At 41.4% G+C, this 54,685-nt stretch overlaps 2 protein-coding genes across 4 annotated transcripts in view; one reads left to right on the forward strand and one right to left on the reverse strand.

Annotated features, from left to right (window-relative positions):
* Positions 1-1,546: 1,546 nt before the first annotated feature.
* ABHD6 (abhydrolase domain containing 6, acylglycerol lipase) lies at positions 1,547-38,915 on the reverse strand. 3 transcript variants are annotated; one of them, XM_026677824.2, is made up of 9 exons: positions 38,750-38,913; positions 27,006-27,155; positions 20,863-21,019; positions 19,784-19,897; positions 10,289-10,421; positions 9,394-9,551; positions 7,196-7,250; positions 5,467-5,567; positions 1,547-1,965 (listed from the first exon to the last, which is right to left on the reverse strand). In XM_026677824.2, exons 2-9 carry the CDS (start codon positions 27,122-27,124, stop codon positions 1,789-1,791), a joined length of 1,014 nt encoding a protein of 337 aa, XP_026533609.1. In that variant the 5' UTR covers positions 27,125-27,155; positions 38,750-38,913; the 3' UTR covers positions 1,547-1,788. The 3 variants fall into 3 exon arrangements, with proteins under 3 accessions (XP_026533609.1, XP_087810869.1, XP_087810870.1); XM_087954743.1 differs by having other exon boundaries at positions 38,732-38,913; XM_087954744.1 differs by lacking the exon at positions 1,547-1,965 and adding an exon at positions 2,001-2,539 and having other exon boundaries at positions 38,750-38,915.
* Positions 38,916-50,835: 11,920 nt separating this feature from the next.
* Positions 50,836-54,685, forward strand: part of DNASE1L3 (deoxyribonuclease 1L3) — a 14,490-nt gene continuing 10,640 nt past the window's right edge. Inside the window, exons 1-2 of the mRNA XM_087954745.1 lie at positions 50,836-51,042; positions 54,525-54,613. Of these exons, the coding sequence (XP_087810871.1) occupies positions 50,911-51,042; positions 54,525-54,613 (221 nt within the window). The 5' untranslated portion in view covers positions 50,836-50,910. The remainder of the gene's footprint in view (positions 51,043-54,524; positions 54,614-54,685) is intronic.

The following is a 54,685-nucleotide window of genomic DNA, read 5'->3' on the forward strand; positions in this document are numbered from 1 at the left end:
TTTGCTAACCACCTGCATCAGAAATAGTCACATGGACTTTAATAGAATTTAACCTCTCTATAGGTGTATGTTTGTGTGCACAAGTTTTATACATGCACAAGCGTTATACCCAGTGACCTGCCCTTCAAGGAAAGGGATCCAGCTACTTCACAAGTGCTCGACTATTGCAATTATAGTCAGTCCAGAGGATATCAATATTTCAATTTGTTCCTAAGGCAATACATACATACAAACTGTGGAAAAGCACAAAACCACCTTCTTCATAAATCAGTATAAACACTGAAGACTTTCACTGCATCAGGAAAACTTTTATAGGTTTAATATGTAGTGCATATTTTTTCTTGGCTGAAATTGTAATTTAATACAAACAGTACTTCAGTGAATATCTGGATTATCCAAGCCTTTTGTCACATTTCCTCATGCAAAGTCATCTATATTAAAAGATGAAGCTCACTTTTGCTTCTCTGTATGAAATTTTGCTCTAGGCCAGGAGCGTCAAACTTGTGTCGTCACGGCATCGTGACGTGAAGTATCATGACTTTTTTTCCCCTTTGCTAAACCGGGCGTGGACGTGGCTAGCACATGACACATCCCTGCTCAAGGCTATTTTTCCTACAAAAATCAATTGCAATTGCCACCTACATTACAATTAACTAGATATTATGCTAGATCGCATGAAGTCATTGCATAAACCTAGAAGAGGCCAATGCATTCCTTGACACAGAATTTTGTGAGTCATATTTTAGTTTTTATAAATATATCAATAATTATATTGATATATGCTATAATTATATTGATATATTGATATGTGTGTGTGTGTGTATGTATATATGTATATGTATGTATGTATGTATGTATGTATGTATGTATGTATGTATGTATATAAAAACAGCAAACCAGATCATGGTGCCTCAGCCATCAAAAACGGAGTTCGGGAGGGCTACACATGATCCTCCCAGGCTCTGTTTTCAGCCACGACAGCCTCCTGAATCCCTCTGCCAGTGAAAATTGAGTTCAGAAAGGCCATTGCAGCCAAAAACGGAGCCTGGTCGGGCCATGTATGGCCTCCCCAGGCTCCGTTTTTGCTGGCAGAGGGCTGCAGAAGGCCGAGCCAAAAATGGAGTCTTGACGAATGACATCAAGCTGGCCACACCCACCCTGGTCATGCCCACCCTGGTCACGCCCACCCTAGCCATGTCCATCCGGGCCATGCCCCTGAGGTCAAACACAATCCTGATGCATCCTTCAATGAAATCAAGTTTGACACTCCTGACATAGAACCCATATAGGAATCTGTCCTAAAAGGATTTTCCCTTTGGCATTTTTTTTCCTCTGATGTTTAATTCAGTGAATTATTACCAGACCAAGAAAGGAGCAAAATAACAGAAGACAGTGGGTTTTTTTCTACTTTACTTAGCAATAATCATGTTATCCAATTCAAATTGGACATTTTAAAACGTGTGATCAGTATCAAAAACAGAGGATTGTTTTTGAGGGAAAAATGTTTTACACATCTACCTTGTAAGTCTTTCATTATTCCGCAAAGTATCAAGAAATGCAGATTTTTATTAGACTTTATTATCATTAGCATATGTATGTGAAGGCTGTTCAGTATCCCAGAACATTGCGCTGATAAGATTTCTAAAATAATACATGAATTATTTCTTCAGGGATTTTGGCATGATCACCAAATTCTGTATAATAGGATCCCTGAGAACTGATTAAATAAGCAATATTTCCTCTCAACTGAAACATCTAGGCGTAAGGGTTCAAATTCACAGGAAAAGTTCAAGCCAGTTTCTTATTATTTTCAGCATTCTGTACAGCGGTGCCAAAATCCAGAATAAGTTTTGCTGTTTTTCTGGGCCTTTCCAAGACTATACTGTGCCCGCAATTTTCCAGAATATGTACTTGCGCACTAGGGATTGCTTTTGCTAAAATGTCTGCTCCTGAAACATCCAGCACCTAGAGAGAAAAAGATAACCAAGAAAAAGTAACCTCCATGTTGGCCATTCTTGAATTCAACAGGATATTCTGAATTGCCTCAGCACCAAATTTGGCTCACAAAGAAACCAATTTGACTGCATGAAGAAACAACTAGGACAAGAAATGTAAAAAAAAAATGCCACAATTTTCACACTTGTTTTCATAAATGAAATTCCATAAGGGAGAATATTTGTAGCTCAAGGTTGAAATGAGGCATCCTTGGTGCTCTCTGAGCTTGGTGGGGTTTTTGCAGATGTTTCTTACCCAAACTGGGTAGCAATAGCAATAGCATTTAGACTTCACAGTGCTTGACAGCCCTCTTTAAGCAGTTTACAGAGTCAGCATATTGTACCCCAACAATCTGGGTCCTCATTTTACCTACCTCGGAAGGATGGAAAGCTGAGTCAACCTTGAGCCAGTGAGACTCAAACAGCTGGCAGCCAGAAATCAGCAAAAGTAGCCTGCAGTACTGCATTCTAACCACTGCACCACCATTACTCATCATCAGGGCTAGTCTAGCACTGACGTTTATCTACTGTGGATAATGAAATGTCTGCAAGAAAATCACCAAATTCAGAAAGCACCAAGGAACTGTTGCTATATCCTGGCAACAATTGATATATGAAGTATCTTTTACTATTCAATTCTCATGGCTCAAAAACACCAGTTGGAGATGGTGCATGTTTGTTACAGTTTGAGATGGTTAGCAGAAGAAAGACATGGGCTTTTGAAGAAAGGTTGCTGGAGCCTATGATTGTCTACCATTCTATACTTAGGCCCATGCTCATTCAGGCTCATCCAGCTCTTCCCTCTTTTCTTCCCTCTATTTCTTTCACATAAAATCATTTCCCCATTTGCCACCATTTCCTACTTTTTTTCCTGTCCTCTCATTTCCTTCCCAAAGGAAATGTTGTGAACTTATTTCCTTAAGTCTGTTTACAAGTCAGAGAATAGCATCACTCCTTGTCATTGTCATGGCAATCTCTCTCTTGCTAATGACAGAACTTAGTATTAAATGACATCTTTGCTCCCAAGAAGAATATAACAGATGGTGAATTGACATTCTGCAGGATCCAATCTGAGTCGGGCACCGGGACCAGAGGTTTAGTCTTTCGGGCTCGTGATGGAGCCCATGCTCAGGGAACTTGAGAAGTTGAGAATGGGTCTGAAAATTTGAAAGATGATACCTCTGGTCCTGGTGACTAACCCAGAATGGATCCTAAAACATTATCCTGGGACATGTATATTTGCCTTCATTCATAATTCTCCCCAATCCTGCCTCTCTTTCATATTATCTTCTATTAACCTGGACAATATACTTGGATAATAAATGTATGGGAGTTTTTCTCCATTTATGGAGCTCTTCTATCCAGACTGCCTCATTTACTTTCACAACATTTGCCCTTTCAGGTATCTAGAATGTCTGAATACAGATCTGCTATCTGCACTCAAATGAGTAAACTCCAAGGATGTACTGAGTCTACACAGGTCTTTAAATCAGGGTCACTCTGTGCTCTCTTATGGCATTTCCTCCAAATAAAACTCTATTCAGGCAAGATGGCGGTTTTTGTTTGGGTTTCATTAGTGTATATGCTACTATTTTATACAAATATACCCTAAAAAATAATACAGGGTGGTCTAGTTTACACATTTGAGACCATAGAACAGTCACTGCACCTACTCTATCTTGGCTGATCTTGAAGAGTAGGTCTGCCCTGGTTAGTATTTGGATGAGAAACCACCAGGAAATCCACTAGAGCAGTCAAACGAAGTCCCCAAGGATGGCAATGCTAAAATTCTTTAGTGTTCTTGTAAAGAAAGAACCGTGGCAAGTCCATGCACTATAGTTGCCAGGAATGGACCTCAGCTCAAGGTAGACTTTACTTTACTTATGTATGATGACTCTTAAGAGGCTCTCAAGGCATTTCTGTTCTCGCCTTTAGTAATTCTGCAATTGTATTTTTTTTGAGGCAATGCTGTGTGGAGAAACTAACATGGCCTGCCATCCTCTTACATGATAGCTCAGAGACAGTATCTGCACTTGGAAGGGAGTAAGCTGGTCTAGGAAACTGCTGATCTGGACCAGACAAGGTTTCACACAGACACACACACACACATACATTCTCACTAGTAGGAAAAGCAAAATTAAAAAGTCTAAATTGGAGGGAAGGAGTGGTGATATGATGTGTACTTCAATCATTGCAATGGAGGTATGGTGTGTTTTTTCACACCATATGTATGGTGGGTTTTCCTTGATATGCCAGTTATATTTGATGCTTTGTCAGTTTTTTTTTTCTATTTTACTGTTTTTAATCTATAAAGACATCCAGAGTTGTTTTGGGGTATGGCAGCATAGAAATATGAAAAATGTGGCAAATAATATCCTGAAAAAGGAGAGGGAAATTGCAAACCTATTAATTTTCAGACCACAAATTGCATAAAATCCAATGGGAAGTCAGGAAGACAGGTTGTATAATTTTAAAATGGCTTCTGAGGTAAACAGGGTTGCAACATACAGGTTGGGGCATGCATTACACAGTATATTGTGAGGCAACATTATACTACCATGTTTCTTCTAAAATACGACCAGGTCTTATTTTATTTTGACCCCCCCTAAAAAATGGCCAGGCCTTTTGTTTTGAGGGGGTGTTTTAATTTCCCCCCCACGCACATTGCCTGGCCACCAGGCTATCTCTTTCACAGCCGAAAAGAGCGACCCACTCACCCAACATGCCTCACCCAGCCACTGGGCTGCTTCTTTTGCGGCCAAAAAGAGTGAGTGATGCAACCCACATGCCTTGAGCACCCTTGTCTACCTTTAATGGTCACTCCAGCTACTGGTAGCCGTCCACCCAAAAAAGCCTGCCATTGTCCATTCCGGCATGCCTGGCCACTGGGCCGCTTCTTTTGCGTACAAAGAGTGTGTGGGCGAGTGACGCTCCCCATGCCTGAAGTACATAATGTTTTTTTCAGTGTTTATGTTTGTCCTGATCCATGTGGCCCAGCACAGCAAGGAACATCTTTTGCGGGGGAAAAAAAAAAGGTCCCGATTGCAGATGGCTATACGGTAGCCCCAGGTCAAATGATCCTCTTTTGTGACTTGCTGACAGGCAAAGTCAATGGGGAAATCCAGATTGATTTGCCTGCCAGGCAAGGCATGTGGGGTGAGTGGGTTGCTCCTTTCAGTCACAAAAGAAGCGGCCCGTTAGCCAGGCCAGACGTGTGGGGTGAGTGGGGCAAATTCCCCCCCTGCCCTTTCCCCCCCTCACCGCCTTACTTCGTGTTGTCTGACCGCACATGCGCTTAAATAGGGCCAAATTTTGGGGACAGGGCTTAATTTTAACACAGGTGCACAAAACAGTGCTGGGCCTTCTTTTTGGGGTGGGTCGTGTTTTAAGGAGAAACATGGTTAAAAGAAAAAGAAAAAAGAATAGTTACAGACTGGTCTCGGTTAAAAACCCCAGAGGGAAACTGATATACCTGGTCTTGTTTCCCCCAGATAATCTGTGTTGGAGCTTTGATCTTGCTCGTGTTGTCTTGAAAGTCAGTCCTTATCTTGTCCTGCATCAACTCTATCAACACTTACAGAAGAGAAAAAGAAGTGAGGGGGAGGGAAGCAAATCAGCCCACCCAAAGCATCGTAGAATTCCATTTATGAGGAAACAAGACTTCAAGAAGGAAGTCTTTCACCCAGAAAGAAAATAATGGCAATGGACTCTTCTCAATGAGACAGCAGAAACAAGGAAAATAATTACTGAGGTTAGCAGGAGGAGAGCCTCCACAGGCAGAGAGACACAAAAGTTTTTTCAGACAATTTGCTGGCTGGCTTCACAAGCCTTACTTAACAAGGTCAGTTGAGGAAACAACAGTGCCAGGGCAAGGAGGGTCTGTCACTTACGATTTGATGTGTTGGGCAAATCCAAAGAAAATGCTAATTCAGGAACCAGGCTGAAGGATTGGGAAACAAACCCAGCCATTCATTCACTGATTAATTCTGGTGCAGCAAAATTATATTTCCTTAAAAAACAAATACAGACGGAACACTTTTTTTTTTTTTTGTAGTTATAACCCAAACCCCTTTTCCCATGGCCATTTCTCCATCTTCTCCCAGTCTCAGGTATTTGCTCTTAGCTGCGCATCATTCATTTCTATACCAATTGAAAAGCAAGGGAGGAAGGAATTGAAATGGCATTGTAAAAAGACCCTGCATCATTTTCAAAGTTTTTAACCTTAACCAAAATCCCTCAAAATGAGAGTTTTGCTCAAACCTAGAACCAAATTAGAGTGAAGAAAGGAAGCACGCAAGCAATTTGTTAGCAGAGGCTTCAAAAATCAAATGTACTAAAACACCCACTTCAGATTTCTTCTGCCCAGGTCCCCAAAGCTAAAGGCCTCTGATTCACTATTGTTTTGTTATGCCTCTTCCATCCATTACTGGAGTCTAGTCCTTTAAATATGCAAAGTTTTTTTTTAAATCCCTAAAACAGTTTATAAATTAAACTGTTTTAATTCTTGTCAATATTGGCCATAGCCCAATCTACCTCACAGGATTGTTGTTACCGGAGGGGGAAAAGGCATTATGTATGCCACCTTGATCTCATGTACAAAAAACAGGATATACGATAAGTCAAGTAAACACTCAATCCTCTTTTGGCACTGTTTCAATTAATGAAAAACAAACTAGATTTTTTTTTCTGGATTAAAAAATTGATAAATAAATGAATCAAGCGTCCTCAATCAGTAGCATCAGCAGAATCTGATTTCATCAAGATGACAAAATGCAAATCCAGCCGATGATGTCATGTACAAAAGCGGTGGAACAATTTTCCCTTCTGGAACCCTTATGAAGATGCTGCTGTTTTCAGCTCAGATCCAGGGGTGGGATTCTCCCAGTTCGGACCAGTTCAGGCGAACCCCTCGTTCCAATGGTCAGCTGGCTCCAAACCGGTTCGCTCCGACCAGCATGTGGCCCGCCCACCTGCTCCTACTCTTTCCTTTTTGTTAAAGCACAGCTGATTCGTGCGGCAGAGCGGTTTGCCGCACTTCGGCTGTTTTCTTCAGCTGCAGCTTTTTTAAATGCGGAGTCGTGCGCCGAGTGCGCATTTGGTGCATGTGCGCGTGCAAAGCGCACTCTCACCGAACTCATTATTATACTGGTTGAATCGCACCCTTGCTCAAATCCAAGAGAAAATTACTACAAGGCACTCACATTTTCGGTAAAAGTCATTATGTGCAATACGAACGTCAACAAGGCCCTGCAGGATCTATGAATATAAAAGGAGATATTAAAAAATGAAGCCAGGGCACACCATTCCTCTTGATATACATATAAAAAACTCATTATGTTGTTCATTTTTTCATTTCCAGGAGCTTGCTGGGCATTTGCAGGCGATCAGACTCTTGAACATTCAGATTTTCAGTCTCTGTGTTAAATACTTAAATTAAGATATACTTAGAGACTTATGACAGCAAAGGGCTGTGCAGGAAAATGGGGAAACAGAGGCCTGTTGTATTACCAGAGAAAATTTAACTAAGAGTTTCATATGCTTGGTAATTAAAAAAAAAAAATTATTCTTTTTTTTTAAATGTCCCTCCAACGTTGAATCATAACAGGCACTTTTCTTTCTAACACCCATATAGCTGCTAAATGTTCAGAAAATTTGAATCAATTAGAGGAAAAATGAAATGCCCCTGACGAGTTGCCAATGGCTGCCAGTTCACAGTAGATTGCAAACTTAATTCCTGGTACTTCCAGTTAGAATTGGCAAAGGTTTTCCTGTAGGAGCTCTGAAGAAACATTGGCAAAGTAGTCTGTTTCCATTTAAAGCAGCTTCCTATAGCCCTCATTCTGTTCCTAATATGTGTTATTATCCAAAGAAGAGTAGCCCAAGCTTTTAATATCCTTTGCCAAACCTTCGCTAAACCTTACAGTTTAATGATGAAAATTCCATCACTCTCATGGAATTTGATATCATAGCTAAAACTCCCTGAACTAGAAAACTGAATAGAGGCTCACAAAAAATATTATGTTATTCCCAGGCCTGATGACATAGAAATCATACAAAAAACCCTCAAAGGAATTCACTGAATATTGCTGAAGTGACAAAAACAGGATTACCCATGGTCCTCGGTTTATATACATTCATTCAGCATCCATTCAACATTACAATGGCGCTGAACAAAAGGGCCTTACAGTGACTCCATGAAATTCCAGCCATCATAGCATCCCCACAATTGCAGGATCACAGTCTACACATTCAGTACCCAACTCCTTATTACAGCATTGCAGTGAGCCATGGTCACATGACTGTGACTTCCAACTTTCCCAACATCAATGGGGAAGCTGGCAAGAAGTTGTAAGATACGATCACCTGAGGTCCTTAATGAACTGTATGGTCCTCATTTAACTATGGGAATTTCTAGTTACTAGTCATAAATAGCAGAGACTTGAATATAATATAACATATTAAATTCAAAAAGATAAACTTTTTTTCATATTACAAAATAATTCAATGCTCTTTGCAACTTCTAATCAAGTCAAATTAAGCAACCACTGTGCGGGGAGATACTGTTTTTTTATTGTTTGTATATTGATTTTATTTTTATTTTTGTAAGTCACCCAGAGTCCCTGACAATGGGCGGCCATCCAAATTTTCTTAAGTAAATAAATAATATAAGCAAGTCTATGTTCGTACAAATATGCGTATGTGTATATTGATATAAATTTACTAGTTTAATTTACTTTAATCTCAGTGTTAAGAGTTTTCAGTTTCTGTTAAATAGATACCACTGCACTTAATTTTCATTGGTCTCTACAATGTATTATTTGTAGCCCTCAATAAAACAACTAATTTGGGGGGAAGTTCTAGACCTAGAAAAAAAGTAGAAAAAAAGTTCTAGACCTAGAAAATCTAGAACTATGCTGCCTTCGGTCCGCTCTAAGTATAGTACATAAAATTATATATTGCAATGTCCTACCTATCAATGAATACTTCAGCTTCAACCATAACAATACAAGAGCACACAACTGATACAAACTCAAGGTAAACCGCACCAAACTTGATTGCAGGAAATACGACTTCAGCAACAGAATGGTCATTGTCTGGAATACTCTACCTGACTCTGTGGTTTCTTCCCCAAACCCCAAAAACTTTAACCTTAGACTGTCTACTATTGACCTCACCCCTTTCGTAAGAGGTCTGTAGGGGGCGTGCATAAGCGCACCAACGTGCCTACCGTCCCTGTCCTACTGTTTCTTTTTATTTTTCCTATATGTATCCATTTCATCTACTCATAACTATGTCTATACTTATACCTGTTATCTTATAATCACTTGACAAAATAAACAAACAAACAAACAAATAAATAAATAGTTAAATATGTTTTCCTATGATGCCATTCGCTTACTTGATGGGGCACCCTGAAACGAACATAAGAGCACAGTTTCAACATGTCTGCCATTCCTTCTGGAGTGGATGGAATCATAGGAAGCTCATCATAGCACTCCTTCTTCATCAGCTCCTTCATTTGTTGTACAAAAATGCTTTCTTTGGCATCGGGCAGACCTGTAATGAGAGGAGAAGAAGCATTGTGTGCTAAGATCACAAAGCAATAGATTTTCTCAATAATCCTGAAAGAGAAAATTGTATTTAAAATTAAATAAAATAAAAGCTGGGGGAAATGAAGAAAAGGAAGTGATAACAAGACCCGACCTGACTTATGGACTTAGTTAGTTTAGTTAATTGCATGGAACTACAAATTCAATTAAAAATATTTGTAATTATTTGCTATTGTTGAATTCAGTCAGCATTTACGAAGCATCTCCAGCTCTAAATAGTACAGTAGACTAATCCCTCAACATTCTCATCCCAGCACATCTGGAGGGCACCAAACCGGGAAAGAAAGATCCAGAATGATTCACCGGTGTCCATTTCCACTAAATAGGGACTGCCCCTTGGAAGAGAGAAGATGTGTTTCTTCCTAGGATCTAGCATGCAAACATAATTTTTGGGTCCCATCCAATGCATTTTACTACTTTCTCAGAAGTCAGATATCCTTTGCATCATTCACCTGCAGGAACGTGGTGGCTCACATAGTTAGGACGCTGGGTTGAAGGTTAACAAGCCCGCGTTCAAGACTGCTGCATGGCAGGGTGAGCTCCCATCATTCACTCCAGCTCCTTGACGGGAACACGAAAGAAGCCCCCCCATGGGTTTTCCTAGGCAACAGTGATGTCACTGGCTAATCCTTTCAACCCCAAAGCACCTTAAATGGTGCCTCCAACACAAACAGGGGGACTCACCTCCAGGGCACATAAGAGTTAAGCAGCAGACTTCTGCTGGATATTGAGCAGCATAAACACCAGCCACATTTCCACCCATAGAAATTCCAATGAGATGAAATGGCTTTCGGTTCAGATTGATACATTCAACAAACTGGAAAATTAAAGGAGAGGCCATGCATCAGCATCCTGCAGGTCACAAAATAACAGCTGGGGCTTAATCCAAGTTGCTGTCCCTCCTAATCCAAAATAGGAAAGCTTATTTCAAGATCAGTGTATAGGCAAACCATGACTGGATGCAGAAATTGCTTTAACCTGGGAGCTCTTTTCCAATTAAGAAAGAATTGCTGTTACTTATGAAAAGTTGTGCTGGATCAGGAAGAAGTAAATATCCCCAAAGAGGGAACACTGCAAGGTTTAAAATACTGTAGCAAAATCCTGTTAATTTTGAAATTTCAGGATAGGACAGCTTCTGGCTAGGTGGTTTTGGCTGAGAAGCTAAGCAGGTCAGGCCTAGTCTGTACTTGGATGGGAGGCCTTCAGGGAACCCCAAGAACAGAGAAGTACAGAAAAGCATCCTGCAAGTCATTTCTGTACTGTTGCCCAGAAAAGTCCAAGAACATGTCCATAAAGAAATCATGTGTGATTTCTGTTAAGTCGTGGGAAAGATTGAGTCGAGACCAGTGTGACTTTCAGCTCTTTTATTAATCTATTGCAAACTGAACAACCGCGGAGCCGCGGCAGCCTCTTTTATAGCGGCTGCTCGTGGCTCGCGGCCAATGACAGCTCCTTGAATTTCCCGCTGTCAGACGGACCAATCCAAAGGCAGGATTACAAGTATATAGATGGACCAATCAAAGACAGTATTGACGGACCAATCACAAGGTAGTATTGCCAGGCCAATCAAAACGCAGTATTTCAAGTATGCAAATATATAACACCCCTCCCCATTTGTTTTAGTCCGACCTACGTTACATAGTCACGTAAGTAGGCGGGGCTTCTATGGTTCCTACTTGACCTGCGCAATTCAGTTGCGGTGTTGTCTTCAGCCAGTTCGGATAGGATCGCTGTTTCTCCCGTCCTTCTCCATGGAACCTCCTGGAAGGGTGAGTCAGCCATGCCACTCCCACCCGGTCTACCCGGGCTTGTTGAGTCAGTTCGGCTGCCGCTCCCGCCCGGTCTACCCAAGCTGGTTGAGTCGGCTCGGCTGCCGCTCCCGCCCGGTCTACCTGGGGTGGTTGAATCGGCTCGGCTGTTCCTTCCAGGAGTGGTTTCGTGTTGGTTTTCCGCTGCCTGCTCCCTTCTTTCGAAGTCATCTTCAGGTAAGTAATTGCGAATTCTTACTGGGGCTATTGGCGGTGTTGGTTGGTGAGTTGTTAGGGTCTGTTTCATTGTTTCTCGTGTTTGTGGAGGGTCTCCCCCTCCCCTTTCATTTGTGTTTGAGGGGTCTCCCCCCTCTCTGGTTTGGTTGCTATTATTTTTTAATGTTTGATGTGGTTCCTGTGTGTGTGCGCCTTCTTCTCTTTTGCTCCTAGGGTTGTTAGTCTTTCTCCCTAGTGTTCTTGATCTCAGTTGGTCTATGTGTCTCCTCCAGTTTCTTCCGTCCTCTGTCTCTACTCTGTATGACCGGGGTCCTGTTATTTGGGTTATTTCCGCTGGTATCCAAAGTGGGTCCCCCATGAGATTTTTTGCATAGACCAGGTCCCCCGTTTCAAATGTGCGGTACTTACTGGAGGAGTCTGTTGGCTTTTCAGGGTTGTATGTTGGGTGTAATCTATCTAGGTGTGATCTTAATTTTCTGCCCATCAATAGTTCTGCTGGGCTTTTATTAGTGGTTGTGTTGGGTGTGATATGCTGTATGGTTAGCAGTTTAAAGATTTTTTCGTGGATGTCACCCGTGTCTAGTTTCTCTATTGTCTCTTTAGTAAACCGAACCATGCGTTCCGCCTGTCCATTCGCCGCTGGCATTGTGTGCACGTTTCCACCCATCTCCCAATATCCTTATCCATCCCTGGCCACCATACGTAACGCCTGGCCAGGGATTTCATTCTTACAATACCTGGGTGCCCTTCATGCAACATATACAGTATTTGTTCCTGAAGTATTTCTGGTATGATAACCCGATCCCCCCATAGTATACATCCTTTTAAAATCGAGAGTTCTGTTTGTCTGTTCCGGAATGGTTTAAAAGTCTCGTCATGATCAGTTTCCGGCCACCCTTTACCTACCGAATTTAAAATTCGTGCCAGCTTTTTGTCTCTTGCGGTTTCTTTCGCGATGTCTGACGCGGTTATGGGCAGGTTTGGTAATGTCTCGATCTGTAGGGTAGATGTGGTTGGTGCCGGGTCTTCTTCCAATTCAGGTAGAGGGGAATGGCTCAGGGCGTCAGCGTGCGATATGTTCTTTCCTGGTCAGTGGATTAAATTGTAGCTGTATGCGGCAAGGCACTCGGACCATTGTGTCATCCGTGGTGACAATATGTTGGGGGTGGCCTTGTTCCCTGCGAGTATTCCTAGAAGCGGCTTGTGGTCTGTGATCAGAGAAAATGTTCTGCCGTAAAGGTATTCATGGAATCGTTTGACTCCAGTTATTGCGGCTAGCGCTTCCTTGTCCAATTGGCTGTAATTTCTCTCTGCCTTGGATAGTGTTTTGGAGTAGAACGCGATCGGTGCTTCTCTCCCATCTGGTAAAGTGTGAGTATGGCCCCGACGCCGAACGGTGATGCATTGCAGGTTACTGTTAGTGGCAAGGTTTCGCTATATTGTATCAGTACAGATTCTGATGTGATTAAGTCTTTGATTTCCTGGAACGCGGTTTCTTTTCGTCGCCCCCAGGTCCAGGTAGCTTTCTTATCCAATAACCTGTATAGCGGTTCCGCCGTCGTTGCCTTCTGCAGCAAAAAGACATTATAAAAGTTAATAAGTCCAAGAAATGCTTGTAAGTCTGTTTTATTGTTGGGTCTGGGAGCTTCTTTGATCGCTCTGATTTTCTTTTCCGTGGGGTGGATCCCTTCTTTATCTATAAGGTACCCCAGGAATTCAACCTTATCGGTGGCTAGCTGGCATTTCTCTTTTTTCACTTTGAGTCCCGCCTCTTTAAATCTTTGTAGGACTTCTCTGAGGCGGCTTTCCAGTTGTTTTTTGTCCCTGGCTGATACCAACACATCATCAAAATATGGGACCAACCCTTTGATTCCCTGTAATAGGCGTTCCATCAAGCTTTGGAACACCCCTGGGGCCACGCTGACACCAAATTGCAGTCTTTTGCATTTGAATGCCCCCCTGTGAGTCACAATTGTTTGTGCCTCCGCTGTTTCCGGGTCAACTGGCAACTGCTGGTACGCTTGTGCAAGGTCAAGCTTCGCAAAAACTTTTCCTCCCCCAACGAATGTAAAAGGTGTTGTACCACTGGAATGGGGTATGCGCTTTGTTGTAGCGCGTGGGTTGAGGGTGGCCTTATAGTCTCCGCAGATGTGCACGGACCCATCTGGCTTAATCGGGGTCACGATTGGGGTTTCCCACCTTGCGTGGTCTATTGGTTCTAGGACCCCCTGTGCGATGAGTTTATCCAATTGCTCATCGATTTTTGGTTTTAATGCGAAAGGGACTCACCTTGCCTTCAGCCTGATTGGGGCTATGTTGGGGTTCAAATTGATTGAAATAGGGGACACTCGGTACTTGCCTAGTTTTCCATCGAACACGTCCTGGAATTCCCTCATCAGGCTCTCCTCCCAGTCCGTCTCGGTGACGCTGTTGATCCCGGTCACGCCGATTCCCAGGGGTGCGAACCATTCGAGTCCAAGCAGACTAGGGTGATCCCGGTCTACTATCGTCAATGGGAGGATTTCCGTGTGTCTTTTGAACTTGACTTCGAAATGTCCGAGTCTGACTACAGGTATCCTGTTTCCCTGGTAGTCTTTCAGTGTTAGTTTTTGCTTTTCTAATTCTGTTCTTTGCATGTCTGGTATCAGGCTCTTTAGTGAGTTCCACGATACCATGGACAGATATGAGCCGGAATCCACCTCCATCTCGCATGGCTTTCCCTCTATGGTGACTTGAACGTGTACCTTTCTTGCATCTGCTGCACTCGAGTGGCCAATGGTTATTGTCTGATGCGTTTCCTCTTTTCTGTTGGTCTCGTTGAAATGCTTGCTTCTGTTTTCTCGGCTCCAACGGCTCCCTGTCTGTCTCTCTCTCGTTCTGGGGGGGGGGGGGTGCTCCCTCTTCATGTCGGGCTGTAGCTATGTCTGTTGCGGCAGACCCGGGCTATGTGTCCCTGTTTTTCACAGTGCCTGCAAACAGCGTCGAGGAAACGGCACTCGGATCGCGGGTGGTCTCCTCCGCACCCGGCACAACGGAATTCTGATTTCCGTTCTCTTCGGTCTCGTCTGCTTTTTTCCGCCTGGAGTTTATTGATCTCTTCTTCCTCCTCGTCGGTTTCAGACATGGATTCGACGTCTTCATGGTGTGTAGAGGCGGTGGTCTTTTGTGTCCCCTCTGGCTTCTCGTCTGGAACGGGGCAAGGGTCTTTTAGAGCTCCCTGTGTTGCTCTATTCATTTTCCGCATAGTGGCTGCCAATTTCTCCGCTGCTTCAGCTGCGGTAGCTTCTGCGATGGCCTCGGTTACTGTGAAGTTGGGTCTGGTCAGTAATCAGCTCTGCAAGGTGAGATCTCTGAGTCCGAGGACCACGTGGTCCCGCATGGCCTCGTCCATATTGAGAAAGTCGCATGCTCCGCCAATGTTCCTTAGAGCCGCAAGGAAATCTCCTATGCTATCACCTTCTTTTTGGTCTCGTTTGTAAAACTCGTGCCTCCGGATGAGGCTGGAGACGGCTGGCACATAATGGGCACGCAGTATTCTGTCCAAGCCTGGCCACACCATCTGCTTCACGTCTTGGGGTTTTGCCAACGCTTTGGCCATCCTGAAGACTGTGGGCCCACAGTGGGTCAGGAACACGGCTCTCTTCCTGTTGTTGGATATCCCCTGTAGCTCATTGCTCTCGAGGAACATGAGGAATCGGTCAATGTAAGAGTCCCAGTCCTCCGTTGCTGGGTTGAATGGTGCGGGTGGCGAGTTGCTGCCGGCCATTTCGTCTTTGCTCGGTTCTCGTTGCCACGTGCTCAACTGGTCTCCTTCGTCTCAGTATCCCAGCCTCGTCACCAGTGTTAAGTCGCGGGAAAGATTGAGTCGAGACCAGTGTGACTTTCAGCCCTTTTATTAATCTATTGCAAACTGAACAACCGCGGAGCCGCGGCAGCCTCTTTTATAGCGGCTGCTCGCGGCTCGTGGCCAATGACGGCTCCTTGAATTTCCCGCCGTCAGACGGACCAATCCAAAGGCAGGATTACAAGTATATAGATGGATCAATCAGACAGTATTGATGGACCAATCACAAGGTAGTATTGCCGGGCCAATCAAAACGCAGTATTTCAAGTATGCAAATATATAACAATTTCAAGGAGGCTATTTAGCGAGGGAGACTTTTAAAAATACCATAAAGATATAAGGATTCTCACTCTTTGTTAAGATAATTGAGATTCCCTTTGTTGTGGCCTGTCAGCCGCCGCCCCCTCCAGCAGCCGAATCAGAGGAGGAGGAGGAGGCGTGGGAGTCAGGGTCAGCATCAAAGCAACCTGAGAGTTCCGAGGGGGAAGAGGGAATGGAGCTGGCAGAGAGAGAGAGAGACAGAGGTGGAGCCTCAGATGGACAGTCAATAGCCCCCAGGTCTGGAGGTGACTGATAAGGAAGAGGAGGAACAACTGGTTCTAGTGCCTGATGTCCAGCTGTGCAAGAGGAGAGCAGTGGAAATGCGTAGGCTGATCCTTGGGAAGGAAGAGCCACCCTGCTAACGAAGCCCCACCCTAGCTCTGGGGATAAAAATGGCAGACAACTATTCATCTGCCAGCTGGCCGGACTTGTAAGCCTGCATTGAGAGAGAAACTTTTTGGCGGGTCTGCCGGAACTCCTAATAAATAAATAAATAATCTTTCAGTTAACTTCAGAGGGTTTGTGGTGTTTGGGGAGCTGGGTCAGAATGGATGTTGTTTACCTGAATGCCACTTTTCCTTGTAGGTGAGACAGGTCAGGATGGGTGGTATTCTTCCATAGCTGTTTAGGACTGAGTCTGTGCAAAAGGCTTATTAGTCTAGCTCTGCCCACTCCAGGTGACTCCTCCTCAGTTTATGCAGACTGTGTGACAGATCAGGTTGTCTCTAATGAAGTAAAAAAAACAAGAAAGTTAATAGAGACACACACACACACCCACGGTCCCAGGAAGGGAACCAGTCTAAGGGTGGGGCTGACCTGTCTCGCCTACAAGGAAAAGTGGCGTTCAGGTAAACAACGCCCATTTTCCCACTCCATAGTTTGTGCCGTCAGTTCCAGTCAGCAAAATCAAAAGCTCCTATGTGTATGTTGAGACGCCAGCCCAAACAAACTTCCAAACAGCTGATAAATGCCTTCAAAATGCCTCCCGGCTGGTCGTGCCAACACGGCGCTGCGCTGGGAGTATCGTACCCGGCGATTGTCAGGGATTTTGCCCCCAACCAGGGTAATGTGTCGGGCTTCATTCCATCGGACAGGGTTGGCGGCTTCATTGAAGCCCGACAGTGGGCGGAGCTAGGCTTATCAGCCTTTTGCACAGACTCAGTCCTAAACAGCTATGGAAGAGTACCACCCATCCTGACCTGTCGATGCCTTACCCCCACTCTTCCTTACCCCCATCCTCTATGGCATGGATGTCAAACTTGTTGCGTCATGTTGCTGTCATGTGACATTTTTCCCATTCACGGAGCTGGGGTGGGAGTGGCCTGCACATGACACATTCTTACCCACAGGCTGCCAGTTTGCCAGTGCCATCTGTAGGGTTCAGTATGCTGCATAAAGAAGACCTGATGCTTGAGTCCAGAAGAAGGCGGACTGATGAGCCAGGAGCAAGGCTCATCATTCCCCGCACAGTTCTTTCTCACACTGTGGTCTTCCCATTTACCCCATGCCACTGCATCTCGCTCTCAAGTCAGAACCAGCCAACTACTCTAGAGAAGTTGGTGTAGGCATTTAGAAGTTAGCTACCCATTCCAGAGAAACTTTTAGCAGACTTTAAACACTACACAGTGGATATTCTGAAAAAGGGACTCTGGGGGAAAGCTGGGACTTAATCCAAGTTGCTGTCCTTTCTAGTCCACTATTCAAAATAGATGTTTTTTTTCTGAGCAGTGTGTAAACATCAATCATACAATGTCCAGTTAGAGTTAGCCTTAAACTGAAATCAGTAACCATCATGGTTGCTGTAATCATCCAGGATACACATCCAGTTCTGGTTAAGAAACTCCATGTAACAGGCAAAGAAGTAATGTGCAAATTCACCCAAACCATCCAAAACAATGTAATTTATAATTGTAACTTATAGCTGGTTTCCAACTAAAGGTAGCTGTGTGTGTGTGAAGGCACACTCTACAGAGAACACCTTGGGTGGACCACATGGGCCCTTTACCCCTCCACCCACAAATTTCTATGCCATCTAGGGATCATTATTTTTTCTTTCATTAAAAAAATGAAGGGGAAAAAAGATGCAGCATTTCTATTTGATTATTGGTATTTTGTACGGCGTAATCTATTTAAAAATAATAAATTCGAAGTGGCCCCACCCACTTTTGGAGTTTCACCACTGACAGCAGTGGCGGATTAAGGATCACTGGTGCCCTAAGCACTGACAAATCTTGGTGCCCCCGTCCTTTGTACATACTGTACAAACGAAGCCATATTCTCAACTTTGTGGTGCCCCCTTTGGGCCTGGTGCCCTAAGCAGGTGCTTAGTCTGCTTGATGGTTAATACACCACTGACTGACAGGCAAGTGGTGTGGAACTCTAGTCATGAACCACTATGCCTCCTGCCCCACTGCATGCAAGTATCTCCACTCATTTTCTCTGATAATGACAGTCCCACCTCTTAGCGGTAGGTTTGCTTAGAAGCAGCAGCAGCCAGCCATTGTGGGAAATTTATTAAAATGGCTGTTCAGTGGTGCATCAATTTCATTGGGTCCTGTCGTAATACCCTGGCCCAGCAGCTCCTCAAGGAAGTTGGGGCAAGTTGTATTCAGGGGTGGGATTCTACCAGTTCACACCTATTTGCTAGAACCGGTTCTTAACATTCTAAGAAGTTTGGAGAACCGGTTGTTAGAAGAAATTACTGGCCTAATCCTGTAAGGAAGGCAGAAAGGAAACATTCTGGTGTTGCTTACAGAAACTGCCTCACCGTTAACCCTTATTACATTCTTGGCAGGACTAGACTTCCTGTCTCAGGAACTTCTCTGGAGTTTTTTTTTTCCTTCCTTTGCTGGTACTTGGCTTGTGTGGAGTGACCATTCAAAGTTCCAATAGCACTGAAAAAAGTGACTTATGACCATTTTTCACACTTATGACTGTTGCAGCATCCCCACAGTAATGAGAGGCCAGGCGAGGAGATGCGTGCCTCGATGTGAGTGATATTGAGTTGGCCATGCCCAGCCAATAACATGACCACCAAACCACGCCCACCAACTAAGCCACGCCCATAGAACCGGTTGTTAAAAAATTTGAATCCCACCCCTGGTTGTATTGCATTGGCCTGGAGACATGCCTTGTCTATGGCTGTCCTAGCCTTTTGGGACAGCCTTCCCAATGACATTTGGAGAGTCCCCATGCTATTAATCTTCTGGAGGGCTGTGAAGAACTGGCTCTTAGCCCAGGCATTTGGCTAGGATAGAAGTGGGCCCAGCAAATGTAGAGTTGGCAGGATGCTGTGATACTAGTGTCTTTTGCAAGATTTTGTGGGTTTATTTTTATTTTCATGGAATATTGCTGTAAGCTGCCTAGGATGATTATGCTAGTTAGGTGGCCATAAAAGTTTTCTCAATAAATAAATGTCAAATTCATCACTCTCCCAACAGCACTGACTGACTTCCATAGCAACATCTTAAATAATTTCTGAAGTGCTACAAGTTCTCCTCAGAAGACTAATTATAGATTCTGTATGAACAGAACAACTAAGAAGAGTTGACAGCATTTTTCATTGCTGGCTGAAATGCATTATGTAGAAAAACCAGAAATCAGAACTGGAAGAAGACACTGGCACAAATGAAACAAATAAAACGTTAAAAAGTTATGGTATTTATGTAGTTACTTACCAAGCACATCTAAATTATATTAAAGTAACCAAAATATCTTTACAATGCCCAAGGCATGTCACAACTTTTGAGCACCCCTAATGTTTGGAAATTGAAGGTTGAAAAATTTGACATGCCCCACATGGCACATATGCTCAAGTATGTAATAAACAGCAGATTATTTATTTTATGACACACACAAAATAAAGCCACAATCTCCTCAGAGGAAAAACTTGAAACACACCTCCCATGTCTATTTCTGATTACTTGTATTAAACTGGACTTTAAGAGTTAAACCCACTCCCAACAAAGACTGCAAGACAAAGGATGTAATAAAGAAGTGGTGTTTGGCCTTGACTTCTACAGATTTTACCTGGTGTATTCTTTTCATTTGTCCATATATGGAATAGTCATCGAGAGATGACCGAGTGGTACCCTCATGACCTGGCATATCAACACAAATCAAGTGAAGATTTTTTGGAAGAAACTGTGAAGGAACAAGCAGAAGCAGAAGATACTTTATCATCAAAATGGCAACATTCCAGTATGATCATTATTATAATACAATCCTGGTTTATACATTATATTAAGCCATTACTCATTCAACAATAGTTTGTTGTAAACAACTGTAATTGGCTGGGTTTGTACAACAAACTAAGCCAAAATTAAGCAAACTATATTTTGGCCTAGCGCAACACGAAAATTTACCCATGGAATTGAACAGCCTTGTTTTGGCCACATATTGGCTCAGCACAAAGCATTCTTGTACAACAGGAAATGACAGATCTTTGCCATCATGAGGTTCCATTCTAGGGTTGTGGGCCACATATGGTCCTTTAGTTTCTCCTTGTGTATTGTAAAACATAAAAGTCTTCTTACAAGAGAAAGCACAGTCACAAACTCTTCACCAACCTTGAGTTCTTTATAAGAATCCATGTGCCCAAATATATCACCATTTTTAAGACTTATTTATTACATAAATTTTATGGCCCAAGAGCTAAGACGGTGCATCCTCTTTTCCAGGCTCAACATCATAATTCATTTCCAACTTAGCAAAAATCAGTCTGAAGGATAGGTATGTGGAAGAGTGACCATATTTTCCGCAGTCCTAGTAGAATCAAGTGTATTTGCCTAAATACATGGGTGAAGACAACAAAGATATTTTGGTAGTAACCATCCTAACAAAAAATATATTATCTTAACCCTGGGGTTCATTCATACACTATTTCTGAGAATATAAACTATTCTAACAGAAACATCAACATTCCAAATTGTTAATTTCAATCATCCCGTTACAAGACGAGATAACAGCATGAAACACAAAATACACATTCGGTACAATGGAAGTCAGTTACACACACGCACACACACACACGGATTGAAGATCCATTGTTCAGGTGACACTTGAATTCCAAAATGAAATTCTTTGAACATCAGAGAAACAGAGCGTACCTTGATTAAAAAAAGCCACATATCTTTGTGAGACGAGAATCCATGTAGCATGAGGACAGATGGTCTATGGCTGGATCTTCCTCGGTAAGAATAGCAAAACTGGTAATCACCACAATTTGCGTATTTCACCTGTATGCCCAGGGTTCGACGCCAATACCTAGTAAGAAGGGGGTGGGGGGAGGCAAAGGAGAAAAATTGCAATGCAATTAGTTCAGTCCAAGATTAGTTTTCCTCCTCCTCTTTTCTGCTTTGCATTAATCAAACACTAATCAAACACACACACACACGCATACACACACCGACATGCTTATATGTTGTTCAAGCAGCATGGTGATTATCCTGGAATTTAGAAGGGGAAAAAAAATTAAAATAAGGAGTTTTCATTGACATTTATCAAAAATGATTCCTTTAATGCTGAGAATTTTGTAGGAATATTGACTGTTCTAGAGATAATATAAACTTCATATATAACAAATAAAATATACAGTATATCCAATACAGCTGGATATATATCCAATGAATGGTAAGAGCAGACACAGAGTGTGTAGCTAATGGGAACATGATCTGCCTGGGTGGCCACTTGATTCTTCTGTATCTGGAACCTTCAATGCTTTCCTTTCCAGATTTCCGTGTCTATTGGTTGTTCTTCAGCTCTGAATTCTAGCTTAGTTCATTTCCTGGGTTCAGTCATGCCTTTGGCTCATTACTAGTAGTATGCTAGCATGACCTTCTAGCTTTCCTTTAAGCTTTTTGCTAAGTAATCAAATACTTAGAAAAAGATTGTATACATATGATTTATTCATTTTATCTAGGATGAGAATTGGGGACATATTAATCATATATATTCAATGACTGACTTTTGAAATATTCTAGTATTGCAAGAGTGTAATCTTCCTATTGCTAGTTTAATTTTGCAAACGAATACTGTACCATGGATTCAAACTGTTGCAATACATGTTAGAATTTATTTTATATTGCAACAACTACAGGTAATCCTCAACTTACAGTCACAATTGAGCCCAAAATTCACGTTGCTAAGTGAGGAATTTGTTAAGTGAGTTTTGCCCCATTTTATGACTTTTCTTGCCACATTTGTTAAATAAATCACTGCAGTTGTTCAGTTAATGACCCAGTTGTTAAGTGAATCTGGCTTCCACGTTGACTTTGCTTGTCAGAAGGACGCCAAAGGCATGACTCCGGGACATTAAAACTGACATAAATGTGAGTGAGTTGTCAAGCATCTGAATGTAAATCACATGACCACTGGGATGCTGCAACCGTCATAAGTGTGAAAAATCGTAAGTCATGTTTTCAGTGCCGTTGTAACTTCAAACAGGTCACTAAATGAACTGTTGTAAGTCGAGGACTACCTGTGCAGAATCATTCAGCCAGTAGATGGCAGTGTTTAGTTTGCATCTATGGTTATAATCTATGATTCTGTTTTTCTGAGGAGAGCTTCCTGTGATAATTAAAACCGATCAGCAGCAAGGCTGTACACTGTACAATTTAGTTGATCTGTATATGTAGCCATCCTATGCAGCCATCCTCTGCTACCAATCTGTATGGCTATATAACAATCCTCTGCTACCATTTCTACATAATAAAACAGATTTTCTAACACAAACTTGTTAGGAATATAAGTCACCTAACAGCTATTTGGGTTGGAAATATATAAACCAGGATAGATATTTTAAAACTGTATCTTTAAGAAAATGCAAAAATTGTAATTGGGTGTGGTTTCTCAAATGGTCATATGATGGAGCCAGAAACCTGGATTGTCTTGGTCTTAGCCTCAGAAGAGAGTGTGAGTCTCTGTTTTCCTTCTGTTGGAGAGTATTGCCGTTCCTCCATTTTTCCTTCTAATTGACTGATATTCTTGGATTTGATGTAAGTCTGTTACTGAACTGTTTTTGACACTGGACTTTGTTATTGGATTATCCCTGGACTGAAAACTGACTAACTTACCTGTGAATGACTTTGGACTGCTTATTTTTGAACTTTGCATAAAACTTTCTGGAAGTAAAAACCTACAATTACTGTACAGTGTATCTGTGTGCTGTGTTTGTATTATTCAAACACTACTCTCAAATACGTCTCCCTGTATGCGGTCATTCTCCTAATGGGGAATTACCTCAACACAACTCACACAAACCGCTCCGCTTCTCCAATGGGTCGGTGCATGTTGTGCTTTTTTCGGTGGAGCTGGAGAACATGCAGCAGTGAAAATTACTGATCTCCGTCTTCACTCCACTTCTCCAATGGTCCGGCTCTGCCCTGTTCTATGCGCTGGCTGCTTGGACTTGCCAGGCCCGACACATAGAACAGGGCATGCTTTTTTCGGTGCGGCTGCTGGACTCCAGCCGCACCAAAAAAAGCATGCAGCAGCTACAGACATCTTGCTACAAGGTGGGGGGTGAGAAGCCCCAGGACATCTGCCCACCCACCTGCTGGCTGGCCGGGCCAACCAGGCTGGAAGAGGTGCATCCACTGGGAGAAGGAAGAAAGCATGCTCCGGGAGGGCAGGCAGGCAGGCGGATGTCCCGGGGTTGCTGTACATGCACACTGCATGTGTAGCAGCCACGGGACATCCGTCCGAGCTGAGCCAGGGCCACCACATGGTACGGAAAGCTAGGACAGCGACAAGGGCAAGTGAGTGACTGGGCAACTGGGTCGAGGGTGTGGCCAGCCAGGGGTCGCCACCCAAATCACCGCTACTGGTTTGCCCAAACCGGTGAGAACCAGTTGAATGCCATCTCTGCTCCGGAGCCCAGGGAGGCTGTTTTTGCTCTCCTGGAGGCTCGAGAAAAGCCTCCAGTCCTGGGAAAGGAAAAAACGCCCCCCACACACACACACCATGGTGCAGGAGGATGACTAGGCCATGCTCTCCCAGCAACCGGGCAGAGAACCATTTGCTATAATTTTTGAGGCCCACCCCTGTACAGGACAGAAAATGTTTCTAGTCTGACTAAAAGGGGAATTTCAATGCCCTTAAATTTGTGGGGGGGGGGGGGAGCTAAAGTATCAGCACTTTGCTACTGTGTGTATTTCCAGAGAATCATGGTGAAGACAAAGCAGTCGTTTAGATTAGGAGGTCTCCAACCTTGGTAACTTTAAGACTTGTGGACTTCAATTCCCACAATTCCTCAGCCAGCTTTGGGAATTGAAGTCCACAAGTCTTAACGTTGTCAAGGTTGGAGATCCCTGGTTTTTATTTTGACATAACTGTCAAGATCAAGTCTCAATCACAACAGAGCAAAACAGAGAGCTGGAAACAGTGCCAAATAGAACAAAACCCAACTGTAGCTGTTACAAGTAGTGGTTGTTATTTACAATTCCTGAATACCCTTTCTTGCATCATACATTTGTACCCATGTCTATTTACCATTTAGATCAGGAGCCATATACAGCCTTGCAGCTCCAACTCCTGAACAAGCTGCTGGATCCAGGCAGTGCAATTAGGTAAGCACCAAAACATCTGTTCTACTAAAATTCTTTAAAACGTCCCAATGCTTCAAAAAATGAGGCACAGTCTTCCAGCCCCCTTCCTCCATCAATCCAGCCTACCCCCCTGGTTTAAAGATCTGGGCAATCAAAAAGAAAAAGAGAGAGCTCCCAGACATAAAACAATAATTTTCTGCAGTGGATGGGGGACAGGGGCGTGAGGGAACAAAAAAAAAAAATCAAGATAATGTATTGCATTATCCTGGACTGAATGCAGATATGGTGTTCTAAAAATAGGGCCACTGAATTTGGAGAGGTATAGATTAATCATGACCAACTTAAGTCTATTAATTTCAGCAAATCTATCTGGCTATTATTAAATCTGGATCCAACCTGGTACTGGAGGTTAGTAATGCATTCACAGTGAAGCTACCAATTTCCCAGATAGCCCTATTCCAGAGAATGTGTTAATTTTGAGCTGCTTGTTCTTTTCTGATGGAAGAACAGAAAAATTGTGCACCAACCAACAATGAAGAAAGAAAAAAAAAAGACAAACATCAGCTATTGATGATTTACAATCCAGCAGGAATTGTTTGAAAGGGAAGATTCAACCAGGCACAGGAGAATCCCATAATGGTCACAGCAGCATTATGCTGATGGGTGTTATATATGTGAAAAGGAAAATTGATTCCTTTGTTTCTATTCCATGCCTCACAGTTAAGTTTGCCTTTTTTTTCTCCTTGTTCACAGGGACATCTCCTTCACTTTCCCTCTCACAGTCCTTCATCAATAATTCTCCTTTTGCTAAGATCATCAAAGACGATATTCTTATCCCACCTAACTTTTATGTTTAATCCAGTGATGGGATTCAATTTTTTTTACTACCGGTTCTGTGGGCGTGGCTTGGTGGGCGTGGCAGGGGAAGGATACTGTAAAATCTCCAGTCAGAAGTGGTATTTGCCGGTCCTGCGAACTACTCAAAATTTCCGCTACCGGTTCTCCAGAACTGGTCAGAACCTGCTGAATACCCACCTCTGGTGTAATCACTTAAAGTAGCTTGTGGATGACTCCATTTGGTAAAGAATCTGTCCCCATTCAGAAAATAAGCTTCTGACATCTTTACTCATGGGGATCTAGTTTCCTAAATCAGGCAAAGTAACCTAGGCAATAATCTACTGCCTAGCAACCAAGAATAAATACATGCCTTGCTACTTAGATACATGCTGTTAAGAGAATTCTGTATTATACTAACTGAGCATCAACAGTAGCAATAATTTTACAGGAGATTAAAATATTCTAGCACCCTGTTGTCTATTATGCATGCATCCAGGCCTAGTTGTAAAATAATTTTCCATCCCTGACCTCAGATAAGCCACAGCTATTCTGCTTCATTCAATCCTGAACAACTTGAGATAAAAGGATTTTAGGGTCAGATGATAGAGGAGACCTCTGCCTGAAATCCTTGAATATTACTGGCTTATCACAATATTATGGACCATTAAATGGTCACAACATCCAATCTCATATAAGGAACCTTCCTGCAATGGTATTTTACACAGAGATCAACTCTCCAAAAAGCAGTGGCTGCATGTCACTGATTATGTTATGTTGTTTATTTATATTCCAGCTTTACTGTTTTTTATAAATAACTCAAAGCAAAGAACATACTTATTATTCCTTCCACCTCCCATATTTCCCACAACAACAACCGTATGAGGTGGGCTGGAATGAGAGAGAGTGACTGGCCCAGCTGATGTTAGGCATAAGGTTGTATTTTCTCATCATTATGTATCAGAGTTTTCAAAAACACTGCCTAGCCAGGCTAGTTTCAACATCCATGTAATTGGTACCTTACAATGTTGTTTCTCAATCTCAGCAATTATGTGTTCAATTCAATCCCCAGAACTTCCCAACCAGCATAAGCTTCACACATTTTAAGTTGTGAAACAACATATTTCAGTACCATTGGATGAACAGATTGGAGGATAAAGAATATTATGTTTCCAATGGGTTTAATATTTAATATTTACACTAGGTTCTTATTTCTTCTCACCATATGTGCTGTCCAGACAGTTTAGAGTTAATAGGGCTTGGGATAGTTACTTAGGAATTGTGAGCTGTCCCCTTAAGGGAATGCATCATGGTAAATGTAGTTAAAGGTATCCTGGGAAATGTAGTCCATGTCACGTGACCACATCTGTAATCCTGATTGGTCACTATATTGACCCTTGTTGGGTTGGGGGAGGATCCCTCACTCTTGCCTGAAACCACCATTTCATACCATGCTTCAATCATCAGGGGGTTGAGACCTTTTTATATTTCTACACTACAAGACGGATATGCAAAGGATTGGACATTAAGAAAAACTTCCTCACAAATGTGAGTTATGAGGATACCTGATGTACCAATAAAAAAGACTTTGTTTTGGATATTTTATGGAGCTACTCTGTCTGCTTTATACCATCCAGAGAATAAAATGCAGAACACCATAGGAACATCAAGCTACATTGGGCACCATTCAGCACCTCAATTTTTTTTAGAATTTACATTGCTAAGAAAGCAAGTATAAAACAAGGTGGAAAGCAAGAACCCCCTTTGAAAGAAATGTAGCTTTCTTCATTCCAATTAAGCAAATACCAGCTGCTACATATTTGTTCTATAAAAGCAACAGAAACTGATGCCAAGCAAAGTGAAAAGCTTACCAGTAATATATTCTGATCAGTACTGAAGGCCACAGGAAGAAGGAGACCACAAATGCCAAAATAGGAATGGCCAAAGTGCCTCCCGCTATTACAAACATGTTTAACACATCAACATCCATCTTGCCTTCTTCACACTTCCGCTTTCTTCACCTGCATGGATAAAAGAAGTAGAAATATAAGTCTCAAAGTAGCCAAGCATCAAAAAGCTGAAGGCAAAGCTGTAGAACATAATGAAATTCAACATAGAGAAAAGTAAAGTCTTACACTTAGGCAAGAAAAACCAAAAGTACACATATAGACTGGGTGAAACCAGGCTTAATAGCAGTAACTGTGAGAAGGATCTTGGGAGTCTTAGTGGACAACCAATTAAATATTTAGCCAGCAGTATGTGGTGGCAGCCAAAAAAAGCCAATGCAATCCTAAACCCCAGAGTGATTCAATCAAGATCATATGAAGTACTAATTATACTCTATAAGAGTGGTCGCCAACCAGTGGGCCGGGGACCACTGGTGGTCCATGAGAAAATTTTGGTGGTCCACAGGGAAATGCCTCCCCCCAAGCAATTAATCCAGGCTGTGCGGGAACACAAGGCTTGCATAGCTTGCATTGCAAACAACACAACATAGAGAGGGGAGGGGGGAAAGGGAGGAGGAGGGGAACTTGTCCCTCACGCCCCACACACCTGGCCTGGCCACTGGGCTGCTTCTTTCCGCTTCTTTCTTATGCTTTTGGATGCACACAAGGAAAGCAGCAAAAGTCTTTCTTTCTCTCCCACAAACTTCGTCAGAAATGAGTCTTTGGTACTGCAAGGCATCCTGCTCCAAGAGGCTGCACCAGTGCAACAAGTCTCATAAAGACTCATTTCTGGTAGAGTTTGGGGGAGAGAAAGACTTCTGCTGCTTTCCTTGCATGAAGCCAATAGGGGACTAGAGGCTAAAACATATGAAGGTTACAGGAACTGGGCTTGGCTAGTCTAGTGAAGAGAAGGACGGGGAGACTTGATAGCAGTCTTCCAATATTTGAGGGGCTGCCACAGAGAGGAAAGGGTCAAGCTATTTGTCATGTCCCTGTCGGAATCTGATTCCGAGGGGGAGGCCAAGCAGCTGACAGGGAGTGGGAGTATAGCTCCGTTGGCTATGGAAGAAACTGGGGAAGGGCACAGTCCAGCTGAGCAGAGCAGGGGAGAGGTAGAGCAAGCCAAAGGGAATTCAGAGGAAGATCTAGGCCCACCCCCTCTTCATCCTAAGGAACACAGGGAGGAACGGAGAATGGAGCAACGTGAGTTGCGTGGCTTACAGGAGAGGAAGGGGCCCTGATTCCCTTCATTAGCTGCAGCTGGGAACACAGTGTTTAAAAAGAGAGTTTGTGCACAGCAACTTTTTGGAAATGAATTGTGTATTATCTTGTTTTGTCGAGGCTTATCTGGGTTCCTGGCATCTTCCCAATTGTGTGTGTTTTGTTGGCCTTTGAAGTCTGTAATTCCTTATCCTGCCCTGTCCAGTTAATTGCTGCAGCGTGGTTTGGGTGGATTTTTATGTACAGTTTTTATGTACAGTTTTATGTACTTTGTTTTTGGACTGAATTTCCTCCACTTAAAGACTGTTCTTAGGAGAGTTTTTTCTCCAGCTGAAGGTAACTGGAAATCGGGGGCAAACTTGGAGGTATTAAAGCAACTTTCTTACTTATATGACTGTGTTGCCTTTGTGCCCCGCCCCGGTCATCACACTATTTTCTAAGACACCCGAAGACCAAACAAGAAATAATGGATGGAAACTAATCAAGGAGAGCTTTAACCTAGAAATAAGAAGAAATTTTCTGACAGTGAGAACAATGAACAAATGGAACAGGTTGCTTTTGGAAATTGTGGGAGCTTCATCACTGGAGGCTTTCAAGAAGAGATTGGACTACCATTTGTCAGAAATGATATAGGGTCTCCTACTTGGGTGGGGGGATTGGACTATATGACCTACAAGGTCCCTTCCAACTCTGTTAATCTAATCTAAAAATAGATATTGTATAGGACCGTGATGGCGAAACCTATGGCACATGTGCCAGAGGTGGCATGCAAAGCCATTTGTGCGGGCATGTGAGCCCCAGCCATATGCACTGTACATGCGCGTGCCCCCCAGCTGATTTTCAGCCCATTTGATGCTGTTTTCACCCTCCCAGAAGCTCAAGGGAAGCCTCTGTGGCCTCAGGAGGCCGAAAAACGGGCCTTCTGGAAATACCAGAAGTGCCGAAACGGGCCTGTTTTCAGCCTCCAGAGGTTTCCCTTGAGCCTCCAGGAGGGCAAAAAGAGCCTCCACCAGGCTCCAGAGGCCCTCCGGAGGCTGAAAATGGGCACTTCCGGTATTTCCGGAAGGCCCGTTTTTCGGCTTTCCTTGAGCCTCCGGGAGGGCGAAAACACCTCAAACGAGCTGAAAATCAGCTGGGAGGCATGCACTGCAGTGCATGTAAGTGGGGGAGTTTGTCATGCGTATATGCAGGGGGTGGGGCGCATTGCATTGTGGGTGTCGGCACACGTGCATGCACACTATCACACGCATGTGCGTTTTCAGCACATCACAACAAAAAGGTTCACCATCACTGGTATAGGATCTCAGGCAACACTTCTGAGTTAATCTATCTGTTCTCTTTTTCAAATGTTCCAGGATAATAGCAGGGATGGGATTCTACCTGGTCGGACTTGTTCTATAGAACTGGTTATTATGATTCTGCGCAGTTCGGAGAACCTGCAAATCACACCACTGGCTGGCCCCGCCCCTCCCCTCCTCACCCACTCACTCTTTACCTGGCATGCGCGCCATCCAACTTGCCTGTGTTGTGCCTTCGCCTAATTTTTAGTAAGTTGCTATTTTTCCTTTTTTTCCCCCCGACCATCAGCTGTTCCAACTATCAGCTGTGCCAGGAGATTTAGATATATAGAAAGCAGGAAATCGTTGGTTTTCTTGCTTTCTACCTGATCTAAAAGTAGAGCTGAACCTTCCTTAGGACTGAAGCTTCTATTTTTCAGTGCAGACTCAGGTAACAGATTGCAGAAAGATAGATCGCTGAGTGAATCTGTCATTCTGTGATCAACTCAATCTGCCTGCCTGCTTTGCCTGATTTTGGGTAAAAGTTGCTCTTTTTTTATAAAAAAAAAAATATTTACATACATGGTGTGTTGTGAGTTAATTTTGTGAGTTTGCTTGCAAGCAAATTTTATGTGTCAGACTCAGGCAGCAGATTACAGAAAGAGAGATCTCTGAGTGAATCTGTGATTCTGCAAGCAACTCAATCTGCCTGCCTGCTTTGCTTGATTTTGGGTAAAAGTTGCTCTTTTTTAATAAAAAAAATCAATATTTACATAAATATTTACAATATTTACATACAAGACACGCCCAGCCAGTCACATGACCATCAAGCAACACCCAACCAGTCATGTGACCACCAAGCCACACCCACAAATTAGGCCACACCCACAGAACTGGCTGTTAAGAAATTTGAATCCCACCCCTGGATAGCAGTATTTTCCTTCAGTTGAATTTCAGGATCAAAGATAAAGATGACCAAGTAAAGGGGGGACATCTGCAGGGACATGTCTATAGGAGAGATACTATGACCAATGGGCACCCAATCACAAAATCAACCTGGACAGAGGATAATCTGACTATTGAAATCCAAAAATCACATTTCTCACTCCACTGATTCCACTTTGGAGGCAGGATTCAGCAGAATCCAATGCCCAGCTAATGAAGAGACTAGGAGACTACACCAAAAAAAAAATAGTTCTCTAAACCACCAAATAAAACATTAAATTATTCAAGAATTAGGCTTACTTATATTTGTTCAATTACTAATTTAAGAACATACAATAGTTGGCAAAATTATATTTCTGGTTTACATTTACACAATGAATTTCAATGCACAGCAAACTCCAAAAACTATTAATGCAATATTGATCACAGATCATTTGCAAAACACACTAATTTACTCTTTCAGACCACCATCTCTGAGTTATTAAATATGCTAAAGAAGCCTGTCTCTAATGTAAGATCTCATAATATACACCCATGAAGGTATATAGTATTTAAATAAAGGCCAAGTGCAACTTGATGAATTAAACCCAGCTATCCCATATAAACAGGTGTTCAATTAAAAGTGAATTGACAAACAGGTACTGTACACCGGAATCACTGATGTCACAAAAGAATGAACAGAAACAATGGGTTGGGGGGGGGGGGGGGGGGGTGGGGGGGGGGGGGTGGGGGGGGTTTTTTGGGTGGGGGGGTGGGGGGGGGGGGGGGGGGGGGGGGGGGGGGGGGGGGGGGTTTTTTTGGGGGGGGGGGGGGGGGGGGGGGGGGGGGGGGGGGGGGGTGGGTTTTGGGGGGTTGGGGGGGGGGTTGGGTTGGGGTTTTTTTTTTTTTTTTTTGGTTTTTTTTTTTTTTTTTTTTTTTTTTTTTTTTTTTTTTTTTTTTTTTTTTTTTTTTTTTTTTTTTTTTTTTTTTTTGGGGGGGGGGTTTTTCCTTTTTTTTTTGGGGGGTTGGGGGGGTTTTTGGGGGGGGGGGGGGGGGGGGGTTTTTTTTTTGGGTTTTTGTTTTTTTTGGGGTTGTTATTTTGTTTTATTTTTTTTTTTTTTTTTTTTTTGTGGGCACGAACAGCAGCTGGCACCGAACCAGTTCAGTGTTTGGCCCACCCGCCTGCCCAGGCTCTAGGCTGTCCTTTATTCCCTGCTTTTCCCTCTTTAGCTACTTTGCACAACACAGGTGAGGTTGAAAAAGCAGGAAACAAGAGGATTTTCAAACGCTGCGCACCGGAGCGCAGCACTTGTCAGCTGTCCAGGCAGCACAGCTGATGATTTCTTGCAAACGCTGCACACACGATTGTCCCCAGTTCGGAGAACTGGCAAATCGCTCCACTGGCTGGCCCGGCCTCTCCCCACCCACTCACTCCTTACCTGGCATGCGAGCCATCCAACTTGCCTGGTTTGGTAAGTTGCTATTTTTCCTTTTTTTTCCCCGACCATCAGCTGTTCTGCTCTGCCGGGAGATTTAGATTAGCTAGAAAGCAGGAAATCCTTGGATTTCTTGCTTTCTAGCTAACCTAAAAGCAGAGCTGAACCTTCTTTAGGATTGAAGCTTTTCAGTGCAGACTCAGGTTGCCGATTGCAAATAGATAGATCTCTAATTTAATCTGTGATTCTGTGAGCAACTCAATCTGCCTGCCTGCTTTGGAATAAAAGTTTTTTTAATTAAAAAAAATAATCAATATTTACATACAAGCCACGCCCACCCAGTCACATGACCACCAAGCTACACCCACAAATTAGGCCACACCCACAGAACCAGTTGTTAAGAAATTTGAATCCCACCCCTGTCCATATTTGTAAATTATGGAGGAGCTGTAAATCTCCAGTATAGTCTCTCTGGTAAAGAGATTTCAACTGAAAGGGAATTAAAAAGTATCACAAAGAGAGAAGGCATAATGCATCTGGCTGAAAGGAAACATGACTTCAAATGCATTTAGGACCCTAAGTGCATTTAGAATAATTCTAACAATGTAATTGCAGAAAGGACAACTAACCCACAATACACCCTTGTTGCCACTTTGATGTTTTTCTTTTAATAAAACTTCCCCTCACTCCTTCTAGGCTGAGAACAGGCATCATTTCCTGATTGCAGCCAACACAACACACTGCATTAGCCATTTCTTGCTCAGCGCTCAGGGTGTGTTACATATGCACACCCACCTGTATGTGTTCAGCAACCTGAAGTTTAATTATGTCAGTCCTGAAAATCCAGAGTGAACAGGCTGATTTGTGGTTTAGATTTAGATTTTTCGATTGTACAAACTGCGTGTAATTACATTTGGTGCTCAGGTATGAACAGATAAACCAGGACAAGAGTTACTGTATCAGGACGTTTTAACCTGGAGTACACTGACTCCTTGGAGATCCACGGAGAGATTTCAGGGGATGGTGAAATAAATTGGGCGGGGGTGGGGGAGAGATGTTATTTTCACTAATTGAAATTTGTGTTTAATGATGAACACTTATGACCTTTAGACTCCAAAACTGTTTTAATAAATAAATCTAACTTTTGCCGTATCGCCATCTTCACTTGATCAAACTTTGGACACTTAGTAACCGACTCATACTTATAAAGGTTGCAGTGTCTCAGGATGATATCATCTCTTTTTGCAACCTTCTGAGAAGCAGAGCCAATGGGGGAGCCAGATTCACTTAACAACCGTGTTGCTAACTTAACAGCTGCTGTGATTCACTTAAAAACTGTGACAAGAAACATTATAAAATGGGGCAAAATTCACTTAACAACTGTCTCACTTAGCAACAGTCATTTTGGGCTCCATTGTGGTCATAAATCAAGGACTACCTGCAGTGAAACATGCTTTTCATTGTTAAAAATTGTGATTTCTGCTGCCTCTATACTGCCTCATCCACTCTCCTGACTGTTTTGTCTTTCATATCAATAATATTAAGTCCAGGGAGTTATGTGGCAGGTACTATCTGTTTGAATTCTAAAATCCCAGAGCACTTTGGCTTCTTCATTTTCTATTACTTTGTCTATTTTATGCTATTATTGTGATGGTCACACAGTCCTTTTCCTTTCTTAAGGAAATTAATGCCTTTATTTTTCTCCAATTCTTTCTCTTCTATTCTCCTGTCTGCAGGTACTTGCCATGTCCATTATCCAGACTTTTTTGCATGTCTTTTTTATCAATAATTGTTCAGCCTGGGGTGTTATGTGACAGGTGGTGTAATTATGCACCATTAACCATTGAGACCACTATAACTATTTTATGCCATAATCTTTCAATTTCGATTTTCAGATCTTCATACTCTGTGATCTCCAATTCTTTGTCTACTCTTCTATTGTCTCCTGTATTGCCACGTCTATTATCCACACTTTCTTCTTTACAGCCACTGTTAAATCTGATGCGTTAATGAGCCAAGATTTTGTCAATTTGTATTCATGTTGGACAGGTTTTAGTGGAAAATTCAGTAAGAATATCCAACAATCATTTAATAGTATCGCTATTGCAGTATCACTACCTTCACTTGATCACACTTTGGGCACTTGGCAACTGACTCATATTTATGAGGTTCACAGTGTCCCAGGATCATATCATCACTTTTTGCCACCTTCTAATCTGGATCACCTTCTTCTGGATCAAATATTGCCAAAGTCAACAAGGACTGTGCCAGGTGTTAAGAGTTCCTGAGCATCTGTCAACCACTCAGCATCTGGGCAACAGGTCTTGGCAACAAGAACCTCTACCCCTGTAGGATTATTGGAAGAACAACAATCACAGCAAGACAAAAGTATACTGTGTTTTAAAATCACACCATTATGGCCAATTATGAATCAAAACTACCAAAGCAGGGATACTTAAAATGAATGCTTGAGTGTTGAAAAAGAATTTATCCAGACTCAAGTACCACTGATTATTAGCAAATCAAAGAAAATTCATTCCAGAAATAAAATATTCAGGCATACAGAAGTAGAATAAATTCACTAGAAAAATTGAAGGACCTTTGGAAATCATAAAGCAAAAAATAATAATAGTGGGTAAAATTAAATACTATGAAGCACAAATCATCCAATTTAAGCAAAACCAGCTATTTCAATAAGACAATTCTTAGATTTTCTTAGTTAGATCATAGAACTATCTCTTAGGCCTCACAATCCCTGGTTACTCTCAAATAAGGGTAGACCTTGTAGCTCAAAAACAAATTCATCATGTTTTCGAATATTCTGCTGGATTAAATAAAAAACCTACAAGGAAGAAATATAGCAACAGCCCCTCTTCCTCTGCTCCTCTAACTGCAGGGATATTCTAGATTATGCTCTCTCTAACCAGGGGTGGGATTCTACCAGTTCACACCTATTAGCTAGAACCAGTTGTTAACATTCTAAGCAGTTCGGAGAACCGGTTGTTAGAAGAAATTACTGGCCTAGTCCTGTAAGGAAGGCAGGAAGGAAACATTCTGGTGTTGCTTACAGAAACTGCCTCTCCGTTAACCCTTATTACATTCTTAGCAGGACTAGACTTCCTGTCTCAGGAATTTCTCTGGAGTTTTTTTTCTCTCCTTTGCTGGTACTTTGCTTGTGTGAAGTGACCATTCAAAGTTACAATGGCACTGAAAAAAGTGACTTATGACCATTTTTCACACTTACGACTGTTGCAGCATCCCCACAGTCATGAGAGGCCAGGCGAGGAGATGCGTGCCTCGATGTGCATGACATTGAGTTGGCCACGCCCACCAATAACATGACTGCCCAGCCAATAACAGTCTGACCACCAAGCCACGTCCACCCGGTCACATGACCACCAAACCACGCCCACCAACTAAGCCATGCCCACAGAACTGGTTGTTAAAAAATTTGAGTCCCACCCCTGTCTCTAACCCTAAACCATTAATTAGTAACCATTACTATTTTGCTACGGTTGAAGACATCTTACCACAGTAGGTACATCCAGCAATCTATGCAGAAATTGTATGTTTAAGCTACAAGTTTTACACTTTACACTATAATTACACTACTTCATTAGGTCTAATTTTTAGTACTTTATATGCCAGCTGCATGATTAGTTTCCACACTGGCTATTCACACTTTTGCAAATTATCTATAGGCGACACCAACACAGCACAGCTATAATCTTTGCACTGAGGGGAACAACTTTAAAAATAGAGACAAAGTGGAAAATAAAAGAGATCATTACACTGAATACTTTTCTAATCTCTTCTTCTTTAAACTTTTTTTAAATGTGTGTCTGTGTGTGTCTGACTATTAGTAGCAAGATAAAGTTTCCTCCCCACATTAATAGCTGTGTGAGGACTTTAAGAAAGGTCACCATCTCTGAATCCTACCACCTAGGCCATGCTGGGTTTTTGATATCAAATGCAAAGTAATATCAGGGCAGCAACACTGCAATATCTTTAAGAAGCTGCAATATCTTTAAGAAGCTGCAATATCTTTAAGAAGCTGCAATATCTTTAAGAAGCTGCAATATCTTTAAGAAGCAAGCTGGAACTGTTTCCAACTGCCAAGACTTCTGCAGATCTCAGCTTATCTCAACCAATCCGGGGAAGGCTACCATAAAAAGAGAAGTTAATGAGACACTTGGGACTTTGCAGACATTTCTCAATGGAACCTGATGTTCTGAGAATAACACAAGTTAGGTATTATAAGTCTTTCTGCCAATTGTGTCTGATACACAATACATACAGGTCCATTAACCTATTTGTAGATATGTTTTAAGTCTGTTAACAGAGTTAGGTGACTTTTTTTTCCCTTCCTTAAAGTAACAGCCTTCAAGAATGGATGCCCTCCAAGTAAGGTAAGGAGATGATGGAAGTTGTAATGAGAAGTCTTCCTTCTGAACTTGGTTTATTTGTGTCAGACATTTTATTACCCAAATAGGTAATATCATCAGTGCAATAGGGATGGTTCCCTACTTGAGTAAGGAAACGTCTGTAAGTGAACAACCAAGTCCAGAGAGCACCAAGGACTCCACAGTTCAACCCTGAACTCATACATTTTCTTCTATTGGAAGTTTTAATGCAGTATAGCTGTGTGACGCAGGAACGGGCTTTGAGGGGCTCTTTTCATAAAAATCTGCCCAGCAAGTTATTTGGTTTCACTGACACAGGGTTGGTAGACAATCCCTCCAGTCTGTCCATGACCTTTTATCGATTTTCTATTATACACTGCTCAAAAAATAAAGGGAACACTTAAACAACACAATGTAACTACAAGTCAATCACACTTCTGTGAAATCAAACTGTCCACTTAGGTAGCAACACTGATTGACAATCAATTTCACATGCTGTTGTGCAAATGGAATAGACAACAGGTGGAAAGCATAGGCAGGTAGCAAGACATCCCCAATAAAGGAGTGGTTCTGCAGGTGGTGACCACAGACCACTTCTCAGTTCCTATGCTTTCTGGCTGATGGTTTGGTCACTTTTGAATGCTGGCGGTGCTTTCACTCTAGTGGTAGCATGAGACGGAGTCTACAACCCACAACAAACTACAACAAACTCCATGAGGGTGGTATGAGGGCCCGACTTCCACAGGTGGGGGTTGTGCTTACAGCCCAACACCGTGCAGGACATTTGGCATTTGCCAGAGAACACCAAGTTTGGCAAATTCACCACTGGCGCCCTGTGCTCTTCATAGATGAAAGCAGGTTCACACTGAGCACATGTGACAGACTTCACAGGGTCTGGAGATGCCATGGAGAACGTTCTGCTGCCTACAACATCCTCCAGCATGACCGGTTTGGCAGTGGGTCAGTAATGGTGTGGGGTGGCATTTCTTTAGGGGGCCGCACAACCCTCCATGTGCTCACCAGAGGAAGCCTGACTGCCATTAGGTACCGAGATGAGATCCTCAGACCCCTTGTGAGACCATATGCTGGTGCGGTTGGCCCTGGGTTCCTCCTAATGCAAGACAATGCTGGACCTCATGTGGCTGGAGTGTGTCAGCAGTTCCTGCAAGACAAAGGCATTGATGCTATGGACTGGCCCACACATTCCCCAGACCTGAATTCAATTGAGCACACCTGGGACATCATGTCTTGCTCCATCCATCAATGCCATGTTGTACCACAGACTGTCCAGGAGTTGGGGGATGCTTTAGTCCAGGTGTGGGAGGAGATCCCTCAGGAGATCATCCGCCACCTCATCAGGAGCATGCCCAGGTGTTGTAGGGAGGTCATACAAGCAGGTGGAGGCCACACACACTACTGAGCCTCATTTTGACTTGTTTTAAGGACATTACATCAAAGTTGGATCAGCCTGTAGTGTTGTTTTCCACTTTAATTTTGAGTGTAACTCCAAATCCAGACCTCCATGGGTTGCTAAATTTGATTTCCATTGATAATTTTTGTGTGATTTTGTTGTCAGCACATTCAACTATGTAATGAACAAAGTATTTAATAAGAATATTTCATTTGAATCTAGGATGTCTTAATTTTGTGTTCCCTTTATTTTTTTTTTGAGCAGTGTAATTGATCTGCATCCGATTTTGTTTTCTCAAATCTTTAGCCAGTGTTGGCAACTTTAAGCATTAAGGCAGAGGCCTCGTCTGCTTACACGGTTGCGTGTTTAGAAGGAAAGCAGCGCCTGCTACCAGCCCCAGCCATACTTTAACGAGTGACGTTTATAGGGAATTAGGTTCCCTCACCCACCTATCCCTCACGCGACACGATCACTCCCTTAGCAGGGCGCGACACGTTGCGCGCCAGCCTCGGCATTTTTAACCCTTTAAGGCCCGAGGGATGAATCTGAAAAGGGCCTAAATCGATCCACAGCAGCGCCGCCAAATCCTGCTTCGCGATAGACCCGCTGCCAAACTCTGGAGACATGGCCGACGGGGCCATCCGGGAAAAAAATGCTCAGGGAACCGAGAATCGGGTCCCCCGAGGAACCTCCCCCGCCAAGGCCCGGCTTCCAAAGGAGGGTTGCCGGTGGCTACCGGGCCTCGGGGTCCTTTACTCCCCGGGTGAAAAACCCACACACCGCTAATCCGCCTAGACAGTGTCGCAGCCTCCGCTCCAGCACCCCTCACCGCCAAGCGCCTTCTCAGCCTCATCCATTTGCTTCCCTCCGTTTACTGCAGCGGCTGCTTGTGATTTCCTAAGCGTAGCCAAGCCATTCTCCCCGCTCCCTGTTTTGCATTGCGGAGACCTCCGTTAGAAAGGCTACCCGCCGTGCCCACCCTGCTCCGGCAATCTACCTGGGCGCTGCAGCGACTTCAGCCCCACGAATAACCTGCTCCCCGGCACCTTCTTCGGTTGGTCTTTTTCTGATTCGGCAGTGTGTTAAAGGCAAGGCTAGTGCGTAGTTTCCTCGCCCTCCGACGGAAAAGGCGAGTGGATTGGCTAAAGACGAGAGGGACGTGCTGTGGTAGCGCGTCGGGCATCAGCGCGATAGTTTAATTATGGCGACCTCAAAACCAATCCCCGCCTCTGTTCCTTTGTTAGAATATCATTCCCCAATAAATCCAGATGGGCTTGCCTTTGAGTCAAATTCAAGGGTAGCCTTAACCTGGCAGCTTTTAACGCGAGGGTCCATTGCCGGTCAGCTTGCTTATTTCGCATAAAGCAACTGAATTCAGTGGGGCTCCTTGAGAAGACCACCTTAAGATTTAGCATTGAACCTCAGTGCAGCTCTTCAACCATCTGCACGGAAACCCCTACGAGAACGGGACTGCAGCTTTAACATGCCCATTCCAGCTCCCGATTTTCATTACAATTATTCATGGTGACCCCTTTGCTTTATGTTGAAACCCTGTAGCAAGTATTTAAACTGTAATGCTTGTAGCCAAGATAAAAGCAAGGTAACAGACTAAATGGGTTTAAGACCAAAGAACCTTTAGAGCAGTCCAACCTTTCACCTTCCCTGGGCCACATTAGAAGATGAAAATTTGGTTTGGGCCGCACATATAATAAATTATTATAAAATAATTATATTATAAAATTATATAATAAATTATAAATTATTTTTATTATTTATTATTAATTAAAAATTATTTATTTTTTATTAATTTTCTGGCCAAATTTTGCGGGGTGGGGGGGAGGGGGGGAAGAAAGCTCGCCCGCCTCGCACCTACCTCTCCTCCTGCAAATGGCCCGGCTGGATGCGGCAGGACTGGAAGGCAAGGACCGGGAGGCTCGGTGCAGCAGCAGCGGCGGCGGCGGCAGAAGCGGCAGCGGCGGCAGCGGCGGCGGAGGCAGAAGCGGCGGCGGAGGGGGCAGAAGCGGCGGCGGGGGCAGAAGCAGCAAAGGCGGCGCCCGCCTTTTCTGTTGCTGCTTGGCGTGGCGCTCGCCTCGCCCCGCCTCGCGCCCGCCTCTCCTCCTCCTCCTCGCTGGCTCTTGCCAGAAGGTTGGGGTGGGCACTGGGCCGCATTATGAGGTGACCTGGGCCGCTTGCGGCCCAGCGGCCGCAGGTTGGACAAGCCTGCTTTAGAGGTTGTTTTTGCTGACATAATTGGTCCTAAAAAAACAAGTTTGGGAGGTGCCTGCTATATTTTGAGTATATGGTTTTTGCTATCTTATGAAAAACAAAACAGAAACTTTCCAACATTTCTTTAACTGGCTAAGGTTTGCTGAGAGAAAAATGAAAAGTAAAGTAATTACTGATAATGGGACTGAGTTTGTTAACAAAAGATTCCAAAATATGTTAAAATTGGCTGGTGTTGAGCATAAATGTTCTGCACCTTACAGACCACAACATAACTCGTTTGTAGAACGAAGAGGGCAAACATTACAAGCCATGGCTCACACTATGTTATCTGATTCAGGTTTACCTGAAACACTGTGGGGTGAAGCCATAATGTGTAGCAACCATGTTTTAAACAATGTAGTAAATGCAACAACTGGAGAATTGCCATTCACTTGTTGGCATGGCAGAAAACCAAATTTAAGTTATTTACACACATTTGGAGCTCCAGCATGGGTGCATATTCCCTCACAAGTAAGACTGAAAGGGCAACATAGAGCTAAGAAGTTATTTTTTGTGGGTTATGAGGCCAACCATAGATCATTTAGATTCTGAGATCAAGGCACAGCTCATGTTTATTGCAGTGCTAATTTTGCTAATGCAAAATTTCTTGAGCACGTTGGATGGGATAAACTGGAACAGGAATCCAGCAATGATATTATTATTGACACCCAAATAGTCCCTAAAGATGATATCAGTAAACAACAAATAGCCATTAAAGAGGAAGAACAGGAGGTAATAGAAGAACAGGAGCAGGTGGCACAGGAAAGTCCACCAGTAAGCCCTGTATTACCAAGAAGTTCAACCCGAGTAACACGACCACCTGATAGATATCAGGCTAGTGTTGTATGTCAAGTGAATACAGTTCCAAGTAATTATACTGAACTGAAAATGTATCCTGCTAAGGATCAGGCTGCTTGGCAGAAAGCAATGGATAAGGAACTGGAATCATTAAAAAGACTGGAGGTATACAAAAATGTTAAGTTATCACCAGGTAAACATGCCATAGGATATAAATGGATATATAAACTAAAGACAGGTGTAGATGGGACTGTTACCCATAAAGCCAGGTTAGTAGCACAAGGGTTCAATCAGACAACAAATGACTATGATGAGGTGTTTGCACCTAGTCTGAAGGCTACTACATTAAGGGCAGCATTAATGTGGGCAGCTAAGGAGAAATACATTGTAAATCATTTAGATGTAGAAACGGCATATGTGCATGCACCATTGCAACATGCTATATATTTAAAGAAACCTTTAGGTCTCAAAAATGATAATACTGATAAAACAACTGATTGCTGAAAATTGAAAAAGAGTCTTTATGGTTTGAAGCAATCAGGATATGAGTGGAACGAATGTATAGTTAAAGAATTAACTAAGATAGGCTTTGTAGCTGGCATGGCTGATCCGTGTTTGTTTAAAAAGGAAAGTAATGGTATGATTTCATTATTGTTATTATTTACTGATGACATAGCATTAATCACCAAAACTGAACAAGAAGCTATTGAGATAATTTCACTATTGGAAAAGAAATTTAAGATAAAACAGTTAGGAGAAATCAAACAATATCTTGGTTTAAAAATAGATAAAACTAGGGGAGGATACAAGATCTCACAGGAAGATAAAATTAACCAATTACTAAAAAGTTATAAAATGGAACTTTGTAGGCCGCTAAGACACCAATGAGCCAGGAGTTTAGCCATAGTGATGTACAAAGTCCTGGTTTTGATAAGAACATTTATCAGTCCTTGATTGGTAGTTTATCTTATCTCAGTAATTGGTCAAGGCCAGATATCACATACAGTGTTAATCAATTAGCGAGATTTAACACTGAGCCGACTGAAAGGCACTGGCAAGCTGCTAAACGTGTGTTAAGATATCTGAAACAGACAATGCATTATTCATTGTATTTGGAGCCAAAAGATGAATTGAATTTAACTGCATGTGTTGATGCAAGTTTTGCTACAGACATAAATACACGAAAATCTACATCGGGTACTGCTGTATTATTGGGAAAAGCATTGATTGGATGGAGATCTATTAGACAGAAACATCTAAGTTTGTCAACAATGGAGGCTGAATTCTCATGTTTGTCTTTACTATGTACAGATTTAGTTTTGTATAAACAATTATTAATTGATATGGGAATTGATGTAAAAGATCCTATTGTTGTTTACAAAGATAACCAATCAGCAATACAGATGGCTTCAAATATTGCTGTTAAAACAAGAACGAAACACACAGATTTAAGATATTTAAATGTGAGACAATGCGTGCAAAGTAAGATGATTAGGCTAGAATACTGTATGTCAAAAAACAATATAGCAGATCATTTTACAAAGGCCCAAGGCTCTATAAAGCATAAGGCGTGCTGTGAAAATTATGGACTTAGAATGTAAGGTTGTATATATTATCTTACCCAAAAGGGGAGAATGTTAGGAATATGAGTCACCTAACAGCTATTTGGGTTAGAAATATATAAATCAGGATAAACATTTTAGTACTATGTCTTTAAGAGATTGCAAAAACTGCAATTGGGTGTGGTTTTTCAAATGGCCATAAGATGGAGAACCTGGATTGTTTTAGTCTGAGTCTCAGAAGAGAGTGTGAGTGTATCTCTGTTTCCTTCTGTTGGAAAATATTGCCGTTGCTCCATTTCTTCTAATTGACTGATATTGCTGGATTTAATGTAAGTCTGATACTGAACTGTTTTTGACACTGGACTTTGATATTTGGATTATCCCTGGATTGAAAACTGACTGATTTACCTGTGAATGACTTTGGACTGCTTATTTTGGACTTTGCTTAAACCTTTCTGGAAGTAAAAACCTACATTTACTGTACAGTGTATCTGTGTACTGTGTGTGTATTATTCAACTACTTCTCTCAAATACATCTCCCTGTATGCGCTCATTCTCCTAACGGGGAATTACCTCAACAATACACATGATATCTCTTCTTCTTTGGAAGTGGGAGTTAAGTTTTGCTGTCTTAGGGTCTAAATCGGGTGTCAAACTCAAGGCCCACAAGCTGGATGAAATTGAGTTTGACACCCCTGATCTAAATGGTATTTAGCAAAAAGTGACAACTCAGAATTTTCTCTGATTGCTAAGGAATTCTGGGAGTTGAAGTCCATACCTAAAGTCTCTGCAACCAGACCCGTCTTACAAAATCAATGCTTTTCAGAAAGTTGACATAAAAGAGTTTTAACTGCAGTGGAGAAATTAAAAGAAAAATAGGGATATATTCTCCACAGGATACAAAATACATTCATATTTGGGTTCAAGTCACTCTCTTTTTCATACATTTCCTTCCTGATCTTAGTACTTTCTGTACATTTTTGTATGCACCAATTTGATCAAAATGAAGTGATGTGATACTGCACTTTTTGAGACCCTAGTCATTATCCAAGTATGTTCTATGACATCATGTTAAGCCGCTGCCTTTTATTAATCCTGGTGTAGGGTTCAGCATCTTGTACAAGCCTTGCAAAAGTGCACTTTAGTCTTAGATGACCTTTTTCAGTGGAAAGTACTATACCATCCAGTGCTTCTTGTGGTGATCTTAATACCACTAGATGGCAGCACGCCCTAGTAGTTGCCTATTTGGGCAGACCTTGAGTTTCAGTCCTGCCTTAGGCAGAATGTCCTTGAGCCAGCCACATTCTCTCAGCCTAGAAAGGAGGCAATGGAAAATCACTTCTGAAAAATCTTGCCAGGAAAGCTGCACGGACTTGTTCAGGCAGTCTCCATGAATTAGACTTGATTAAGACAAAAAAAAGTTATTCTTAACCCCAACATAGCAACCCTACTCCAAATCAGTTTTCCTTAAACTGGGGATCTTCTAGCTGTGTTGCACTGCAACAACAACAGCCAACCTGCCTATAAAGGATGAAAGTTATAACTCATATCAGAAGACTGTGTTTCTAGTTTAACAGATCCAATCCTTTAGTCAGCATTCCCTAACCTTTCCAAGCTGGCAGCCCGCCGAGGGGGGAGGAAGAAGGGATGGTTTTGGACGAGTGGGGCTGTGAGCATGCACATGCCAGCCCCCGCTCATGCAGCCCAGTTGTGAATAGCCCATGGCCTATGGCCCACAAGTTGGGGACACCTGTGAATCAACAACATCCTAGGCTTACTTTTGAGCAAATCACCAAATGGTTTGCTTGGTTATTATGCCTTAGCATATTGTGTGAATCCAATGTTGTTAACTTAGATTCCAGAAAGCTGTAGTTTAGTTAGCAAATCAAGATTATGCAACCCATAATTTAATGAGCTAGGTGCTGAATCATATAAACCCAGACACATCATTAAAAGCCAAAATCACAAGAATATGGCTGATTTTCTTTAGCCATGTCGTGTGCAAATTCATTGGAGAAGTCAATGATGCTAGGAACGGTTAGTGGATCAAGAAGAAGGGTCAAGCAAAGTTCTAGCTAGCTTGATACCATCAAAGCTGATACAAAGATGAACATCCAACAACTGAAAGAAGCTGTGCTTGACAGGGAAGTATGCAAATGACTTTCCTATAAAGTCACCAAGAGTCGGATCCAACTGAATGGTTAAAACTAAGTTTAATGTGCTATGTGAAGCCAGTTTTTGTGGCGTTCTTTGTGATTAATTATATGATATATGGATTGTATAATATACAAAGTGAAAAAGCAATAATAAGAACCAGTTAACACAATAAATAGCTATGAAGGAACAAAAAAGAATAATTTTAAGGATCTCATTAACAAAATGCATTGGTTTTGCTAATAGTTGCTATTAATTTGACATGCCCAATATAGGTAGTGTAGTCCTCAATTTATAATTGTAATGGAGCCTTCTCATTACGGTTGTAACTTGTGACAGTTGTAAAGCGGGTCATCACATGACTGACCCAATTTTACAACCTTTTTTTGAAATGGTTGTTAAGTAAACCCTGCAATTGTAAGCAAATACCATAGTAACAAGTGTACTTCATATTTGTTAAGCGAACCATTTGTTTGTTAGGGGACAGTTTTGTTGAAAACCAAAAGTAAATGCCAGTTTTGGGCAAAATTTTAAAATGCAGTCACATGACTGCAAGATGTTGCAAATAGCCCCAAATGTGGGCTGGTTGCTGAGCGACCAACATGTGATCACGTGACCATGAGAGGGGTTGGAACTTTGGAACTACATCATAAGTGCCCCTGGGGAGGTCTGCTGTAACTTCAAATAGTGACTAAGTGACTAGCTGTAATTTGAAGACTATCTGTAACCATTAAATTAGGTTGGCATAGTAGAACTTGGACCATCATAAGATTAAGATTAACCATCAAAAATAATTTGGTTTTAGAGGGGGGAAGGGAGAGCTTTGTAAAGAAATGAACATCAAATTTACTTTTGTTCCTATTTCTTTTACAGCTGAGAACATCTCCAAATCTCACTAGCTATTCCTCTGCTTCAGAACTTTAAATATTTGTGGTCCCTAAACTTTCTGATAATCCTGTTATTCCTATAAGGTATGGCCCACATATAAAAGCTGAGGGATTCCCTGAATCCATTCTGAATTAGAACAGCCAGCAGCTCCAGGTAACGCAGGCCAAGCCTGCGTAGATTTTCTTTAACGGAAGATAATTATTTCAGTCAGAGGTAAATCTGAAGCAACAATTCTCACAGTACATTTCTCTGAGTCCATTTCTAAAATTTTCCCTTCACTGTTTTTTTTTAAACAGCTGCCAACTTTTCTAACAATATCACTGAATACAAATAGATCCTGAGGCACTCCAGGTAGTGTAAAATGTTAGATACAGCTATCTAAGAAAAAGGCTTTGTAACTATTCATACTAACAATGAATCTCCCTCCCCTTTGGGAGAAAAAAGTTGAGAAGTCATTTATTCACAACTCCACAATACATGTTGACTTGTAAAACACTAATACAAATCAAATTAGCAACTAAATCCCTGTAATAATAATTAATAATATCTAAGGGCAAGATACGGATTAAAAATATTGTATGGAATGTAACACTTTCTATGTTCCACAATTATCATTTCAAATGCTTCTGAAAGCAGCTTTATTGCTTCTCTTCATTCAACTATTGCTTCTATTTTTTTTATGTCAGAAATAATACCCAGATTGCTTTTAGTCGTATTTTGCTTTTAGTACATTTTTGGAAAATCCTTCATGCCTTCATATATTGTATAGCTGCTTCTTGACTTTCCTACAACTAGTATAGAATTGTAAACCCCAATTACTGGTTTTAAAAACAAAGCCAACTATATTCCCTTACCGTTTTATAGGAAAATATTAAAAAATGGATCTGATTTTTAAAAGGGAAACCTGCTAGACTGAAAGCACAGGATGGTCATTCTTTCCACACTTCCCCTCAAGTCTGCATCTATTCTTCTTACATTCCCATGCTAGAGAACCAAATGGCTCTTCCCTTATCTGTAAACTCAGACTTCCTCTGGAGGATGAAAATAATTGCCAGGTGGTAACACAACTGCATCTCTTCTCCTTGGAAACTTTTTTTTTTATAACTTCCCTGTTTTGCTGTCAGTTCCCCATGTGGCCTTGAATTTCTCCTTTTCTCGGGATGTTAAGAGCAACACATAAATATCTCTAAAAAGGACAGGCAAAAGTATTTGTAAACTAGAGCCATGAGATATTAAGAATGTTTACTGGGAAAACAGGATCCGTTTAGCATCACTTCAGATTGGGTCATATCTTCTCTTCCCTCCAATCTTTATACTTTTTCAGATAAGCATCTGAACTACTAAAATTATAGAGGGTTACAAGGAAAACCAATAGGATTTAGGACTTCTAAACAGAAAGTGACTAAGAAGATACAGGACCCATGTATATAAAATTATGCATAGTATGGAAAATATGAAGAAAAAGAAGTATTTGTCCCTCATGTGCATACTGATTTAGGGCCATCTATTAAAAATAAAATGTGAGATGGCTAAAATGAAGCACTTCTGTATTCAGTGCTTAGTTAAACTGTATTTTGATACCATGAGAGTTGGTGATGGCTACTAATGTAGGTAATGTAGGTACGAACCAGACACATTCATGGAGAAGCCCATTTGCATTGGCTACTAAGTCCATAATTGATTGACAATTAATTAAAAATTATTTTTGATTCCTAGTGACTACATACACTTTCTCCATGACAATCTATCTTTAATCTGATTTGAGTCCATCCACCTTGTTGCTGGTTGTCCTTTCCCAGAGAACAGGGTCTCTTTCTATAATGTATTCAAAGTAGGCCAAGTAGCCTGGGCATTTGTGTTTCATGTGAGAACTGTTCTGCTTGAGAGTTTTGCATATGTACATTTTTGGCATGAATGGTGTGTGTGTGTGTGTACGCGCGCGCTTTTATTTGTACATTAGACAGCTAGGTGGTGACATGATAATTGCTGTCTGCGTTTCCATGATAACCCTTTTCCTCAATTTAATACGTGAGTGAAGTTCACTAACTAATACTTTTTGACTCATCTGTATTCTTTCCATTGTGGCAGTCTCCCAGTCTCAGTCTTTGGTTTTTGTTTTTGTATCACATAACAAATGCTTTAGTCATGATGTTGTGTCACAAGCGGCTGTATATGCATGCCCTGTCAACCAGGATAAGCTTCTTTATAATAAACAACATTCAGGAGGACTTATTTGTTTGTTTGTTCATTCGTTCATTCATTTATAATATTTAGTTTATTCAAAGAAAATTAAAATGCAAAACACTGAAATATATAAAAAGAAAAGAAAAAAACACAACAAACAAGACATTAAAAAGAAGTGTCTTTGAAAAAAAAAAGACTTAACACATATACACGTAGAAGCCTCTCTAGTTGAATGTTCTTTAATATAATACAACAATGTTAGTTTCCTACCCCCTGCAAAACAGGCCAAAAGAATTTTAAACTACCTATTAAAATACTTAATCAGTTTACAAATGGCTAGATTGTCATCTATATACTATATAAATAACAGTATAGTTAACAGGAAAAACAATAATAATAAACATATATAAAAGTAATAAAATCATTAGTAATAATAAAAGAGAGACAAGATTGAAATTCCCAAACCCTCTGTTAACAAACTCTTATTGAAATCAACTCATAGAAAATTTACCATGGCTTCAATCCCAGATCATCCCCAAAATTAACCCTAATTGGTCCCAGATCAAATATCCATGTTTTTTTTTTCTTAAGGCTATCTCTTATCAATTGCTGATTGATTAAATATAATAATTGGTCTCCAAAACCAATCTATCTTCTCCCCAAAAAGCCAGATTCACAATTAAATGTAATAAATTCATGCCCCACTCTCCTTCTAATCCCCTAAAAAGGACCTAATCTACCCCTTTCTACCCAGACAGTTCTCTACTATTATATAAAAACATAAGGATTAAACTTAAACTAAAAATAAAAACTAGACACAAGATAAAAGACATAAATAAAATACTATGAAAAACCAAACACTGCAACTTAATTAAAAGATGGGGAGGGCACAACAGGGTGAGGAAGGAAGAGGCGGGATCTCTTGCTAACCTATCAATCACCTCCACTGTGATGCTCCCCCATTGGAGCCCCACGCTAACTGGCAGGGCCAGGTCTTTAGGGAATATCAGGAGGGTTGGAACCAGCCTCACTCTTGGGAACAAGATGTTCCAAAGGGCAAGCACAATGACAGAAAAGGCTCCTCTCCTGGACCGCACCAGGTTCCCATTTCATGTCCAAACTTGCTTAGCTTTAGTGGCAAGAGACTCCAGGTGCATGTGACTGGCTCTCATAAATTATCTCCCACACCAGTAATAACGTCAAGACAAAGGGAAATAATCACACTAGTCCCATCCACCAGTCAAAGTTAAAACAATCTGTAGGTGTAGGAGCTTTAGAGCTAAGGGCCACACCAATCAGAAAAGGGAACAAGAGCCTAGCAACTGCTATTCAAGCAGGAAATATCATTATGACCTGAACAGCATAAAACATTGGCTTTGTTTTCACTTTCTAAAGCCTGATCTTCCCCTTCATTTTCCTCCCTTCCCTTTTTTGCTTGTATTACTTAGTCATGGCCTCCCCACCGTTACCACACCATGATATCATTATAGTGAATAAACTATATGTAAATATAAACTATATGTAACTGGACTTCTTTTCATTTTATCTCCTGCCTTTAATTTATTTTACCGATTGTAGGACTTCTTCCCCCTTTTCTGCACTGAGCACAATGTTGTGCATCTTGAAAGGGAATAGAATGGATAGGGATGCTGGTATGCATGAGTTCTTTTGGGAGAATACAATAGGAAGTCCTACAGACCAATTAAAAAAAAAACCTTGGTCTTCAATATTTTTTTTTAGTCTCATGAGCAAACTTGAATTTAAACTAGAAGGCATCAGATTCCTCTTTGAGAATGTTTCCTATATTATACTTGAATACATTTTGCAGATTTCATAGGGGAACTACAGCTCTGATTCCTTGATCTTTGTAAATTTCAGTTGACCTTTTGTTAGCAAGCTAGAGACAAAAAAAGGAGTTGCACATGTGGAAAAGTGGAAGTGGGTATGAAACTTAATAATAGAGAACATATACAAGATGACAAAGTCTTTGCTCACATGAAAGATGAATAATGGTTTAAATCTTATGTGGTCCCTGCCACTGAGAATGAACAATACTAGTTAAGAGTTTAAAATGTTCATTATTAAATTGAAGGGGGAATGTAGATCTCTCCAGACACTGTTGAATTAGTCCTACAGGCCAATGGTTACGTGGGATTCGGTAAATGGCAGCCCAGCCACTTCTACAAAGTTTCCAATTCTATCTCTTGAAAGGGATGAACGAACAGGATTACTCATGGCTTGATTCACCATAGCCTTGTCTAAAGGTTACATGTTGCTCACTGGGTGAATTATCCAATAGCAAAGGAGTGTGGCAGCATAAAAAGGGGGAGGAAAATAGAATCATAGAAGGACAGAGTTGGAAGGGACCTTTGAGGTCATTTAGTCCAACCCTCTGCTCAAACAGCCCTAACCCTATACAATTTGAGCCAAATGGTTGTCCAATCTCTTCTAAAAAGCCTCCAGTGACAAAGCAGCATTGATGAGGCCTTGGGATTTCATTAGCAGCAGATTCACTTTCCAGCAATGCCCAAGCGCAGGATGCGTCTGATCCCATTTAGTGCAACCCATGGAAGTCTAACTGGTCAAGATGGCACTCATGACCCCATGTGGAAATTTGCAACCAAAAGCATGAAGATCTAAAAGAGCTCTTCTTGGGCTCCCTTTCCTCTAAAAATCAGAAGCATTTTGTCCTGATATGAGACTGAAAATATGTCTGCTATTGTTACCTGTAGTCCAAGTTATGGGAGGATAACTTCCATTTCAGGTCATCCTCAGGGGCTGCCACAAAGAAGAGGGAGTCAAGCTATTTCCCAAAGCACCTGAGGGCAGGACAAGAAGCAATGGGTGGAAACTAATCAACGGAGAGAAGCAACTTAGAACTAAGGAGAAATTTCCTAACAGTTAGAACAATCAACCAGTGGAACAACTTGCCTCCAGAGATTGTGAATGCTCCAAAACTGGAAGTTTTAAAGAAAAGATTGGATAACCATTAGTCCGAAGTGGTGTAGGGTTTCCTGCCTAAGCAGGGGGTTGGACTAGAAGACCTCCAAGGTCCCTTTCAACTCTGTTTATTCTATTCTATTCTATTCATCCTCACAGGGCAGAAAGTTAAGTTCCTCAACTGAGGTTGACTTTAAACTGAAAACAGAGAAGTGAATGGAGTGTAAGTGAAGCTAAGAGGCTGTTGCTTAATTTGCATAGTGGTCACAAAGGGACATAGTTATAAATTCTACCTTTTTTTGGCAGCGTGATTGCAAAGGAGAGAGAAGTTCATCACACTGCATTCTCTTTTGGCAAAGCTTAAAAGATGCTGCATTTTTTTCTGTTTCTGCTCTTTTTTGGCCAGGTTGTTCAGAGCCTAAGAATCTGCTCTTTCAACGTGAGATCATTTGGAGAATCTAAGAGAAGAAACTCAGAAATCATAGAGGTTATTGTAGAGGTATGTAATTCACTCTTGGGGTTGAGTTAATTAAATGGGGGAGGGGCTTTCAACTCAATGATTACATATTAATATAGATGAATTTAGAGTAATGTGTATTTGAGTGTTAATAAATCTGTGATTTTAGCAACAAACCTACCCCAGAAAGTCAGCACCAGATCAAAACTACGTGGATAACAAGACTTTAATTGCAAATGCTGTTGTTAAAAACTATGTAAGCTTATGGAAATATTTGATTTCTTAGGGAAAAATCATTATTTGCCAATGTCTCCTCAGATATTGCCACTTTTAATTAGTTTAATTGCCACTATAAAATACCTCCGAAGTCATTAAGAAAAAATTATCATGACAAAAAGTGCCATTGGGGGAAAAAGAAAAGAGTTGAATACACTAGATACCATTCAAAGGTTTGGATAGGAGCAGGTTAACATAGTATTTTATTCTCACATTGCAATGACTTCTCTTTGGAATCATTTTGTGTTTCTCTGGAAAAGTAGAATGCAGCTTCTTTCCATGGTTTTTCTTTGCTAGTAAATAATGAATTTCAAATCTCTAATACTAATAAAATATGCTGTTGTGTATATAATTCTCTTGATGCAGGCTCATTGTTGTGATGTTTTAAAGGGTGGCCCAAAATGTTCATTTACAGAATGAATTTATTTGGCTATTCAGCAAACAGTAAGTCAATATTTGGATTTAGGCAGATTTAAAATACTACTATGGATCTTTAGTCATTAATAGAGCAGCAATCCTGTACGTGTGTATATGTGTTTAAATTTAGAGAGATAGACTACAGTATTGTCATTTGTTTAATAATGGTAAGGCTGCCCCATTAAAATAAGGCACCTCTGGTGGTATCAACAACAGCAAACAAATAACCCAGCCAAAAAAACACAAAGCATTAATGCATATACAATTATATGATTGTTAATCGAAATGTAAAGGCCTTCATGATCACTAATTATGAAAGAATCCCAAGAAAGAGGAACCAAAAGCTAAAAATAAGCTTTATTAAAGTTTAATACTTAATGGAGTAAACATGCAGTGCTTCAGTGCTTGAATGGATACCAGGTATGTATGCAATGGTCCATCATGGCATTCCCATGCCAAGGAGTAGTGTTTGTAGAATTTTCATACCCAAACATACCCAAACATTCATTATTCAGAATAGAATAGAATAGAATAGAATAGAATAGAATAGAATAGAATAGAATAGAATAGAATAGAATAGAATAGAATAGAACAGAATAGAATAGAATACTTTATTGGCCAAGTGTGATTGGACACACAAGGAATTTGTCTTGGTGCAAATGCTTTCAGTATACATAAAAGAAAAGATACATTTGTCAAGAGTCCAGAATCATAAGGTACAACATTTAATAATAGTCATAGGATACAATAAGCAATCAAATCATACTAGGAAACAGTCAATATAGTCTCATTCATCAATACAACACAGACTATCAATTAAAAATGTGATAATCTAATTTACCAGCCTGTGAAAAGTCTTCCCCTGTGAACTCCTCAATGTCCCAACATCTATCATCACTCCCTCATAAATTCCCAAGCTATACCACATTTTTATATCAAAAGCCCACACAGTAGTTAAATATGTCACCAGCTTGGTCCAGAGTATACAATTATGTACTTATAATTTACGTTTTATGTATAGATTGCACACTCAATGCTAGCTGGTTCGACCAACTCTCTTCATACTCTACATAAATGACCTCTATGATCACATTAAGAGCAACTGCGTTCTCTTCGCTGATGATGTAAAGCTGTTCAATACAACAGACAATACTGCTACCCTTCAAAAATATCTTGACTATGTATCAGAATGATCAAACAAATGGCAACTTCAAATCTCAACAAATAAATGCTCTGTCTTACATATTGGCAAAAAATAAATAAATCAGAAAATAAAATACAAGCTGAATAGTCAAGACCTTGTTGATGATCCAAGTTCTGTAAAGGACCTTGGAATACTCATCTCTAATGATCTAAGTGCTAGAGCCCACTGTAACTACATAGCCAAAAAGGCATTAAGAGTTGTTAACCTCATCCTACATAGCTTTTTCTCTGGTAATATCACACTACTAACTAGAGCATACAAAACATTTGCTAGATCAATACTGGAATACAGTTCATCAGTCTGGAACCCACATTATGTATCTGATATAAGCACAATTGAGAAAGTCCAGAAATATTTCACAAGAAGAGTTCTCCACTCCTCTACTCGTTGTAGAATATCTTATGCCACCAGACTTGAAATTCTAGACCTAGAAAACCTTGAATTACACCGTCTTCGGTCTAATCTAAGTATGGTATATAAAATCATACATTGCAATGACTTACCTGTCAATGAATACTTCAGCTTCAACCATAACAACACAAGAGCACACAATAGATACAAACTCAAGGTTAACCTCACCAAACTTGATTGCAGGAAATACAACTTCAGCAACAGAGTGGTCAATGTCTGGAATACTCTACCTGACTCTGTGGTTTCTTCTCCAAACCCCAAAAACTTTAACCTTAGACTGTCTACTATTGACCTCACCCCTTTCCTAAGAGGTCTGTAGGGGGCGTGCATAAACGCATCAACGTGCTTATCGTCCCTGTCCTATTGTTTCTTTTATTTTTCTTATATATACCCATTTCATGTATTCATAACTATGTATATACTTATACCTATTAGCTTGTAAGCGATTGACAAATCAAAATAAATAAAATAAATAAATAAAATAGCTATTGTATGCTGTATCCTGATTAGCAGCAGAATTTCAATCAAGGTTGATTCTTCATACCTACTAAGATTTTCTCAAAGTATATGTTCTAATATTAACTAACAGGTCTTCTTAATACTACTCTTCATCTGGGATTAGTGATCTCAGTGGATCTTCTCCTAGTTTGTAATTCCTAATCAGGAAAGACTGCTGAGTAGTTATCAATGTAGGTGTCCCAATCACTGCTCCATGGAAATGCCTCTTCAGGCCTGGCAAAGGGTCAGCCAGGAGTTGTTACTTCTTCTAAGAAGCACAAAAAGGCAACTACTGTAAGGGAACATCTTCAGGAAAAGCTCTGAATAACAGGTTGTATAGGACCTGGTAAGCATTACAATTTTTAACCAATATGTCCCCTATATGTCATCTGTAACCATCACCACCACATAATCTCTTCATTGAAAGGGACATATTCTCAAAGGAAATGGGGTGGGGGTCATAGAGAACATTCATTGGTGAATGGGCAGCTTAGAAACTGAAATTATGAATAAATATAACTAAACGAACTCCAAAAATGCCTGCATTTCTCCACAAAAAAACGCAGTCAAGTTGCAGTATTGTGTTTTTTTTTCAATGTCATTATTACTGCAATGTAACCATTAGGATCCTAATTAAATTAGAGCTCTAATCAACAATTCTCATGGTATAACATGCCAAGCACAGAGCCTTTACAAACCTTTTTTGTTTGCTCCTCAGATTATATCTCGCTGTGATATCATGCTACTAATGGAAATAAAGGACAACAGGAACAGAATATGCCCTTTTCTATTAGAGAAACTAAATGGGTAAGATGCAGAAATGAAGATTTATTAAAACTGGCAGGGTTGGATGCAGATTTGGCTGAGATTGGATAAAAT

Source organism: Notechis scutatus, chromosome 2, assembly GCF_049901735.1.
Source record: "Notechis scutatus isolate UNSWTSFEM ecotype Mainland chromosome 2, rNotScu1.2, whole genome shotgun sequence".
NCBI classification, from domain to species: Eukaryota; Metazoa; Chordata; class Lepidosauria; order Squamata; family Elapidae; genus Notechis; species Notechis scutatus.

Excerpts from the sequence above, each read along its gene's own strand:
- ABHD6 (XM_026677824.2), bottom strand. The coding sequence starts at position 27,124 with ATGGATGTTGATGTGTTAAACATGTTTGTAATAGCGGGAGGCACTTTG. Across the intron at positions 19,898-20,862 it reads TGTGGCTTTTTTTAATCAAG|TTTCTTCCAAAAAATCTTCA; the intron begins GTACGCTCTGTT and ends GTTCCTTCACAG. Across the intron at positions 10,422-19,783 it reads AAATGAAAAGAATACACCAG|TTTGTTGAATGTATCAATCT; the intron begins GTAAAATCTGTA and ends TTAATTTTCCAG.